This window comes from Lynx rufus, unplaced genomic scaffold (genome assembly GCF_022079265.1).
Source record: "Lynx rufus isolate CCGP_SWC_20201006 ecotype Redwood Valley unplaced genomic scaffold, mLynRuf1.p SCAF_4, whole genome shotgun sequence".
Classification (NCBI taxonomy): Eukaryota; Metazoa; Chordata; class Mammalia; order Carnivora; family Felidae; genus Lynx; species Lynx rufus.
Genome location: NW_025814856.1, coordinates 102,901,644 through 102,973,732, shown reverse-complemented (window position 1 = coordinate 102,973,732; position 72,089 = coordinate 102,901,644). Strand labels below are relative to the sequence as shown.

General features: G+C 36.5%; 1 protein-coding gene across 1 annotated transcript; it reads right to left on the bottom strand.

Annotated features, from left to right (window-relative positions):
- Nucleotides 1-16,970: 16,970 nt before the first annotated feature.
- On the bottom strand, nt 16,971-61,724 carry NXPH1 (neurexophilin 1). Its single transcript, XM_047095230.1, has 3 exons — nt 61,600-61,724; nt 60,926-61,067; nt 16,971-17,732 (listed from the first exon to the last, which is right to left on the bottom strand). Exons 1-3 carry the CDS (start codon nt 61,722-61,724, stop codon nt 16,971-16,973), a joined length of 1,029 nt encoding a protein of 342 aa, XP_046951186.1.
- Between the last annotated feature and the right edge of the window lie 10,365 nt (nt 61,725-72,089).

Below are 72,089 nucleotides of genomic sequence, written 5' to 3'. Positions count from 1 at the left end.
CCAACTGTCATTCTTGGGCTCTCCCTTTGGAATATATGCAAACCTAATGATTTCTTTCTGCTAAAACTGCTACCACTATGATCTAAATCCAAGCCTTCATCACCTCCTACCTACACTCTTCCCCCATATAGTCCATTCTCCATAGTGAAGTCAGAGTGGTCCATTTAGAACACATCTGCTTTAAACCCTCTGAAGGTTCCTTTCACATTGGTAGGTAAAGTCCAACTCCTGCTTCCTTTCTTAGCTCATCTTCTAAGATTCTCTCCAGTGCTCACTCTGCTCCAGCCACTCTAGCTGGTTTGCCTTTCCTTAAATGCATGCCAAGTGAGCCCTTGACTCAGGTATTTATGATTGCTTTTCCCTATCCATGGAAGGCTCTTGCCCTAAATATCCATCTGACTAGCTCCCTCACTTCCTTCAAATGTCACTGTAGAAGAACCACTTTTCTAAGCCCCACAATATAAAGATTAAAAATTAAATTAAAAAACAATAAACTTCTGTACCCTCTCTCTGCTTTGTCTTCATAGTACTTATTACCATCAGACATACAATGAATGTACTTAGTGAGTGCTGTCTCCTCCCACTAGATTATAAGCTACATAGGGCATGAACCTTGTCGATATTGTCCACTGCTGTATCCTTAGGACCTTATACCAGTGCATGACACATAGTAGGTATTCCATAAATGTGTGTCAAAACAATAACTGAACACTTGTGTGAAAAGTCTTACAGACACCTACTTCCACCCCCTCTTGGCCTCCTTTATGTCCCACTCCAAAGGTCCCAGAGCCATCTCCTTGGAAATTTACGGGTTCTTGGGACCCACTTGCAAATTATGACTGTAATCTAGAAACACTATTTTGCAGACACACAAGTAGGAGTTCCCAGGGAAAATGGGGAAAACATAACTGGAATGTGATGAAAAGAGTGTTAGACTTGTAGCCTGATGAATTAGGTTCAGTCCTATTCTCACTTCAGGGCATTTCCCTTTGCAGAGCCCTAGAAGATATCCTAAACATTCTATTCCTTTTAGTGTGTCAGTGTTTGGGATCAATTTCTACAGTTAGCCACAAACTGTAAACATGTAACTGAAAAAGGGAGGGAAAAAAAGAACGATTAAAGGTGTGAGTTCATCCTCTACCCATCTCCATGTTTCTATAATTATCCCTTTAATCCAAAACCATTATTTATAAAGATTATTTAAGCCAGTATAAAGTTAAGGATTATATTGGATGGAAAATATCATTAAGGTCACACATCCTCTTTGCTTTTTGTTTTAATAAATTACTCTGTCCTTAAATATATGTATCTCCATATTAAAACTTCTCTGTTTCAGAATCGGTATGCTAACATTGCATCTCCCACATGATATATAACAACAAATTCTATCAAAAGAATGAAATAATATCTAGCAGATGTTAATTTCAAGTCACATAATCAACTGTGGAATAAATGTAATTTTACCTTTCTATAACTTAATTTTTACCTTAATCCCAAATTGTACCATATGGAGAACACTAAAATCTCAGCCAATTGAGGCCAATTTCAGTCTATCTAGGGGTTCTCCCAACCTGTTCCCAAGGTTGCATAAAACTCGTGGGCCATGTATAATGCCATGGTGTTGGCAGGAGATGGTACCAGTTTCCATTTATTATCAGCCCACACTGGCTTCCCTTGAGACACCCATCCCATCTGGGTTCCAGTAGTCAAGTCTGGGTAGATTTCTCCTGCCTACTCCTCTCAACCTCAAGGCACTGTGGTTACACTGGGCTCTGCCAAGTTTATGGCACTCTTGGATACAAGAGAAAACTTTCTGCTGTTCTCATGACACTTTTTATACCCCATTCCCAGTGGCCTAGATATTCCATGCAGCCATCTCAACTCTGAAGCAGGTGCTGCTGCTTCCCCAGATTCCATCCTGAAGCAAGTACCACCTCCTGCTCTCAGGTTCCCAGGTGTTGAGAGCATAAGGCTCTTTCCCAGAGACACACTGGCATTCATAATCTTGCCTCCACCAGTGACTTCCTTCATAGCGTGAATAAGGAGCACCCATTCTGAGTGAGGAGCAAACTGGCTCTGTATGATCTTAACTTTTCCCAACAGATTCTATTAGACATGACATACAATTTTAGCCCTAATGTTCCAAGGCCTTCCTTTTGATATACATAACTCAAGCTAAAGGAAAACAAAAAAGCAAACTAAGAAACTTTTTTGGACAAACCCATTAGCTCGGCTAAACTTTTAAAAATAAATTTACAGGAGCAGCAGGGGCCCGAATGTGGAAAGCTATAGTTGTCTAAGTCATGCCAAGCCCCAGCCCAGAGAAATAAAGTAAAAGAGTATATGGAGGCTTGAAAGCATCTACTTAAAAAGGTCCTGCATGAGTAATATCTAATAGATATCTGGTGAGAGGAGATGGGAGGGCAGGGGAGGGGAAAATATCTATGAACTGAAGAAAAAAAAGAACTACATTTTAAACTCAACTAATCCCTCAGTTTTTACAACTTATGTAGAGTAAAATACTATACATATTTCAAACTTGAACAGAAGTGTTATTTTAATGATAATTCAATTTTCCCTAACATTGGGGGGGGGGGATGAAAAGGTAAGTATCAGGCTCAGTTAACAAAAAAGGAAGAACTCATAAGTGATTTATAACATGACAAAATTTGAGCAGGATTCTAGTTAAATGAATGGAGTATAACGTGCCTTCCTACTTATGCTTTCTTTGAAAGAATATTAATTTTGAACATGAGCAAAACGTGTAAAATAAAAAATCAGAACGAGTATCCCTGTTATAGTCAGAAGGCCAGGGTATTAAGAGTACTCCAATTCCTGTTTTGTGTATAAAGCTGTCTCTAAAAAACGTGAGGAAGTAAAGCAAGAAAATGGTTATAATTTGTTGGTGTGTTTGTTCTACGAGTAAGATATGGCAAATGAATAATGAAACCTGTCTGAAAAGACGATTGAGCAATCCTTCCAAATGCACCCATCCACTTCTGCTGTATGTAGAAAATACCATCATGTGTTGTTTCCCCTTTGTGAAGAAAACCTAATTCAAAGCCTATAATAACAGGAAGGCAGAAAGCAAATTATGAAAAGGCATAACGAGTTGACTGAAAATCATATTAAAATTACTTGACTCATTTTTGAGAAAAAATTGCAGCCATTTTGCTGAAGATTTCCTAAACATACAGTAGGATTTCCCTGAAACAAGATTCCTATGCAGGGGATGGGTAATTCAAAAGTACATTATAGCTCTGCTCATCCCTGACCATCAAATTTCATACTCATCAAGCTCAAAGACACTTCTGGCCCCAAATCAAAAATGATTTCACAAAAAACGGTTTACGAAACAACACTGGCTACCACAGCAGATTGGCATAGACAGGCCACTGCAGAGCTGGTTTTGCTCGAGCCAGGGCCAGGACTGAATTTGCCACAGGATTCTGAGGGCTCCTTCAGCTTTTGCTGAAGAAAAACAAATGGATTAAATGAATTATTCATCTCTTTTCCATGTAATGATTTTCTGCTCATGCTCATATTAAATGTGCTAATTTTGCATACACTTTTTTTCAATGCAATTTGAAAAAAACAAAAAAAAATTAAAGTAATAGGATGAACGGTTGAAAAAGTCAGGCTCTGGAGACATAGAGATGGGATGACTCCTACATGTATCACTTAAGAGCTGTGTCACTCAGGACAAGTTCGTTCACGTCTCCGGGCATCAGACTCCTCATTGGAACAAGGGCCCTCATGAAAGGCCTGTACAGCTTAAATGAGCGGGGCCACAGAGGAACTCAGCATCTTTAAGTGTTCGATAAATATTAGCCATTACAAGGGACTTGCACCCCTTTTTCTTTGGGGTGAAGGGAGTAGTAAGAGAAAATAACATTTGCTTACCTCTCTGAAAAAGTTCACCAGCGAGGTCCAAGTCCAGTTCACATGGCCACATAGGAGGGTCCTCAACTCACCTCCTCCCACAGACACTAAATCTAAAGCTACATATGGAAAAAAAAAACCTAAAAACTATCAGAGCCACTCCTTCATACTGGGAAGGAGAGGGAGAACACACTGAAGCGGCCAGGAGAGGGAGAAACACAATCTCGCCGACCAGAAGGAATGCAGAACCTAGAGCTTCTCTCCGAGGAGCTAAGTTTTCATATCTCACATGGCACACCCCACCTCTTAACACCTGCCCTGAGAGACAGCCTCCAAGACACCCAGCTTGGAAACCACACAAGCTCTCCTCTGTGAGACCCATAGGGCTGTGCGAACTGAGGAATGGCTCTTAAAGGGCCCGTGCTCAGACTCACCTGCTCCAAAGCCCAGCACACAGGAGCTGTTTGAAAAGTGCCCAGACTTTATGGGAAAGAGGCTCATTTCCTGATTTTAAAGCACTGGGCTCAGAAGCTGAGATACTCTCTGGGAGGGAGCTTAGTGAGAGCCATGTTTACTCTCTTCCTCTACCTTGTTGAAGCTGGCAGGCTCTATCTCTTTTTTTTTTTTCTACCTTTTATTTTTTTATTATTATTATTTGTTTAACTTATTAAACTAAAAAACAAATGGAGACCAGCTTTAAAAAAATCCCTGAGGACTTCCAATTATGGAATGAGTAAATCACAGGGATAAAAGGCACTGCATAGGAAATATAATCAGTGATATCATAATAGCGTTGTGTGGTGACCAATAGTAGCTACAACTTGTGGCGAGCATAGCATAATGTGTAACGTCCAATCACTGTGTTGTACACCTGAAACTAATGTAACAATGTGTATCAATTCTACCTCAATTTAAAAAAAATTCCGGGACTCCTGGGTGCTCAGTTCGTTGAGCATCGGACTCTTGATTTCGGCTCAGGTCATGATCTCGTTCGTGGTTTGTGAGTTCGAGCCCCATGTCGGGCTCACATTGACAGTGTGGAGCCTGTCTGGGATTCTCTCTCTCTCTCTCTCTCTCTCTCTCTCTCTCTCTGCCCCTCCCTCCACCAAAATAAATAAACTTTGAAAAAAATTTCTTTTAATTCCCTGAGCAGACAAAAGCAGTTTAGTCATAGAAAGTTAACTTTAGCTTATTTTGCAAGACTAACTTAACCTGAGTCATTTCTTGCTTATGCCTCTGGGAATCATAAGCAAAACTTAAACTGCTTCCCAAAATTGATATGAGGTAACTACTAACCAATTCCCTATCATTTAAGAAAATTTTAATACCGTAACTAGTCACTGTGAAGAACACAGTCACAGCTTTCTCACTACACAAGCTGCTTTATAACAATATACCCCTGAGCTTCACTCCACATTTTGGTCTGAGTGTTCTCAGTGTGTGCATGATAAACTTTTATTAATTAGTATTTCTTTTTTTTTTTTTTTAATTTTTTTTTTCAACGTTTATTTATTTTTGGGACAGAGAGAGACAGAGCATGAACGGGGGAGGGGCAGAGAGAGAGGGAGACACAGAATCGGAAACAGGCTCCAGGCTCTGAGCCATCAGCCCAGAGCCCGACGCGGGGCTCGAACTCACGGACTGCGAGATCGTGACCTGGCTGAAGTCGGATGCTTAACCGACTGCGCCACCCAGGCGCCCCTAATTAGTATTTCAATAACTATTTGGTTTTACTTCTGCCATTTCTGAACTTCTGACAGTTCAAGTCATCAGATATGGGGTACAAAGAAGACCCCTCTAATAACTCTGAGGCCCATGAGCAAAAAGGTGCCAGTATCCACAGAGCCCACTGAGTTCCCTGCTTTCTGGCTGATCCTGGAGTTTGAGGGTAAGTCCCTTGGACCCAAGCTCTGTTCTCTTTGTATTTTGAGCTCTCCAACTTTATCGTGCATGACTGTATTTTGTATGCTGAAGCTTCTTGTTAAGTCACCCTATTCTGTTCAAAAGGGGGAAAATACATAATTCCCTGTGTTTTTGGAAAAGCTATGAAGAAACAGGTCACCTCAAATTTAAGACATCTTAGGGAATCTAAGGGCAAAGATGGACTCCACCTTGTCAAATCACTTTCTTCACCTCTGTCAGAAAATTCCTTTTTCTTCAGTGTATACCCATCATGGAACCAGAAACTTGTAACTTTTTAGAAAATTGGTGAACTTTGGATAATTTGTAATCGTAGTAGCTACTTTGGAGAAACCTTACCTTGAGTAAGTCTACCTTAAAGGATGTCCCTCACAAGAGAGGGTGCCAAACTTCTTAGAGACAGTGGATGCATTCTTTGATGGTATCCAGAAACTTCTAAAAAAAAAAACTAAGAGACTCCAAAAATAGCTCTAAAAGGATTCTTACACCATGAAAATAAAAATTTTCAGTAATAAAGTTTGGCCATCTGAGAGGTAACCTTAACTTCCTCATTCATCTTCTAGAAACACAATTTGGATTCAACTGTTCTTTTATAAACTAGTAAGTTTTTATAGCTAAAATTTTAGAGTAAAAAATGTGAGGTCTCTGTGTCTGCCTATAGGTTTATGTATGTCTATGTATATATATTATAGATGTGTGATGTTTTTCTACTTCAGATGGTATTGCCAAAGTCAATTTGTAAAGAGACCTATTTTGTTGGCTTAGAGAAAAATAAGTGTTTTATATACAGTATTTCTAAAACTCTCAGAAATATACAAACTAACCCAAATATTTTGCAAGTTCATATGATCTGAGACAAACTTTGATAAATAAAAGCTAGTTTTAAGTTTGTTGATTTAATAAAACAATAGTGTCTTCACAGTTATCAACATGAAGGTAATGCAGACATACAACTTTTTCTACCTGGGTTTACCTGAGTTAAATAAGCTTATGCTATCTCCATATTACAAAATTTGTCAACAACAAAAATAGCTTAAGATGAGCTATTTGATGTCTAATCCAAACATAATTGCTAAAAGCAAGTAATTTAAATAAATGCAAATAAAAGTTTATGCTAAGTTAAACTAAATAATATTGATTTGATTCGCTATTCATTGAATATCAAAATTATCTCCAAATAAAATAAATACTAAACATAGGTTTGTCTTCTCTTGTCTTTTTTAACATCTTTACAGAAAGACAAAAGATATTTGGGTCTATTAGCAAACATGTTTTGTGTCACATTGAAAAATTTACTATGAGGAAGAATATACTTTAGAAATTATTAAATATGTTTATAAATTTGCCAGTCCAGAATTGCTTCCTAGGAATTAAGGATTCTAAGGGTTAAGAATTCTAAGTAAAATATGTGATAAAATCTCCTGGAAACAATAAAGGTGAGACAAAACAACTGTATATGAAAAATAGGTAAGGAAAATAGAATGTGTTTTTTGGATAAGGAAAGGTATAAAAGACACAAGGGGGGCGGGAGGTTTGGCAGGAAAGCTGGTGAAGGAAAAAAGAAAGTAATTTTGTCTTAAAATAGAATGATTATTCCAGAATGAAGAAAAGGGGGGTGGACAAAGGGTGAATAGACATAAAAAAGTTGTAGAAGTCTATGGAAAAGAAATCTTGAGACACAGATTGAAATGGATTTAGTTATTTTTTTTAAAAAAGGAGTTTTAATATCAAAAGTATACTAGTATAAAATCTCTCTGTTAAAAGAACAAGGTTTTCTTAGATTATTGGTCTGCTCTTAATAACAAATTTAAAAATAAAGATTTTCCTTTAAGGTCTGTGCCTGGGAAACAAAGATTCTGTGTCTTCTCAAAATATTTCCTGTATTCAATGTTATCTTTATCAGGTCTTTGACTACTTAAAAACAATAACAACTGAGTCTTCTCTATTACAAGAGCTAAGTTGTTTTTTGTTTTTTGTTTTTGTTTTTTTTACTACAGTCTAACTTTCTGTATTCTCCCTAGAATCTTTTGTTACTTTGGTTGCATGGGTAAATAAGTATTGTTTCACAGTGACCTGTGATACTATTTGATCAAATGTTTTAAAAATTTTGGCATTTTAAGTAAACTTCCCCAAATCAAATTCTAAATGAAGTCTTTTTGCTCTTGAATGAACTTGGACTTTTCCAGAGGGTACCTAGAAGTTCTCAAAACAGTTGCTCTCGGGGTGCCTGGGTGGCTCAGTCTATTGAGCGTCCGACTTCGGCTCAGGTCATGATCTCACAGAGCATGGGTCTGAGCCCCACGTTGGGCTCTGTGCTGACAGCTCAGAGCCTGCAGCCTGGTTTGGAGTCTGTGTCTCCCTCTCTCTCTGCCCCTCCACTGCTCATGCTCTGTCTCTCTGTCTCTCAAAAATAAACATTAAAAAATATTAAAAAAAAAAACAACAGTTACTCTCTATCCTTATAAAAAGAGCAATGTTATTTGCTTAGCCTTATTTGATATGCTAAAGTTCATGGAAAATGTCAAATAAAAAGTAATATTTAAACTTCTAGATCATATTTATATGGGAATATATATAATTAAAGTAAGTAATTCAGAAATTAAATAAAATACCTAAAACTTATGTGTTCTGGTATAATGTTGTCAGTTATAATTCTACTTATTGCTTTACAACATATGTCAGAGAAATAATCAAATTTTGTTGTCAACTCTGCCATAATAAACTCATACCAGATCTTTAACCAGGCCATTTTTAGGTCTTTTGTCTTTTATAGGCAGTTTTTGTTTTACTCTGATCCTTTTGCAAAGTCTTCCTGAAAAGTGTTTCTCTTCAAGGAGATTCATAGAAAAGACTCTGACAAGCACAGGTTTCTGATAACTTTAAGATTATAACACGAAACTAGGTTAGAATTTCTAAAACTCTAATGGAAAACTCATTGATCTATAAAGCTGCTAACCCACGATGAAGCAAAACAAGAATTAATTACAGGCGACTGAATCAACTGATGGAGGTGACTATAATTTTTATGGCTTTATTTAAAGCATTGCTGTTCTTTAATGTTTTGTTTTCCAGATTTAAAGACTGACTCGTGGAGAAATAGAAAATCTAACATACTGATTACTACTAGTAGGGGATTGAATCAGTAATCGAAAACCTCCCAAAAACAAAAGTAAAGGACCAGAAGGCTTCACTGGTGAATTCTACCAAACACTTAAAGAAGAATTAATACTGATCCTTCAAAAATTCTCCCAAAAAATAGAAAGAAATACTTCCAAACTCACTTTTGTGAGGCCAGCATTCCCGTGATACAAAAATCAGGCAAGGATACCACAAGAAATACCATCATCATCTATGATGAACATAGATGCAAAATCCTCAACCAAGCATTAGCAAACTGAATTCAACAATACATTAAAAGGAGCACACACTATGATCAAGTGGGATTTATTCCAGGCATGCAAGAATGGTTCAACATTTGTAAATAAGTCTACATGATATACCACACTAACAAAATGAAGTATAAAAATAATATCACCATCTCAATAAATGCAGAAAAAACATTTAATAAAATTCAACATCCATTTATGATAAGAACTGTCAACAAAGTGGGTATAAAGGGAACATACCTTAACACAATAAAGGCCATATATGATAAGCCCACAGCTAACATCACACTCAATAGTGAAAAGCTGAAAGCTTTTCCTCTAAGATCAGGAACAAGACAAGGATGCATATTCTCCCCAATTTTATTCAACATTGGAGGTCCTAGGTGAAAAAAAAGAAATAAAAGGTATCCAAGTTGGAAAGGAAGAAGTAAAACTCACTATTTGCAGATGACCTGATATTCTATATAGAAAACCCTAAAGACTCCACCAAAAAACTGTTAGAACTAGTAAACAAATTCAGTAAAGTAGCAGGATACAAAATCAACATACAGAAATACATTGCATTTCTATACACTAATAACAAAATACCAAAAAGAGAAATTCAAAGCACACCCATTTACAATTACATTAAAAAATACTTAAGAATAAACTTAACCAAGGAGGTGGAGGTGAATATTCTGTACACTGAAAGCTATAAGACACTGATGAAAAAAATTGAAAAAATTGCCAAAAAAATGGAAAGATATTCTGTTCTCATAAATTGGAGGAATTAATATTATTAAAATGTCCATACTACCTAAGCAATCTACAGATTCAACATGATCCCAACAAAATACCAACAACATTTTTCACAGAACTAAAACAAATAATGCTAAAATTTGTACGGAACCACAAAAGACCTCAATAACCAAAGCGATCTTGAGAAAGAAGAATAAAGTTGGAGGTATCACACTCCCTGATTTCAAACTGTATTACAAAGCTATAGTATTCAAAACAACATTGGCATAAAGACAGACACACAGATCAATGGAAAAGAATAGAGAGCCCAAAAATAAACCCACACAAATATGGTCAACTAATTTAAACAAAGGAGTCAAGAATATATAATGGAGAAAGGACAATATCTTCAACAAATAATGTTGAGAAAACCAAAGAGCCACATGTAAAAAAATAAAATATAAGTAAATAGATAAATAAATATAAAAATAAAACAAAACAAAGAAACTGTACCACTGTCTTTCACCATACACAAACTTAACTGAAAATGGATTAAAGACTTGAATGTACGATCTAAAACTATAAAACTCTTAGAAGAAAATATAGGTGGTAATTTCTTTGACATTAGTCTTGTGATGATTTTTTGGGGATCTTACATGAAAAGCAAAGGCATCAAAAGCAAAAATAAATACATGGGACTACATCAAACTAGAAAGCTTCAGTGCTGCAAAGGAAATCATCAACAGAATGAAAAAGCTGTTTAGTAAGTAGAAGAAAATATTTGTAAATCATATATCTGAGAAGGGGTTAATATCCAAAAAATACAAAGAACTACAACTCAATAGCAAAACTAACGAACTAAAAAATCCAATTAAAAGTGGTCAGAAGATATGAATAGAAAGTTTTCCAAAGAAGACATACAAATGACCAACAGACACACAAAAAAGATATTCAATATCACTAATTATCAGGGAAATAATATATTTCCTTATCAATAAGATTACAAAATGAGATATTACTTCATACCTATTAGAGTAGCTATTACCAAAAAGGCAAAAAATAACAAGTGTTGGCAGGGATGTAGAGAAAAGGGAACCCTCATACACTTTTGTTGAGAATCTAAATTGGTGCAGTCACTACAAAAAACATTATGGAAGTTCCTCAAAAAATTAAAAATAGAACTACCATATGATTCAGTAATTCCACTTCTAGGAATCTATCCAAAAAAATTAAGACACTAACTCAAAATGATACATGCACCCCATGTTCATTGTAGCATTATTTATTTATAACAGTCAAGATATGGAAAAATTCTAAGTATCCATCAAGGGATGGATGAAGTGTGTGTGTGTGTGTGTGTGTGTGTGTGTGTGTGTTGTGTGTGCAATGGAATGTTATTCAGCCACAAAAAAGAATGGGATCTTGCCATTTGTGACATGAATGGACCTTGAGGGCCTTATCCTAAGTAAAATAAATCATACAGAGAAGGAAAAATTCAGTATGATCTTCCTTATACATAGAATCAAAAAACAAAAACAAAAACAAGCAAACAAAAAAAAACAAGCTCATAGATACAAAGAAGAGACTGAAAGTTGCCAGAAAGGGGAAAGGGGTATAGACAAAATGGATAAAAGGGGTCTAAAACGTATAAAATTCCAGTTATAAAATAAACAAGTCATGGGGATATGATGTACAGCATGGTGGCTATAGTTGGTAATACTGTATTTCATATTTAAAAGTTGCTGAGAGTAGGTCTTCAAAGTTTTTTATCACCAGAAAAGAAGTTTTATAACTATGTATGGTGATGGATGTTAACTAGACTTATTGTAGTGATCATTTTGGAATATATACAAATATAAAATCATTATGTTATACACCTGAAACTAATGTAATATATGCCAATTATACTTTTTTTTTGAAAAACTACATGAAATATTTTCAACCTGATTAGGTGATATCACTTAACCATTGCTTTTTACCAAAAACTTTTATAAATTGCAAAAAATAAATTAATTTTAAAATAGGGTTTCAGGGCACCTGGGTGGCTCAGTTGGTTAAAAGTGTCCAACTTTGATTTCAGCTCAGGTCATGATCTCACAGTTCGTGAGATTAAGTCCCTCATCAGGCTCTGGGCTGACAGGGTGAATCCTGCTTGGGAGTCTCTCTCCCCCTCTCTTGCCCCTACCCAGCTCATGCTCTCTCTGTCTCAAAATAAACATTTTTAAAAATAAAATAAAATAAAACTTAGTTTCAGAACACTGACAAAGTTAATTTGGGCAGTAACAGAAACAATGGCAGATATTTCATTAAAAAAAAATACCTGTGTGGCATTAACATATTCTAACAAGTCTCTTGGATTACTTCTTTAAATAGTCACAATCTCAATGGCCAAGTGTACTTCGTGTTTGAGTAAAGGAATTTGACCATCAGAAATCAATCATATTTTAGTTGTCTCTTTGGAACTCTGACATAGGATTAGGAAATAGAAAGTCAGCTCCTGCCAGGTGAGGATGATGTGAACAGAGTTTTGGCTGTTTGTCCAAGTCACTAATTAGAATTCGGGGGAATCAACAACTGGCAACTCTAAAGGCACCTCCAACTGCAACAGCCACTACAGTCACCGAAAGACAGTCTCTAAGCCTTCTGCATCCATCACTTCTGGGACCTTTAGACTTGTCCTCCAATCCATCAGTGAGAAGAGACATGTTCTTACAAATGCAGAACCAAAAATATTAAACTGTTTTTGACCAAACTTGGAGCACTTGGCCAGCTTCTTGGCACTGGTAGTCTCCTAATTTTAGGATAAGGAAATTAGGAAATCTTTCTAATTTCTAGACTGAGTTCATACAAACAAATTGAAACTAAAATTCGCTCATGAGAATTCTGTTCTTCCCCATCCTAGTCAAAAGTAGTTGTAGATTTGTTACTTAAAATATTTCTGATAGTACAGGATGTAAAACGCAATGATACACCACAATTTTAAATTAAGGATTGTTTCCTTTATGAGCCCAGTCTCTGAAATCAGTCTCTGATATGCATGGGACTCCTGAGAAAATCCTGACTTGGCAACCAGTTTTTCAGAATTCAATTCTGTCTTTAAGATACTCACTTTTTGTCTCCTATAAACTAGGTAAAAAGTAATTATCTTTATGCATATTAATGTTTTTAAATTTTGTACTTTTAGTGCACCCACTAATTTGCATTTTATTTAAACAAAAATGTAAAGATGTATAATAAATATAAATAGGTAAATCTATTGATAATTGAATAAATATCAATAAATATCTGAAACTGGTACACAAACCAAGTCTTTAAAAGGCTTATTAGGGGCGCCTGGGTGGCTCAGTCGGCTGAGCGTCCGGCTTCGGCTCAGGTCATGATCTCACGGTTTGTGAGTTCGAGCCCCGCGTCCGGCTCTGTGCTGACAGCTCGGAGCCTGGAGCCTGTTTCAGATTCTGTGTCTCTCTCTCTGCTCCTCCCCTGCTCATGCTCTGTCTCTGTCTCTCAAAAATAAATAAATAAACATTTTAATTTTTTTTTAAAAAAAGGCTTATTAAATCCAGCCATTTGAATTTGCCTTAAGCTAAGAGTTGGCATTCAAAGTTGATGATGGAGATGCAAATTGCTTTTCCAAAGAGCTGTTTATATTGGTTAAGCTGCTTCTTACATGTAAAATAGTGGGGAAAAGGGAAAAGACAAACACTTTCTCAGGCTTCTCATGATTTTTTTAATCTATTCTGTGCAAAAAATATGGCTTACAGTTTATTGCTGAAATGTAGGAACCTGAAGATTCCCAGTCCACAGTTTTAAATTTAACAAGTATCTCAATTGCTTGCAGAATAATTACTTCCAGAACTTTAATACTATTCTATTAACAGTTAAACCCCTTCTATTCATGCAGAGAAATTCTAACAAGAGCCATGGACTCAAAAATGCCCAATTGATACCATACCATGACAATGCATCGTTTTTATCATAAGTAGATAAACCAGTAACTTGTATCATTATTCTTCCATGAGGCAAGAATCTGCAATAGTTATTTCTTTGTAGTAATTTCAATTTTACTAAAATGTTTCTGAAAAGAACAATAGGTAATGACAAACACATGTTTGCATTAGGTGCTATTTCCACATTGCAGGTTTTTTCTATAACTTAGCAAAGTTGTGAAATAATATTTAAGATTCTAGTGAAGGTGATTATCTTAGGACAACCTAAAATTTATTTTCTCCAAATAACAAATAAATTTCTAGTATAAGTAAAACTTAACTGACCAGTCTGTTAAAGCAACAAGTTGGTCTAATAGAGTTTTAATCTAACCCTTAGAACCTTCATCTTCATCATGATCCTCGTCTAGAACAGGAAGAGTATATTGGATACAAAGTCCTGTATCATCGTGACTTTTCTATATTACAGAGGGAGGTGATGATGTAGCAGTTTGGGATAAGTGTGTACAGGGCCAGAAGAGTCCTGAAAGTTTAGATTTTTCAAAATTGAAAGTCTTGTTGGAAGTTTGTTACATTTTCTTTTTCTTTTAAAGGAAAACTACACAGAAAAATAATTGAATTCATTGGATGTTAGTTAGCTATGTTCTTAAAAAGCAACATTTCAAGAAGAGATTGGAAAGCAGGGCAGACGGGTGGAGATTGAAGTATATTTTTATCTCATCTTGAATTTGGAATCAAAAAAGGACAGATTAGACCCCGTAATGGAAATCACAGTCCACTAATCAGATGATCCTAAAAATTTTTTTAATGATTTTCTCTTTCTCATTTAGTCCTCTTTTTGCTAAGAGCAACTAACTCCTAAGTGATCATTGTGATAAATAAATCCCAGAATAACAAGATTTATCTGTGGCAAATTTGTCCCACAGTTAGAATTCATGATGCATTTATTGCCTGTTGTGCCAGATAGAGTCTGTTCTAACATTAGCTTCTAAATTCCACGGCAAATTAATTAATGCATTGATAGAAATGGTTGTCGAGATACATTGGAGGATTTTGAGAGATGGACATTAAATGGAATGATGTGTCTTTGACTTGCAGTTGAAGGCTTTCTTTAGTCAAATCTGTTGCTGAGTCCTCATTTTAGAACTCTGTGGTCTTGTGTTCCCTATAGTACTTCTATTATTTTCTATATGAGAACATACTTATCCTTATGCAGCATGAAGGGAAGATGAAAATGGGTTAGCGTTTTAATTTGGCTTCTTTGGTTAACCTTTGAGACTCTTAATATCCCAATCCCTCATTTGTGACTTTAAAAATGGGTTACCTTACGTATTTCTTCTTCTGTTTATTTTGCTGGGATTATATACAGTAATTTTTTTAAAAGAAAGTTTAATGTCCATAAACAATGCTATATAAATAAATTGATCCAATTTGGTATAAGTAAATTGAACACCTAAGCCTTCTCACTGCTATTGTAATTTTCTCAGTTGAGTTGAATGATAACAGTAGAATCAGGGAGAGCCAGCCACACTTCTTCAGACATCTTGACTTTCTTTTAAAGAAAAAAAAATTACCTTATTCTCAATCTCCCTGCTAAATAAAGACTCTACACAGGAAAAAAAAAAAAACAGCTATAATCATTTAGGAGACCTCAATCATCTCTTATTCTCATTGATATTTGGTATTCTTGAATTAACTAGCACGACAGTAAACCAAAAATGTGTGCAATGCTGTATGCCACAACTGTTTGCCAGGCTTGAGACTGAAACTCCTAACTTGTTTTGACTGGGCAACTAATAGCAATTTAGATAGTTCTGTACAAATTTAGAGACATGAGATGCAAAACCATTACTGTATTCCAGCACATTCTTCCTGTCAGAACCATTTAAATCACCATCTTACACAAGCACATATTGAAACTCAACTTTAAGCATTTTATTTTTATGTACATTTCATTTTGTCCAGAAATAAAATATCTAAATACAGACAGACTGTAATGTTGTATATGTATAGCTTTCAACAATACTTGAGCTGAATAAATGCTTTGTACATTAAGTTTGTCTTTTTAATGGAGGTCACAGCTACATTGATAAAATGGATTCCTCATATCCTTTTTTTTTCTTTTTTAACCAATAACAAGCAGAGAGACAAGTACAAGTTAATATTAATAAGCAGCTCAAATAACACTTGGTTAAACTATGTACAATACAAACCATTCATACAAATGAAGACTAGGATATTGAATTTGTTACAATATGTGTAGTAAAGATAAGACAGACACTTATAACTTACATGGTGTCTGTCAGGCATTTCCCTTCTTATATAATGATCAGAACTTGTTTTAAGCAGCCTTAGTTTGTCTCAACTTTGCAAAAGTCCAAAGACTGGTGATGAAAGCTGTAATCCAATGTCTGCCCACATGTAAATTCCAAATGTTTGCTCATCTTTACTGAAAACAGGCTCCCTCCATAGAAAAAAAAAAAAAAGAGCCATCTTATATTACCTTGAATGTGCCTACTGTATGCTGGAAAAAAGTTACTACACTTTGTTGTGTTCATAAAATAAAGAATACTGAGCTCTAAAGACACATTTTTTTTTCCATTTGAACAAGCATATACTCCTACAGTAGTATTTACCAGTACAGCTACTCCAAGCAGTAGTAATGCATGAGTGGGGATTATTGATTAGCATGTACTCAAGACTTTAAAAGAGATTTCCATAACAGCAAGTGTTAGAAACCATTCACTGTCTAGTTAATCCTTTTGCTTGATGATAGTTTATCCTGAACCATTATGAGTCAGATAACGAAAGCCCTCCTGACAGCAATCATGACAGATGCAAGCTGAAATGTATATGAACGTGTGTTTGTGTATATCTATGTGTGAGAGTATGTCTTCAAGTGTGCCTTTAAAACCTGTAGTGATTTACAACTATGCTGAGAGATGAAGCTGACTGGGCAGAAATTACATCGGATTGTTTTCCACTAGCGTCTTTGCAGCCAGTTGACGAGAGCAGCAGTGTAGACACATTCCAGGCAACAGATGTGACCTTCCTCTTTGAGGTAACAGCCCTGTCATATGACCTTTAATTCCTCAGGCTTCAGTCTCACCCATGTCCATCCTCATCCGGAGGGGAAGTAAGGTGTGTCACTGTGGTAGTTGTAGTCGGGGCACACTTTCTGTACTAGTTTATAATCTGTACTATAAAAGGAAATGTAAATACAGATCACCTTGAAGGGCTTGGAGCAGAGCCAGGATACATGACTTTGGGTCTGCTCCTGGTAACAGGTTTTTGAAGGATCATAGTTGCAGAGTGTGTTCTTGGTAGCCTTGTCAACCTTCTCATATTCAATGCGACAGTTAAAGGACTTGGAATCTTTGGCATCAATCACGGTTTGTTGTGCCAAGTCGAATTCCACTATTTTTGTAGGGGGCACCAAGCTGACAGATACATTCCCTTGACCAGTGGAGTTATGCCTGAAATAAACACTAAATGTCCCATTGCCGTGATCTACAATTTTCCCAGTTATCAACAGGTTTAGCTTCACTGTTTTGATGTTGGAATGAAAATCACCCCATCCAAACATTTTCTTAAACTTGCCCGTCTTAACAATGGGCCTTCGCTTGGCCCTGGGCCGAGGCTCTTGTTGGTCTGTGGAGTTCCTCAGCCAGTCCCAAAGGTCTTGCTCAGAATAAGGTTCTGGGGTGTCATATCGCAGGTCTACATCTGTATCATTTTCTTTGCCACGAAAAGTCTGTGACAGGAGTCGGCTGATAGACAAGTCTTTGCTGCTTTCTGTCCATATGTGCTTTAGTGTGGATTTGCTGCTTCCTGATTTTAGAAGTTCTGACTTCCCACCATTCGTTAAATTGGCACATGTGACCTGCAAATGGAACAGAAAAAAATGGTGTTTACATCTCTGTATCTGAGAACAGCTCTTTCTCAGAGGCTCAGAATTAAATGAAGATACTTCACTTAAATTATCTTCAGCATTTGGCCAATATTTATCAACACATGATAAACACCACTTCTATTTTTATATAATGATGGGAGAGAGGAGGTATAGGTGGATAAAAACCACTAAACATGGCTGAAAGACTATATAAAAACATTGACTTTGACAAGGAAAAGACAATCTAAGATGAGTAGAGCAAACTGCATTCAAACAGAAATTAAACCAGTTATTTCTCAGCACTAAGATCCAAAAACTTTTAAAATAAAAACTTTATAAATAATTGTTACTTTTCTACTTCAAAATTGCCATTAGCTTTAAAACTATATGATTCTCAGAACTATGTCAACCAACATCCTAAAGATTTTTGGTCACCCATGCCACAGTTATATTAGAAAAGTCAGTTTTGGCAAGAGACTCCAGTATATTTTAACTGGTCAAAAGAAATCATGTTTATTATCAGCTATTAGTAGCATGGAACATACTGGATAAGATAATGTTTTTACCCTAAGGGCTTAAAATGTGGTCCAGGAAAAGGGACATAAGTGAAAATATCAAATACACAATGTCTTATAGATAATTGTCAATCTAGAGAAGCTAACAACACATGGTCAGTGACAGAGAGGTCACTTCAAGTTGGATTGTGAGAGTCACATTCAGAGCCATTCTCCTGGGATCCTGGTCTTCTCTCTGGGAAGATTTAGATTCCACAGCTAGACCAGGGAACCCTAAATCTAACTGACTGATCAAACATTCAGATCTGTCTTGCCAAATTATACAGGCATTGTCCTATATTTCACAGCTCCTATATTTATGTTTCAGTGTAGAAGAAATAAAAGAAAGAAATGAAAATCCACGATGCATTCATTAGTCTAAAGTTAAAGCAGTGACTTCTGATCTTAACATGAAGAGCTCAAGGACAGTAGAGAAGACAGCTAAGGACCCACAGGAATCAAAACAGCCAATACAAATAAACCCTTTAAGATGTGGACTGATTGCCTGTAAGGTAAGTCTGCTAAAGAGCCAAGATTCACAATAAACCTCTATCACCAGCCCCCTCTAGAATCAGTTCTAAGTCCTATCTCAGACATGAGTCTGACTACCACTCAGTAGCCTCATTTGGGCCTGCTAGTCTCCTTCCAAACTGTTCTCAAAATAAGAGGTAATTGCTGGAGAGCTTTTTAATTCAGGCCTACTAGGAATTAGAGCTGCATTCTAGGGATCTCTCCACAGACTTAGGTGTGGAGGCTTCTTGCTAAGATACAACCCTGGCCTGAGAATGGCCTTTTACTCAGTCACTTGTGCTAAAAGGACTCTATCCCACTCCCTAGGGACTAGCGCATAAACTTTAAACCAGTCTTTCTGGAATCCATGCTCAGTGCTGCCACTTTCAAGCTGTGTGCCCTTGGTCAAGTCATTTAACATCCCTTTACTTAGTTTCCTGCAACTGCAAAGTGAGGGTAACAATGGTGCCTACCTCATAGCATGGCTAACACATGTAAATGGTTCAGTTAAATTTAGCTATGTTTATAAATCCCAAGCTGCTATGTGAAGACAAGTAGAGAAAAAAGGCCACCAAATAGTACATATGGAAGTCTGGCTTGAGAGTAGCTTTGCTCTTGGTCACATGGCCAAGTATTCAGAATCTGCACAGGATAGGTTTCCCAGGGACATATACATACAAGAGGGCCTGGTAATCTAAACTAGAACAAAATCACTTAGAACTTGTAATCTTGTCTTTTCACAGATTCCTCAGGAACAATGAGCTTTACATTACCAGCTGGTAAATAGTCTTATCTCTGCCCAGCTCAAACTGACAGATGTGAATTCTATGAGGCCATTCCCCTCTAGGATAAACTACCAGTTGAAGCTGGTCTCTTCCCAGTAATTCTGAGCTTAAAAAAAAAAACCCTGCAAGCTAGTTAGTCCCACACAAATTCATTGCATCTGAGACTAAATGAGATTTTATAATGGATTTATGTCCCATGACTATACCCTGAAAAACCAAGATGGCAATATTGGGTAGGCTAACACAAAATGTCACTATTTCAAGCTGCTAGTCTAAGTCCAGTTGCAACCCCTGTGATCCCCAAGGCAATAGTGATGCCGTTATAAAAAGATCCAGAAGGCCATTGTGCACAGAGGTTAACAGAGGAGAGACAAACACTGACCAAGGGTGAATAAGACCCTAGGGATGGGATGAGGCTCAGAAAAATGGATGGATTGTGGTGGGGATGAGATCACATGTAAGAGAAATACAGATCAGCCTCAGGTACATAGTCTCCAAATTCTTAAAACATATTACCCAACTGAAATGAACAAACCTCCTCATGTGGAATCAAGGATGGCTATCATCAGATGGGCCACTATTGATCTTGGGGCAAATACTGGGAATTGAAAGAAGTTTGTCTTTGCTGCCAACTTTCTTTTAGTGCTAGGTTCTTCCCCTTCAGTTCTCCTCAACCCTTGAATTGGTCTCTCTCTTTTCCCCCTGCGCCCAAACTGCACCTTTTCCCCCTGCACCTGTTTTCAGAATCCCTTCATGCCAAAACATTCCAGAAATGGATCATACTCAAGCAGTATGTGAGTAAAAATAGCTAAGTGGCTGCCTTATCAAAATTCAATTTGTTGTTTAACAAGGACTGAATATTAAGTCTTAAAGGGATGAAACTGAGAAATAAATATCCTGTGGGGAGGGGGATGATACATAGAAATGTATGACTTTTCTTAAGGGAAAAGCATAAATTTCCCACCTATCCTTTTCACCTGATAATAAAGTCAGTTCTCTATGGAACAATTTTTACTCTAATATGAAAAGTATAATCCTTAGTAGTTCCCAAGTTAATATTATAACTTTATAATTTACAAAACAAATAAAAAAAACTACAATTCTCCTACCAATTCACTGAAGGAAGTACATTTCAAAATACACTTTTTCTATAAAACAAACATTAATTTATAAGAGTAGTACATATCTGTTAGCTTGGAGTTTATTTTTTGTATATTTGTTTTATGTTGTCTCAATGAAATCTAATTGGTTAGTCAAACATCCAAATCTCAACTTGCTTGATTATATAAATGTTGTCGTTAACACAGCTTCTATATTTATGCTTAAGGTACAAGAAATAAAAGAAACAAACGCATATCCTATTTTCTCATTTTTACCTGGAATTACATAACTATTTTCCCATTCTTTGGATGACAAAAAAAAAATACAGGAATGCATTTGGTACTGGCTTGGCACTTGTATCTCAGAATCAACACAGTTGATCAGGAGAGGCACTGTAATGAGCACTGGCTCAAGAAGCAGTAATGAAATTGTCCCAAAAAAGAAAGTTAAATGTAATTAGACTGCAATCCAGCAATGGCATATAAGGAGTGAAAGAAAAGAAAAAAGAAAAGGAAAGGAAAGGAAAGGAAAGGAAAGGAAAGGAAAGGAAAGGAAAGGAAAGGAGAGGAGAGAAAAGAAAAGAAAAGAAGAGAAAAGAAAAGAAAAGAAAAGAAAAGAAAAGAGAAGAAAAGAAAAGAAACATGGAAGTGGGAGATAGGATTTTAAAGGACCAATCTATCCAAAAAAGACGCTAAGACTGGCAGGCAGAAAAACTTCTGAATTTCAGATAGAACAGAAATTTAGTTCTAAATTATACTCTCCACAGCTGTAGTGATTATGAGTATGAGTTCTGGAGTCAGATGGCCTCCCAATCCAGGCTGAGGTCTGTAACAGGTATATGATGTAGGGAAGTTGCTCAACTTGTGTATACTTATGTTTTTCTTTTGTAGAAAACAGGAGAATAATGCCCACCTCTCTCATAGAGCTGCTGTGTGAATTAAACAGGACACTCTATTTAAGGCACTAAGAGCAGTACCTGGGCCACGGTGATTGTTCAACATTATTAATACTATTAACATCCTCAAATATTTTAACCTTTAAATCTCACTACATAATATTTTATGTAGATGAATAATAATAGGATGTGAGAGCAGAAAATATTTTCAAAAGAAAATCTCCTTTTTACATAACCAAAAACTTTAGCAAACAATTAAAAAAAGAAAGCATATAATTTTGAGAGTTCTTGTATTACAATGAAAAAACATTGCAGATCGAATAGGCAGTAAAACTCAAGTTAACAAAAAATTAACATAAGTTCAGCCATTATGCTGCTCAGCTACCAAATGCAATGAATTTATTTATAATGTGAAAGCCTTCCATTGGTGCTGATTGTCAAGACACCTCTCCAGAACATCTCAGTTTGAGCACAGAATCAAAGCAGGTTTCAGCTGTACTGTCAACAACACAGTCTGGAATATTCTGTTCTCCTTCCCTTCCCTTCCCTTCCCTTCCCTTCCCTTCCCTTCCCTTCCCTTCCTTTCCCTTCCCTTCCCTTCCTTTGGGTCTTTAGGAAATTCCCCAGACCTGTCGAGCATAAGCATCCTGATTTATTTTGTTTTATTAGTTCAATAACTATATAGTAAAACTCTGCTAATATTGAGTTAAATAATAGAAATACAAAGATAAATGAAACATGGTCCTTGCCCTCAAGAAGTTCACAGTCTAATGGGAAAATAAATTAAGCATGTTAACAGTGTGATGTATACAACATTCTAGTAGTTAAAATCAAAGTTAAAAGACAGAGAAGATGTAACAGTAGAAATAATCCTCAGATCTTGGAGATAAAAGATGTTTAGGAGTTCAACAGAGAGAAAATAAGCTTAAGGAGATCTTCTAAACATAAGGAACATACTGTGTAAAAGCAAAGAGCTTAGATGGGACATGTTAAATGTAAGAATGGAAAATAGTTCCTTATTGCTGAGCCTTAGGGAGCTCTGATAGGAAGGAAAAGAAGTTGTAAGAAGTGGGTAGAACTTGAAGAAGGTGGGCTAGGGTCATATTGTGATATTCCTACTAAGGCACTGAAACTTAATCTTATAGGTAATGTGGAAGCACTAATTTTTTTCTGTTTTGCTTTTAAGTAGGTCATTCCAGTTCTAGAAGAATCCCTGATTAGACATTGAAGGGAGAGACCTTGAAGGAAGAATGACTGGTAGAATGATTCATTACATAACTAATTGTGATATTTCATTTGAGAAAGTAAAATGAGGCTTAACCAAGGCAATGGAAAAGAAAAAGATAAAAAATGGATATGAAATATTTCAGAGGTAGGATTAACTCAACCGGATGATTTTTTGGCTAAGCAGGAATATGAAAAGTTGAATTAACGAGTTTCCTGGCATCTGCAGGGAATACAAAGGTAACAAGTTAGCTGGAAAATATAATTAAATCTCAGAGGAAAACTGGAGGTTAAGGTGCCTGCAAGCCATTCCAGTGGTGCTATCTAAAGAAAGTTGATAACATGGGTCTGAATGTCTGGAGAAACGTGTGAGATGGTGATGTTGATTTTGTAGTATGAATAGATGCCATTCTGCAGATAGAACATGGGGATACGGAAGAAGGCTGGTAACAATATGTAATGCCAATGCTTTGAGGACAAACAGGAGAGGATCCAGGCTAGGTAGAGACAAAGGAGGCTATTAGAAAGAAAATAATGTTATAGAAACAAAGAAAAATTGGGGAGAGTAAAGACAGGCACGGGAAGATTCAAATTCCAAGTAAAAGTCTTGTGTAAAAGTGTAAACACCTGGAGAGAATCCTCTTGACTTTTGAATCCACTACTAATGACCTTATTGAAGCTCGTTTTCATGGTGGTGAAGACATGATGCTAGATGAGAAAGAGCAACTAGCTTGATGCATCCGCTCCCAGCTGCAGTCAGGAATCACTGGCTGTCTCGTTCTATCATATCACTTTACATCTTAAGAACTTTCATTTTTGAAACACATACATATACACACAAAATTGAAAGTTTTTGAATCTTACCGAATAAAAAAGATATTAGTAAAAAGAAACGTTACATCCAGAACACCCTCTACTATTGATATTATGAACATAATAACAAGTTTCTTTTTAAAAGTCACCTGAAGATTCTTTGATGTCAGTATATCTGAGTGGTAACAAAAGCGGTGAAGACTATGGCATAAAGATGAGTACAAATGAAAAAGCTGACAACCTCTAATGAACTCAGTTCTAAAAACACAAAGCATCATGAACTTTTTCTACAAGCAATTTATTCTATACCAGTGAAAACAGCAAATATACTTTCTGACAGTATAATTTGCCATGTCAAAAGTCACCAACGCCCATTCCAAAGGAGCAGGTTTGCCAGCCCAATGATACCATTTCCACAAATTATATGTGTTTGTCTTTCTCACTGTCTTAGAATCCCTAATGATAATAAAGATTCCTAACATAATTAGATGTATGAAATTGAAAGTATACATTAAAAAACATCCAAAAATAGGTGCAAAGAGAAGGGTCATTTCCTGCAACCATAAACACAGACAGAGCTTGGATCTAACATGAAGGGAAAATGTCTGGGGCAGGATCTGGGCATGGGGCTGAGAAGAAAATACACCTCAGATGGCAGAATGTAAGATATAAGAGCTACCACACTTTGATCTAGCTCTTTCTCTGTATATTTTAGGGCCATACTTTCACATCGCTTTTTCTAATACCTTTTCATTAAAGGCTTACAATCACAATGTCCTACATCACCTTTTAAAATACTTTTCAATGATACCACTTTGGGAAAATAAACCACCCGTCTACTATATTGTCACCTCCATTATGCTCCTGGCCTTATAAGACGGTATATAAACATTTCACTCCTCTACGTGTACTATCTCCAGCTAGAGGTTTCCCCAGATGTTGTGATAAGATGCCTTTTAATTTCTACTAACATGCACATTTTTCTGTCGATCTATTACTATTCAATATAAATAATTTCAAGATTATTTTGAAAATTATGTATTTATTTCATCAACTGTATGAATACTTAAGCCAAAAATTTTAAACAACTTGATGCTTAAGCAATATCTTTCAACATTGAATAACTAATCAACAAAGTGGTCTTGCTCTATGATTACTTCATTTTAACAATTTTATGATTTGCTATGTTGACAATATGTTGCATACTATTAGCTGCTATTGGCTAAGGGCACACTATATTCCAGTCATTGTAATTAGTTTTCAGATATGGCATTGTATTGTATTTAAACTATTCAAACACACTTGCTCTCTCTCTCTCTCTCTCTCTCTCTCTCTCTCACACACACACACACACACACACACACACACACACACACTTTGAAGTCAATATTGTTATCCTCAGCTTACAGATGGGGATATAAAAACTCAAAAAGAGCTTGACCAGATTACTGCTGTTAAGTGAAAAAGCTACTCCCTATTATTCCACAGGCTATGTCTTTTACTCTTAAAATTATTTTAAATATGAAATTCTACATTAATGTGTTTATAAGAATATTCAAACATTATAGAATTTATGAAATGAAAAGTAAAAGCCTGGCTCATCATCAACCTCTTCTCTCTTACAACCCCATCTCTCTCTTCAGAGGTAAAAATCTGTCAAAATTTTGGTGTATATTGTTTATAAATATCTCAACTATTTTTCATATATAAATACTATGTATATAGTGTCATATTTTGTGAATTATATTGTATACTTTCCCATCAACAAAATACTTTAGAGAGACATATCTCTTATACATCCAGGTATATCATCTTTATTAAAGGGGAATATAGAATTTTATATATGAATGTACTATACTTCCACTTTTTGTTTACCTTTTTTGATAGATCCTTAATCATTACATTATTTCACAGTCAGGTTACCTATAGTTGTTTTTTAACCTTGATTCTACTACTTTTTCTGCCATTGTTGTTTCAAATATCTCACTCCTTCCTCCCTTGAGCTGGATTTTAATTTTTATTGATATATAGAGTTGTGTGATTCTTTTAGAAAGCGTTTAGAGGGGATAAACTAAGTTGTCTATGCCTTAAAATGTCTTTATTGGACATAGGCTTACACTGGGTCAAATGTTCATCATTTAATTCACTTTGTTCTACTTAACGTTTTTCTTTCCAAAAAGTAATTTAAATTTTCTCTATTTCAGGCATTGTGCAATCTCCAGCCTGTTTCTTAGCTAGTTCAGAGAAAAACATGCAGATATTTCTAGATATATGAGGCTTTTCATCAAATTTTCCCAAGAGGTCTATAAACTCTTTGAGGGATGTTCTTCTACAGTATGACATTTTGTAACTTGGGGGAGGGAATACCTCCCATACAGTAACCACTGTATAAATTACCTGTATGGTTTATATTCTTACTTACATCTATTTCAACAGTTAAGGTCATTAACCATTTAGTCACAGTCAAGACTGGGGAGGGGTTGGTACATATGGCCTTAAGAGATTTCTCTCTTGAAAGTTTTGAGGCTGCACTTGACATTGACAATACCTGAAGTGATTTTATTATATATGATAAGACAGAGGAAATGGGTTAGTGTTTTAATACATCAAAAATACATAATTTCCTTATGCTGCAAAGCAGTGCTCCAGGAGCAACAGTGTTGCATTAACAATGAAAAAGCAGAGAAGGAACTTTGTGCTTCTCCTTTAACCCAGTAGGTGCTATGAGGTTGTACTGCATACAAACTAAGAAAATGGGCTTTGCAGTCAGAGATCGCAGGACTAACTCCAAAATCTGCTATTTTATCATTAGTGACTCTTTAGGACGACATTTTCTCCAACAGAAAATAGAGATGATACCCCACTCATTGGGTTTTCATGAACATAAAGTAGAAGATTTTATATGTAATACACATAAAAATAGGGGAAACAGTATGAGTTCGACATGTGAGAGCTATTATGCTTGGCTTGGTTATGAAACCCTCAAGAAAAGAAAAACAAGCCTTTCAGAATGCACACTGCTATTCTATTCCTGGTTCTCACTAGAGACATTACATCTGCTCAAATGATCCAAACAAACTGAGATGAAAATTGGCATAATTGTAACAACTCTGTGGTCATCTTTAGCAGTAGGCGGTGATAAGGGACCATGCTGATTACATTATGATTTAGTATTGGCAAATGTGGGCAATAATTTATCTTTAACATAATAATTTTAAAAGAAGGCCTCCTGACCAGACTGAACATTCCATGTCATCCTCAAAAACTAGAAACGTGGTGTCCCTGTCAGTTTGAAGAATGCTCAAATGGCTAAGAATTTTAGGTATGTTACCCCATGAGTTCTCATGTTTCCACAGAGGATGGCTCACTTCTAACATAGGGTACTAACTGTTCTCAACATCACTATATTAGAAATTGGTGTGAGTCATGGATAACTGAGCTCCTCACAAGTTTGTATAACCATAATCATTAGCTTTCTCTTTGGTTCCTTTTCCTACAGGTACTCTTAAGAAATTATATTAAAAATCTTCTTCGTTCTTTAACTGCAGGGGAAAAACACACCTTATGAAGAGGCATGAACAATAGTTTCTGTTACTGAGAAATACAGTTTTTCATCCTGTGAAAATATTGTCCCCTCCCTCATGCTTGCTATAAACTAATGTAAGTTTTGACACATAAACACATTAATATTAATGAGAAATTAAATGTAATTATTCCACTTAGCCTCACTTAACCCATTCTTTCAGAGTGTAACTATGGATTACCCAGGTTTGCATTGCAAAAGTTGCTTCTTTTGCTAGTATTTTATATTACTTCCATTTAGACTACATAAGGAGTAGCTCATGTAAAGACCTCTGGGTATGTGGTTAATATGATGAACAAAATGTCTAAAATAACATGTTGAAAGAGTATTTCTGGGCTGAAATAAAGCCATTTCAGCATCATTTTCAGCATCATTTTTTCGTCACCCTTAAAGAGATTTGAATTTGTCAGTAAATCCAGATGTCTTTGAGGAAAAGAGAAATGTTGCATATGTAGGAATGGCTGGTTAGATCCAGTGTCTTTCTGAAATGAAGGTTAATATGAGTGATTTTCCTTAAAAAAAAAAAAGGCTTTTTATATGGATGGTAATGAAGGTCAAAGTGCATGCCTATCTAGCATGAACCAAACGAGGAAGGACTGATTCACCTTACAGCCCTATTTTCAGTAACTTATATCTACATATTGAGTAATAATAATAGTACACCTTATCCAAAAGAAGCTCAAATTCTTGAGGAATAAGGACTTCGATATTTTTTGAGACAATATACCTACTTACCCTCTGATTATCAAGAGATTGATCTGGAAACATTTCAATAGAGACAAAAAAATTATATAAAAGAAGTGATAGAAACTAGTTATAGGGCAATATCATCCCTTTGCCATTTAGGTCCTAGATAGGTTCAAAAATTCTTCTAGGACATCATTCATATCAGGCTACAGTGTGTGGGCACTGCTAAGAGCTTCCCAGTTACAGAGTGGACAGCAAGCCAGACAGCCAACACAGAAATATAATAGGGGCTAAAATCCTAGAAATACAGTCCCTCCATACTACCATAAAAATCCTGTGGACTAGGAATCCCCAGTTTCCTCAAGTGGAACAAATACAGTGTTCTGAGAAGATACAACATCTAGCAAGGAAAATGGACCCCTCACCATTTCATCAAAAGTTGATGATGATGGAGTTTGAGTTATGTAATAACTTTTGACATTGAGTAAATAAATATTTTTGGATCATGCCTTAGCCAAAGATGTGGTAAAGACACATACTCCTAGAGCACCAGGCCCCAGTGGCTCTTAAACGTAGCTCAGGGAAGACACAACTCATGCACAGGGAACTTCAACGGCCAGTGTGTCCACAAAAATAAAAAAAAAAACAAATAAACAAACAAACAAACAAAACAAAACAAAATAATAAAATCCCTTGAAAGCTCTTAAAGTAGCCTGTTGTTTTGTTTTGTTTTGCTCTGTTTTGTTTTTCTAAAACCCCTCCCAAAATATTAGCAGGCATTCTTTGACTTTCAGTTTCTTTCTTGTAAGATTCCTAGCACTGGGTAAACAGACTCTATCCTCCACAGATCTCTTATCCAGTGCCCGTCAGCTTTGGAACCAAATGCACCTATTGTCCACCGTCTGGTTTAGATTTCACGTTGGTCTTTACCAACCCCTCTCCGCTATTCTCATGGCATGCGGAATCTCATACCAAAGAGCTAGATGGAAAAGGATATTTAGGCAGAGAAATTTCATAAACAAGAAAAAAGATGGCCTCTGGATCATCTTTAATGATGATCCAATTAATCAGATATAGTGGCATGCCTGGAGTCCAAAAAGAAAAAAAAACTTTGCTCTTATTGTCACCAAGGGAACTAAGTAAGCGGTGTCACTAAATCAAAGAAGGATGTTCACCCAAAGTTTATGGTATAGGGAGATATAGATCATGAAAGGAATGGAGTAAACAGAGCTCCAAAATGACAGGATGCTGTAAGTGAAGTCACAATGGGAGTTTAAATGAAAATATGTCTACAGTCAGAGCTCCAAAATCCCCTTGGCCTTTAATGTAACTTTTTTCTTCAGTTTAGATTAGATACCTGTTTATTATTGTTCTTTTTTTCACTTGTATTAAGTTTTGAATTTTAATTCTCATATAATTAACATACAGTGTTATGTTAGTTTCAGGTGTACAATATGGTGATTCAACAATTGCATACGTAACTCAGTGCTCATTACAGTAAGTGTACTCTTTGATCCCCATCACCTATTTGGGTGAAATAGGTGATAGAGATCACCCATCCCCCAAACCTTCTGCCCTCTGATAACCATCAATTTGTTCTCTATAGTTAAGAGTCTGTTTCTTGGTTTGTCTCTCTTTTTCCCTTTGTTATTTGTTTTGTTTCCTAAATTCCACACATGAGTGAAATCATATGGTATTTGTCTTTCTCTGACTTATTTAGCTTGGCATTATACTCTCTGGCTCCATACATATTGTTGCAAATGGCAATATTTAATTCTTTATTATGGTTGAATAATATTCCATTATATATATATATATATATATATATATATATATATATACACACACACATACATATATGTATATATATACACATACCACATCGTCTTTATCCATTTATCTATTGATGGACACTTGGGTTGCTTCCATAATTTGGCTATTGTAAATAATCCCACAATACACATAGGGGTGCATATATCCCTTTGAATTAATGTGTTTGTTTTCTTTGGGTAAATACCCAGTAGTGGGACTACTGGATCATAGGGTAGTTCTATTTTTTATTTTTGAGGAATTGTCATACTATTATCCACAGTGACTGCACCAGTCTGCATTCCCACCAACAATGCACAAGGGTTTCTTTTTCTCCATATCCTTGCCAACACTTGTTTCTTGTGTTTTTGAATTTAGTCATTCTGACAGGTATGAGGTGATCTCCTTCTAGGTTTGATTTGCATTTCCTTGATAATGAGTGATGTTGAACACCTTTTCATGTGTCTGTTGATCATCTGTATGTCTTCTTTGGAGAAGTGTCTGTTCATGTCTTCTGCCCATTTTTAATTGGATTATTTGGAGTTTTTTGGTGTTGAGTTACATAAGTTCTTTATATATTTTGGATACTAACCCTTTATTGGATATGTCATTTGCAACTATCTTCTTCTCCCATTCAGTAGGTTGTCTTTTACTTTTGTTGATCGCTTCCTTCCCTTTGTAGAAGCTTTTCATTTTGATGTAATCGCAATAGTTTACTTCTGCTTTTATTTCCCTTCCCTCAGGAGATAAATCCAGAAAAATGTTGGTATAGCTGATGTCAGAGAAATTACTGCCTAAGCTCTCTCTTCTAGGATTTTTATGGCTTTAAGTCTCACATTTAGATCTTTAATCCATTTTGAATTTTTTTTGTGTGTATGGTGTAAAAAAGTGGTCCAGTTTCATTCTTTGGCATGTAGCTGTTTTTTCCAACACCATTTATTGAACAGACTAATGAACTTTAAAATGACTTATTACAGCATTAGTAATTTGTACTGCCATGAAAACTTTGGATATAACGTATCATAGGATAACTGAAAGAAGGATAGGTTGTTAGGGTAGAATTTCCTTCCCTAGTATGTCCCTACGTTCACTTACTTCCAAACTCTGAGAGGCAGTTTATCCTTTTCAGAAGAGCTGGGTAACACTCTAGTTGCCACTAGAGGGCACAACTAGGACATCTGACAGCTGTCTTTATTCGTGGTGCTGAAGTCAGAATTGTTATCATGAAGGGTTCCGGAGCTCTTTAAAAAAGAAGATAGAGCAGGAAACTTTGTAGTCACTGCTGAGTGACACAGCCCCAGGGAGCCACCTCTTCTGTGAGTTGCAGAGACCAGGAAGGAGCTGCTGTTGCTCAATGAACTCCTACAGCAATTATCACCAACTAAAGAAGCTCTTGTACATCTTCAGTTCCTAACAGATAGTGTGTTAAGGATTAAGACTCTTATATTTATTTGTTTGGAACTAGTCTAGGTCAGTGCACCCTATTTCTACATCTCCAGCCTAATCTTGGCTATGCTTTCCTTTGGCCTTAGAGTTCTGATCATATCTGAATGCATTTTTTACATGTTCTCTTTCTTCCAACTTCAGGACCTTTGCATAGGCTGCTTCCCCATCCTTGGAATCCTTAGAATCCATTCCCATTTGCCTAGTTAAATCTTACTTATTTTATAGCCTAGTTTAAACTTCATTTCCCTAGTAATCTTTGATCCCTTCAGGGTGCCCTGTACTGTTCATTCATGAAAGTAACACCATTATCTATATTTACTCCTTCCTTCCTACCTTCCCTCCTTGCTCTCCCTCTCTCTCTCACTCATTCTCTTTCTCCCCTTCCCTCCCTCCCTCTTCCTTCCTTCTTCCTTCTTCCTTCTTCCTTTCTTCCTTCCTTCCTTCCTTCCTTCCTTCCTTCCTTCCTTCCTTCCTTCCTTCCTTCCTTCTTTCCTTTCCATGAACTGTTATCTCCATGATAAACCCATCCAATGTCTTGGTAACTACTTTTTACTACACTTAATAAAATGTCAGTTTCCAAGTAGGTGCTCTACAAATGTTGGCTGAATGAATAAATGCATTTTTGAATAGAGTGCCTATCCACACATAATGATATCCTTTTGCTGATGAGCTTGCTGCATAAGCAGATGAACAGCTCATTTTCTGACACAGATAAACGTGTTTATATTGTAAGCCTTTGTGGAGGCTTTGTGTAATTCTGTAAAAATGCAGTGATACAAGAGAAAAGGTGATGTTTTTCTAGGAAAATACAAGTCAGTGGCTGCTACAGGCCATTACAACCAGTCAGAAATATTGCAGAAAAAATATCCGAATAACTATAAGAATTTTCATTTAAATAAAAGTGAAAAGTGAATAAGAACAGTATTACCTAGATGAACATAACTTTATTTTGGAGGTTGATGAACATCAGAAAGACTTAACAAAACAAGTATGGTCTCTCAGATGACAAGAAACTTAGTACCATTATCTGAATTTTCTTTCTTGAATTTCTGGAAATTTGATCCTAAATATAATAATGAAAGAAAATGCTGATGGGATTCTAAAAGCAGAAGTTCCTTCAACAAGAGCCTGCCAAATTTTCTGGGGGCATTTTCTTTGCACTATTCAAGTGTACATTTGTATTGACAAATAATAATTGCTTTGAAACAGACAGACATGTGTTAGGCTATTTCTTTGCATAAATGCCATTTGCTTGGAAAATGTAGTAGGTTTTATAAATGTGAAGCAATGCAACCAGTTTTATGGGTGTGTTTGCAAAGTCTCAAAATTAAACTGTAAAAGTGTCCATTAACAGTACAAATTAAATTGTTATTAAAAAATGTGAGTCTCAAAGGCATTTTTGGCTTTACTCTAGAATTGATAGATTATAAATAAATGCGATATGACTGTGACATTTCTGCCTTGTGTTCATATTGCAAAAATCCACAACTGTTGAGAGTTACAATCCCAAAATATCTGAAGCTAAAGAGACCTCCCTAGAAAATGTTTTAAAACTCAGGAAGCTGAGTAACTGCCCTAAATCTTACAAGATTGTTAGGGGCAGAGTTAAAATTGTAGTGAAGGTTTCCTATTGTCTGGTCCACTTTTCCTGTATTCCAAAGTTCACTTTTATTGAAAGTGGGTACTTGATATCTCCTTCAGAGTTTGTCGAAGCTCTAGAAATCAGGGAGTCAACTTCAAAAGAAGGAACTGGCTTATTTTTGTTAAAGGGTTTCTTAATTTTGTGACAGGAAGGGCTACTATGGAAATATGGCACCATGTGCCAACCCTAAAACAAAAGGCACTTCATGGCAATTGTAGCTTGGGGTCCCTGGGGTTGCCTGTGTACACAAACCTACCAACATTTAAGTCTGAATAGTGACTGCTCTGTAGGAAGAAAGAATCGAAACGAGGAAACCACAGTAACCGGTTAAAGCAAATGACAACACAGAATTATTCTTCCATCTCTAAATGAGAAAGTGCTTTAGATTTGTTTCCAAAAACTTTGTCAGTTTCTATTTTCAGAAAACTTATTTTTTTTAATTTTTATTTAATTTTATTTTTAGTTTATATAGAGAGTGCATGAGCCAGGAAGAGGAGCAGAAGGAGAAAGAGAGAGTCTTAAGTAGGCTCCATGCTCAGTGCAGAGCCTGACACAGGGCTCGACCCCATTACCCTGGAATCATGGCCTAAGCCAAAATCAAGAGTCGGACACTCAACCTACTGAGCCACCCAAGTGCCCCAAGATTTTTTTTTTTTAAAGCAAAGTTGAAGCACCAGTTTCTCTCTTTTATAAATACATCAACAAGCATTTGTTAAGTAACTATGATCTCAAACATTTCAAAAATTACCTCAGGGAAGTCATTTTACTCACTTCAAATCTTTCTGTATGCCTGCTCATTCTAGATAACCTACATCAGTACTTTTTCAATAAATAACAGTCTGAGTATTTTGGAGCCCTCCCCTTTCTGCAATGAGCTTTGAGAGTCAGTGACTCTCAACAGGGAATGCTAACGAAAAGCCAGTAATGTGAGCTGTAATCTTGCTGAGAATCACGTTGCAATTGGTGTGTGTTGGGGGTGGGGGGTGGGAGTTGGAATGTGTACAGCATTAAATAGCATATTTGAAATGTACCATTGATTTGATTTGATTCAAAATATTTATTTCATAGTTTGACATGTTAAAAGGAAGATGTGAAATTTATGTGTTTTTTCTGAAAGTAGAGATTAGTTTTAAACAGTCAAGAAGTGCATTTTTAAGTGAGATCATCTTTTACCAAGTGGTCTTGGTTCTTTAGATACACTGTGAGGATGATCCATCTGAATCTGAATCTGCGTAGAAATGGTATTTATGTTTATATTTCTGTAATTTTAAAATGTTGATATAATTTCTAACTTACAAAAAGTTATAAGAAACTTACATATCCTCTTTACTCAGATTCACTAATTAATTTCATTTCATTGTTTATATTTCTCTTTTTCTCTTATATATGTAAAAATGTATGTATATATGTATATAGATTTTTTTCCAAGCCATTTTCAGAGTAAGTTGGAGACATCATGCCCACTTATCTGTAAAAGGGTTCTGGAAAAATTTGTAACCACAAGAAAAAAATTTTTGTAACTATGTATAGTGTAAAATGTTAGCTAGACTCATTGTGGTGATCATTTCACTATATATAATATATATATATATATATGATCATTATGTTGTACACCTATAACTAATATAATGTTCTATGTCAATTATACCTCAATTTTAAAAAGAAGTCTGAAATAGTTCCTAAGACGAATGACAGTCTCTTCTATAACCATAATACAACTATCAAAATCAGTAAATTTAACCTTGATACATTACTATAACTTAATCTATAGTCAATATTAAATGCCATCTGCTGTTCCAATAATATCCATTATGTTTACTAATTTTTTGGTTCAGGATCCAATGCAATATCATGCATTACACTTAGTTGTCATAACGCTTCAGCAGCCTTTCTGTTTCTTTTTCTTTTACATTCTTGTAAAATGTAAAGATTTGAGTTAATTAATTTGTAAAATATTTCTCAATTTGTCTGCTGTGCACTGAAAATCAGTTTATAATAAAATTCTAGGGATCACGGTTGACAAAGATGATAGTGGGAAAAGAGTGTTCCTTGATTTGAGAGTATAGGAAGCCATGCTTTTGAGTAGGTGCAGAGAGAATAATATTACAGTATGCTAAAGCATAGCCTTGTTAAATTATTTCGACTAATATAATTTTACAGGTAATTAATTCGCATTGTATATCATTGTTTTTCTATTTTTGATAATAAACTCATAAAATTTTGTCATTTTATGCCCTCTTCCATTTCACAATTTGTTTAATGAAACTAATTTTTGTGTTTTTTTTAATCTATTTTCTGGGTTCACTAAACTTATCAGTCTAAGGATGATATTATTTTGTTTTAATCAAAAAGATTTTGGGGGAGTCTGGGTGGCTCAGTCGGTTGAGCGTCCGACTTCAGCTCAGGTCATGATCTCACGGTTCGTGAGTTCGAGCCCCGTGTCAGGCTCTGGGCTGATGGCTCAGAGCCTGGAGCCTGCTTCTGATTCTGTGTCTCCCTCTCTCTCTGCCCCTCCCCCATTCATGCTCTGTCTCTCTCTGTCTCAAAAATAAATGAACATTAAAAAAAAATTTTTTAAGATTTTTTAAGTAATATTTGCACAGTGTTTATCATTTTCACCATATATTAACATGTTATATGAGTGAATTGATCTCCAAAATCCTTCCTGGGATGGAGACACCAATAGCTCCATGATAAATTGGAGGAAACAAAGGCCCATTGGCAAAAAGTCTTCCTTAGAATCACATATCCAGGAAGGAAAATTCAGGTTCTGGCCCCAAATCCCAGGGTGGTTCTACCATTACCAAATAAAGGTGGTAATACTATCTATTGTTATTTAACAGGAACATGATTATTCAGTTCCTTGAAGAGGCATGAGCCAATTGACCTTGACCAAGTAGGGGTATCCTCATATTTCAATCTTGAATATAGAACTTCAAGTTCAAGTGTAATCTAAATCATCATTCCACACACACAAAGAAATTAACTGGCAAATCACACTGTTCATTCCACACCAGGTGCTCAGGTGTGCAAATAATGAATTATATATTAAGCAGGTGTTTCATGGCCAAATGATAATTTCAAAGCCATACTCTTAAACCTCAATTTTTTTTTCTCATTGTAAATTAGAGATACTAATACCCTTGCCCCAGCTTTATTTTGAGAATTAGAGACCATGTATATGAATGTTTCTCCTCAATAAATGGTAGATATTAATAACATTTCCTTTAATTTGTTTTATTTTTACTCATCAAGATGGCTATATTGATCCATGTAGTTAACTTTATATGAAAGAATTTAATTTACATAATTTAAATTCATGTAGAAAAAATTGCACATTTTAGGTATCTTGGCATAGTGGTAAGAGTATGGACTCAAGCCAGGCCATGGGCTCACATCCCAATTCTTAAGGCAGATGCCCTTGTCCATGGGAATTGCCTAAATGATGACTTTCCAAGTCATTTGGCAACCAAAGAACTGTTATCCTTTTGAAGTGGTAATACTCCAAGCATAATATGATTTGCACAAATAATCCTAGTATTAGAATGTGAAAGTATGACTTTATAAAGAAACTTGATTCAAACCATAGATTTTTATTTGTTTTCTTCCTTCCTTCCTGTCCTTTTTTTGTTTTCCTTTTTCTTTCCCTTTTTTTTTCCCCTTTCCTTTCCTTTCCTTTCTTTCATGATACAGGAGAGAGAAATACCACCCAATGTCCCCATCAGAGTTGTACTACCCAAGCCACGACATTGTTGATCTATTCTCTACAAAGCATCTCATTAGAGTTGCACAGAAACTCTTACTTTCTATTATGTCAACGACACCTTCGCTGGCCTGGAGACATCAGAGTACTGAACCATGAAGCAATATCTCTGTAAGTAGGCCAAATAGGCCATGACCTGACAGGCTATAAAGTGGTCATTATCGCCTATGAAATCTGAAATTTGTGCTTTGCATACTTTAGAACAACTACCCAGTTGTGCTATAAAGGTATATCTGCCAATGAATAATTAGATTTTTAGGAGACTATAAAGAGGACTAAAATGCTTTCTACTGTGCCAAAAACAAAGTCAATTCAGATTTTATTTTCTCTCCTCCCCTGTTTTTATCCTCACTCTCTGGCAGTCAAACCAAAAATATTTCAATAACAGATAAACAGGCTTCTGTTGCACAATTTACTGTAAAAAATGAAGTCTGAGTTGATGCTACATGGGCGCCAAAGCACCCTGTGTTGTGCACTACGGGCCACTTTCTCATACAGTTGGGTAGAACGCTGTGGGTGGTCAGCACCTAATAGTTGCTTTGTTTGGCTGATGTGATTACAAAGCGAGTTTTATAAAATGTAAAATGACTGAATGAGCCACTTAAATGTCAAGGCTCAGAAGAGATTTGCTTTTATGGTTTAAAATTTAAGTGTTTTTTTTTTTTCCCTACTCCCTGGAGATGTCTAAGTAACTCATTTCATACAGCTTTAATGGTAGAGATGCAAGTGACTTTAGAAAGATTTGGAATAGGATTGAAATATAACTATATAAAATATCCTATTAACTTTTGCCCTCTGTTTTACATTTTGAAGAAGATTTTTAACTAAACTCTTGAAGCTCAGTACCTATGATGTCATTAAACATTTTTCACTTCAGTGGATTGTGACTCTGGAAAATTTGCAACCACTCTTTTCAGCAGAGGATTAAACTTTCAGGGAATAAATTAAACTGGGTTAAAATGTCTAACAGAGTTTTCTGATGAGTGCCTTATTCAAGTGGCACAGAGACATGTTAACTTTGAAATGAAACTCTAGTTAGGTAAATAACTTTTGTCAAGAAGCTGTTGCTCAGGTGCTGAACTGCTCTAAGCCGACTTTATTAATATTGGTTTGCCATCTTCAGTATGGGTGCGGAAAGGAATTTTAAATGCAATTAAAGCTGAGCTAGAAGGCCACACAACTATGTTTTAATCAAAAGCTGAGTTCAAGCCTGCTTTACATATAATATGTGCAAAGAAAGATCCCTTTTTCACATTAAGTATGACTGTATAAATACTCTATTTTGAGAGAGGGCAAGTGCATTTCAAGGAGAACTGCAAAGGAAGAACAGTGCCACACATAAGGAATGATATAAGCACCTAAAGAAATATTGTGCTAGGAATACATTAGTATGTTAAGTATTAATAGTTATGACTTTTTAAACTCTGATCAAGCCAAAATGAATGTGTAAATATGTATGTGTGTGTGTGTGTACACAGACATATTAATGTGGGTTTTTATATATGCACACTCACACTCGTACATGTATACATACACAATCCAATTTTTTTAATTTTATGGTTTAATATTTATCAGAAAAATCTAGAATCCATTCATCTCAAAGCCATTTAAACCTAGATATGAACATTGTAAAAAGATGATTGTCATTATTCAATCCTATTCACAAATGGTAGCATAAAAAAGGGCAAGAACATGCAAAATTAGTATGTGGAAGCATCCTTAATTCAAGACCAAGGATGTATCATCCCCTAGGTCATGTTTTTATGCTCCTCTAGGAGCCTATGAAGGGAGCAAAAGGAGACATAGAAAGATGCAGGAATAGCACAACTTGAATATGAGAAGAAACTGTTGCATTTTCAATCACATTCAACCAATTACTTGGCATGTTAAATGGTTAACAACTGTACATGAGGATGGGTGCTGGGGCAGCAGGGCATGTCCTAGAGGCTTTCTGCCATGCTAGCCAACCCTTTAGATGCTGGACCTTAGGGAAGTAAGGAAATTATCCTGGGGGTAGACCAGAGTTCAGAGAGGCCAGAGTGCCCAGCAGAGTAGTAGGGTGGAGGTTGGGGGAGACACACCAGTGGTTCAGGGCATGATTATTTACCAACCCATACAAAAGTATTTAAGTATTTTAACTTTGGTGCATACCAGTTGAATATACACCCTGTTTTTTTGTTCAGTTACCCTTCATGTTTCACCAGCTTAGAAATACAAATATGTCTCAATAACCATTTAATTCCAAAGGCCAAGGAATTCAGAATGGCTAAAAATCAATGAAAGGATAGAACCATACTTTCTTTACTGTGTACCCTTCTGTAATGTGTAGGTAGAATTCTTTTGAATTATTGCTATCTGATACAATAAATTGGATCAATCTGCTATACTTACTTATAAATTGCATTGTAAGTTTTCTAAGTAAATATTTTTGTTAAACTGCCCTTTTCATGAGATTATGAAACAATGTCGGTGCTCTTTTTTTTTTTTTTTTCTTGATCCATTAATCCTAATCCCAGAGTCCAGGGTTTGAAAAATTATATTAGCTAAATTCCCTTCTCTAGTACTTTTTATACAATGAATTATAGATTAAAGTTCTATCCAGAGCCATCTCGAAGGGCAAATACATGAGAGGGCTTCCTGATGTTTCGGGGTGTATGATATAAAAAGCAGGAAGCTGACATTCACCTGATGTTCACATTGCTTTACTACTATGAGGAAAGTTTTAAAAATAATTTGAGAGGCACCTGAGCGGCTCAGCTGGGTAAGCATCTGACTTGATTTCAAATCAGGTCATGATCTCATGGTTCATTAGATCAAGTCCCACAACAGGCTCTGCACTGACAACATCGAGACTGCTTGAGATTTTCTCTCTCTCCCTCTCTGTCTGGCCTTCCCCCACTCTCTCTCTCTCTCTCAAAATAAATAAATAAACTTTTAAAAATTAAAAATAAGTTGAGTCTTTTTAACACCTGGAGATGCCAGCCCCTTCTCCCTGTCTTCCCATTTGTTTTCTTTCACCACATGAACCCCCATCAGTGCTGAGCACCACAAGGCACCACCATCTCAATACGCATTTGCAAATCCCATTATAAGCCCACACTAAATTTTCTAATCAGGATTTCAAGTCCCAGTAATGCTGCTAGTTTGGGGATGTACCTCCCTTCATCTCTCACCTCACACCTCACCTCACACCTCTCACCTCACCTCACACCTCTCCCTGCCCCACACCTGTAATCTTATTGTATTCTGATTACAAGTCTGCCATTTTCCTGATCTGAAATGTTCTCCTGAAGACTTTCATCTATTCTGTGTCACTTTCTTTTCTCACAATCCCAGTTGCCTTCAAATCAAGACTCTATATAACTTGCCAAATCACTTTATTTGGTATTAAAAATCAATAACTTTGGCATTTTTGCCTTTTCACAACTGATTATAGAATCCTCAATGGAGACCTGGCACAAAAGGTAAGAGAATCATGAGTTCAAATCCTGAGTCTGCCATTGTGTGACTGTGACCAAGATAAGATGGCCAACCTCTCTGAGCTACAGACTCCTCCTCTGAAATATTAGGGATGCCAACAATATAATCCACGGGGATGATGCAAGAAGTAAGTGAGATGATGTTTGTGAAATGTCTGGAAACAAGGATTATTTGATTCAGAGCTATTACTATTATAAGGGTCTTTTCAGGTTTGGGTTTAATCTTTTTTAAAAATATGTTTATTTTGAGAAAGAGAAAAAGCAAGAGAGAGCACAATTGGGGGAGGGACCCATGATTGGGAGAGAGAGAGAGAGAGAGAGAGAGAGAGAGAGGATCCCAAGCAGGCTCTGTATTTTCAGGGCAGAGCCCAAAGTAGGGCTCGAACTGACAAACCATGAGATCTTGGCCTGAGCCAAAATCCAGAGTCAGATGACTTAACCAATTGAGCCACTCAGGGGCCCCAGTTTTAGTTTAATCTTTTAATTTGTGCTTTTTCTCTTTCTTTCATTATATTACAGTCTTTCCAAGGACAGATTAGTCATCTAATCCTTTGTATCTTCCCAGAATATGGAGGAAAGAATTCTTTATTCAATAGGCACTGTACCAATACTGACTGACTTTTCAAAAAAGTTTGAACTGCTCATTTGTCTGAGCAGTTGATTTACTTTGCTATCTTAGAATATCATAAAAATGTGGCAATATGAAATCTGGTGAGATTATGATAGTTGCTGACACAAAGATTTATTGTCTAGATGAAATATTTAATGCATGCTTAACTCAAGAAAACAGCCTTGTAAAAATATTGAATATTTTGTGGGAAAAGAGAGAGAATTGATACTGAAATTAGGCATCCTGAATTCAACACTGATCTAGGGACACATACTTAATTGTGTTCACCATCCATCTAAATATATAGATACTTGAATCCAGTACCTAATAGGCAATACCAATACTGTGGTCACATTAGTACATATTGCTAAATTGGACAACACCTCTCATCTCTGTTTTGACAAAAGACAATCTTGAGCTTTCAGAAAAACAAAAGCCAGTGTGATAAATCAGAATCTCTGGCTGTGAAACCAGAAAGTGAATGGCAAATAATATAAACATAATTATCTCACAACTGGATGGTATTCAAACCAGTATCCCTGACACCAGCCCTTGCCTGCTCAAATCTACCTTCCATACTGTAACAATATTATTCTTCCCAAAATATGCTTTCAACATGCCAACTGTCTACTAAAAAAAGTCAGTGGTTTCCTAATGTCTGGCATTCAAGTTCCTCAAGGATCAGACTCCTATCTACCTAACCCTGTTCCATATTATCATTAAAATATACCCTCAGTCCTTCTCAGTTCATTTTCAACTCCTTTTTGAACCAAGTCTTTGTTCATTTTGCAATAATGTGCATACTCCACCATGCACATGATTCCCCAAACATATACACCTATGTACACTCTCATATCCATACACAATACCATCTTCCCATAGCCCTACAAAGCATGCATTCTCTTCAAGCCCAGAAGCAGTCTTGTCTCCTACCATGAATCATGCCAGATCATGCTGATCTCCCTTTTTCTGAACATACACAGGCCTTCCTGACACCAGTTACCTAACATTTAACCTGACACTGCTTATAACATGACATAACTTCTTTTTTTTAGTGTGTATGTTCTATATTCCCAACAAGACCATGAGCTTCTAAAGGGAAAAGTCACTTCTTTCATTTCAACTTCCATGCATGCCTCAGTGCTAGGCTCATTAGAAGGATACAGTAAATTCTTCAATGAAAAATCACACTATTTTGCACAAATAAATATATTTAACCCGCTGCTGGACTAGCAGCACAATAACAGTTGACTTACTTCAAAGTGAAAACAGAGAAAAGGCAAAGAAAGCCAAATATACAAACATCAGGATGGCTATTAGAGTCAATAAATAGGTACATCAATAAGGTTTTTCCTTTCATCTCTAGGAGTATTATCTAGGTCACACATATGCAGTCATTATTTAGAAATGATTCATTCTTCAGTTTTTACTTTACTAGGAATACTGGGATACAACTTGAAAGTTATTTTGCTTTATCTAAATTTAAAACTGCTGAATGTGGAGGTGTAGCAGAAGGATACAGGAAATAAAATTTATTTTCCATGGAATACAGTATCCTTGCATTATCGCAAAACCACGTTTGACATGCTTCATTCAATAACCATGTAGGCAAACTTGAAAAGATTTATGTGTTAGGTAGTTGATCACACTTGGCCTTCAATGCCATTTGATTAACAGGTTTTCCCTTGAGCCTGTTTTACTGAAAAAGAACTCAAGGTTTATTTCTCCAATCCTAGATAAATATACCTTTTTAAAATGTAAAATATGAATTGTAGAAAAGGGAGAATGAACCTCACACATTAATAAACAACCCTCCCCACCTTATAAGAAGACTTGATTAAAATCTACCTCAAGACTCCAAGATAGGTGAGGAGGCCCATTTGCCCCAGCTGCCTGGAGACATTTTAACAGCAGGCACTTGAAGCTTTTAATGAAAATCAGGTTGAACAGTGTGGTATCAGGAAGCTGCCCAACCTGTCTGTCTGCCAGAATAAACTGCTCAACTTGTAGGGCCCCTCCTCTTCTAATCAAGAGCTGAAACACCCCCATGAAGTCTCAGAATTGTTTTTAAAACCAGTGCTGATCCTTAAGAAGAAGGCTTTAAAAACATCAATACAGCCACTGCTTAATAATTCAATTCTCTTCATAGGGCAAAGGAGATTCTTTTTTGACCCCTGCAGTGATTAATTTATGCCCTGAAGCATAAGATTTGATTACCCCTCTCTTAGCATGTATAACGTGTGAGCCTTATTACTGGTCATAAAATTATTCAGCCACCATAGTTGGTTCAGTGGCCTCCTGAGGCAGTAAGTTCAACTATTTGGCTGCCTGCTGGTAAAGATATATAGCCTGACATTAGCTCAGAATTTACCTGCTATTTGTTTTATCAGTACGTGTTTGATGTAAATGATTTCTAAATTCTTAGGAAATTATTGTATCCAGTAAAAAAAAAAAAAGAGTAGTAGAAAAATAATTTGTCTATAAAAGACTTAAAAGACTGATATTCACCAGTGTGCTCATGAAATGAGATGTTTTAATTGAAGTGAATGTTCTGATTTAGTCAGAAATCTTTTGGGTTTTCCACTCTTGTTTAAAATCTTTATAAAACATATTAGTTCGTGTTTCTGGCTCAGTAAGTACAGTATAGTGTGCTGAGCATAATTAATAGTTCTCTGATAACTCTAACCCCCAGAGTGCCTTCAAGATCCTCATAGTGAACATTAATTATGATGCTCAGAAGAGTAGGTGGCGAAGAGGGAGTGGTCTAGGTTTGCAATACTCAAGTCATATAACAAATCCTAGAAATATTTAGGCTGCTTATGTTGGTTTTATTTTTTTATACTTCACCTCATTCCACAAAATATTTGAGGCATCCAATATACCACATACCAATTTTTTAATTGAAAGTATCGAGGCAAAAGGGAAATGTGGATGATGTACAAAAGTACTTCAAAAATGCCTGCGTATAGTATTCAGCAGATGTAACATGAACTATAAGATGTGGCTAGGGCAGAGGGAAACGGGATCAATCACAACATTCACAGTGCTCAAAAATTTAAAAAACAACTGTAACCAAAAAACACTTGTTTTGGAGAAGCACAGTTTTTTCCCTTGATTATGTGTATGCATAATAATAATTTTATTATAATATTTTTTTTAATTTTTTTGACGTTTTATTTATTTTTGAGACAGGGAGAGACAGAGCATGAACAGGGGAGGGTCAGAGAGAGGGAGACACAAAATCTGAAACAGGCTCCAGGCTCTGAGCTGTCAGCACAGAGCCCGACGCGGGGCTCCAACTCACGGATCGCGAGATCATGACCTGAGCCGAAGTCGGCCGCTTAACCGACTGAGCCACCCAGGCGCCCCTACAATAATTTTTATGATAAAATAATTCTATGTGAAATCTCATATAAAGGACACTACTGGGTGATGTTGTCCAGTGTTTCTCATGCTTTAATGTGTGGATGGATCATCTAGGGATCTAATTAGAAGGAGGTTCTAACAGTACATCTATAGTTAGAGCTTGTGACTCTGATTTCTAATAAGCTCTTGCTGCTGGTCCATGGACAATATGTTGAATGGCAGGATCTAGAAAATACCAGGGATGATCTTGGTGGCAATCCATCAATAATGAACTTAATTTTCTAAAGCATCCCTCATGGTATGCTGATTGTATAATATCAATGCAATAAGTGAAATTGTGTAAAAGTAATTTTATGAGGTAGAATATAAAAACATGCATTGAGGCACACATATCTCTTAATATGTACTTTGGCCTAAAGGCAAACTTTCAAACACTTGGACAAGCAAAAGGTGAATAACATACCTTCATCATGTCAGTGGAATGAATAAACTAATAGGCATTTAGTTCCTCATGTCTGATGATTTTTCTGAATGAAGAAAAGAACTAAGAATTCTTCATAGCCATGATTTGTCACTATAGTGATTCAAATGTAGGATAAATTCTTTGTAATAGAACGTTATAAATATTTTCAGTTTTAAATTAATCCTGTGTAAAATTTGCATATTCATATATATGAATGCATATTAAATTATTTAAAGATTTATGTTTTCTATCCAAGCAAAGTTTCAAGCATTTATCATCTTCAAAAGAAAAGAATAAGCTTTTATCTGCAATATTTAGGCAATTATTTTAAAGTATGTAAAAATAAAGTATACAAAAAATTTTTAATTTATTTATTCTATTTTATAATTTATTTCTTTTTTGATATAACTCATGAAACAGTAGAATTACAAAGTTAAAAGAAGGCTCTGTTTAGAAAAGATGGAATTGGAGCTCAGGGGAGTTAAACAAATGACTTTGTCAAGGTCACACAGCTAACAAATCCCAGAGTTAGGCCTTTGACTATAAGACCAATGCTTGTCTCTCATATGTCACACTGCTTTACTATCATTAATTAAGTTGACCTTTAGACCCCAATATCATTGTGATTCAATATAGTGGAAAAAAGAAAAAGAATGGGAAGAGAAGGATATTCCACTCACTCAATGAATATGTATTGAGAACCATTAACATGATAACCATTGACTTGGAAGCAGAAGGGCAGAATGCAATAAGGGAGAGCATTGTCAACTCCTCATTGGATACACAGTTCAGTAAAAGTAAACATGCCTTTATAATATACATTTATAATATGCATAATATGTTCTTACCACACAGACTGAGAAGTACTATGATACAAATGCATATAAAGTATTGTCAGGAATTAAAGGAGATGGAACTTGAGATGGATTGTGAATGTTAGATATATTTTGGTATGTAGAATAGAGTAACTGTGTCTTCCAGAGGCACAAAGGTGTGGAAAAGCATAACATATTGAGTAATGCCAAACAGGTTCCTTCTAACAATAAGAAATATGGGATGGGGAAAGAGTGGAGAGCTAGAGAGAAATGGAAATCAAGGATTCATGCAGGTTTCTAGCTTAAATAGTAAAAGTCAACCTAACAGAGTCAATAAGTCATTAAAACATCTTAATTTTGGTGGGGGAGGGGTGCCTAGGTTAAGCATTCAACTCTTGATTTCGACTCAGGTCATAATCACATAGTTCATGCATTTGAGACCCACGTCAGGTTCTGTATTGACAGTGTGCAGCCCGCTCGGGATTCTCTTTCTCCCTCTCTCTCTCTGCCTCTCTCTCTCTCTCTTTCAAAAATACATAAATAAGCATTTTTTTTAAATCTTAATTTTTAGATAACTAAAACAGATCTGTCTAATGTAATGAACCTGCCCTTAGATGAGGCTCTCACTCACCAAATGGGTATGGTGTCATATTGAGGACATAGTGTTGGCCTTTATGGTTATCAAGTTAGTCACTCAGGACTGGCAGTAATCATACCAGTCTTGCTAAGGGGACATCTATGTTGTTGTTGAGCCCAGGAAGAGTCTCTATTTCTGTGGCCCTAGCCACTGTCAATAGGACCACTGAGCAAGAATGAGAGTGGCTGGCTCTGGAAAGCAGTGTGGAGGTTCCTCAGAAAATTAAAAATAGACCTACCCTATGACCCAGCAATAGCACTGCTAGGAATCTACCCAAGGGATACAGGAGTACTGATGCATAGGGGCACTTGTACCCCAATGTTCATAGCAGCACTCTCAACAATAGCCAAATTATGGAAAGAGCCTAAATGTCCATCAACTGATGAATGGATAAAGAAATTGTGGTTTATATACACAATGGAATACTACGTGGCAATGAGAAAAAATGAAATATGGCCTTTTGTAGCAACGTGGATGGAACTGGAGAGTGTGATGCTAAGTGAAATAAGCCATACAGAGAAAGACAGATACCATATGGTTTCACTCTTATGTGGATCCTGAGAAACTTAACAGGAACCCATGGGGGAGGGGAAGGAAAAAAAAAAAAAAAAAAAAAGGACGTTAGAGTGGGAGAGAGCCAAAGCATAAGAGACTGTTAAAACCTGAGAACAAACTGAGGGTTGATGGGGGGTGGGAGGGAGGGGCGGGTGGGTGATGGGTATTGAGGAGGGCACCTTTTGGGATGAGCACTGGGTGTTGTATGGAAACCAATTTGTCAATAAACTTCATATAAAAAAAAAAAAAAGAATGAGAGTGGCTGAAAAAAGAAGCCAACTGACAACCAGAGTAGGGGTCATCATTTCCACATTGATGGTTCTCTGGTAGATGCCCTTTGTTGAACATTCACATAAAACACAAACATCTTCACACTCTGACAACACCAAGAAGATCATGAATTTACCTCAACCAAGTTGAACACTCTTCAGTCCTCAAATAGGCATAAGGAATCTCCCCATAAGGTCTTGGTTATACATTGAAGGGGGAGGGTCAGTGCAGTAAGAATATGTGTAGTAACGTATGAGATAACTGCTTATGCCTTTTGTATTTGCTTAAGCCTGACCTCAAACTCAGGTTTCCATTAATGATAAATCATAGCTGTTCACGCATAACTGAATACTCATCTCATGATGGCAGCTAAATTTGCATGGTCATTTGGTGGTCCAAGATCAAGCATTCCAACTGTACCAAGGCTTGATATTCTTCCAGGAACTGTTTCTCAGAAACATATCTGCAGAAGTAGACACTGCTTTGTTTAAAACTCTGGAGATCATAGCTGCAATTCTCCTATAGGGGTTTGTCAGAAGTTCCACAAACATCCCTATTTCCAGATACATCAAATATTACTGGATCTGACGGCTCATTAACCTCAAGCAGAAGAGCATTTTGCACTGCTGTGCTACTAACTGCAGAGCCTTTTCTTGCTTCATTTTGAGTTACTCAGTAAATATGGTAGAGCAGCATGTTTGCGGTATATGCTGTCTCCCAAATCCAAATTAGCCAACCAAACTTTGTATCACCATAATCTTTGAGAATTAAATTAAGGCAGAGGGAAGGAGTGTTGACAGAGCCTTAAGGCAAGACTACAAAGATGCACTATTGACTGTATTAAGTAAAAGCATGCTGCTGCTGGTGATCTTTGCAAATTGTTATACAGACAAAAGCAATTTTAGATCAATAGCTGTGTAACAGGTCCAAGGGGCTGTGTTGATTTGCTTCAGCAAAGAAATCACATCTGGAACCACAGCTGCAAATGGAATCACTGCCTGATTGCATTTAAGATAATCTACAGTAATTCTCTAAGATGTATCCATCTTCTTCAAAGTCCAACCAAGTGAATTAAATGAAGACACAATGGAAATCACCACCACTGCATATTTCAAGTTTTTGATGGTGGCACTAATTTGTGGTCTTCCTAGGGATGCAGTACTACTTTAGGTTCACCATCCTGGCAGAGATGGAAAGTTCCAGAAGCTTACACATGCCCTTTCTGTCAGAATAACCTTCACTTTGTAAGTCAAGGGTCAATGTGTGGAACTTGACAATTTGCATATAAGTGTGTTCCAATTATATATACAGATATTAAGGCAATACCAAAAGGGTGGTTTTATGAACCCACTGGAATAATATTTGTCTAAAGGTACCTTTGTTACTGCAGGACTGAGACATCAGGCAGGTTTGCATTTGCATAAACCTGCAGGTACATCCTAAAATCTTGCACCCTAGACACAGCCCTGTGTCACTTGACCCATATCTCCATTTTGACTGGTCAATTGTATTATCATTTTGGGTCCCCATTAATTAGCATAAATTTAGAGAGCCTGCTTAGTAATTTCTAAAATTTCTGGGTATTTTTCTTTCCCAAGTACAAGTTGTCCTAGTTAGTGGTTGCAGTTCCCTTTGGGGAAAGCTTAGAGAAAGATTAACCATATACTTGTGGCAATATTTCAGGGTTCAACTCAAGATCTTGGCCTCTACGTCTGTCAACAGGCTTAGTCTGGAATCTTGGCAACATATCAGGATCCTCCTTGCGGTGACTCAACTCAAGTTTCTGGCCACCAGACCTAGAATTTTGTCTTCTTACAGTTTAAACAATATTTAATAAGGTGTCCATAATCTCTTACTCCTACAAATACCATAATAATTATCTATAACCAAAATATCCATGCAGGAAAAAAAATACTCAATACCCATTTGCCTCTTCCGTGTTCTACTAATTCTGTCAAAGGCACTTCACTTGGACCTTTCTCTTCCAGAATTCCAACATCTCCAGTGAATTCAGGGACCCTATCTCATTGTCAGCATCTCCCATGATCATCTCTGGCTTGTAGAAGACAATGGCCCCAGGGGTGTTTATGTATTCTCAATACCTAAATTAAAGGAATGCCCTTTGGGCTGTCTCTGAGAATATAGTGTACACGCATGGGAGGTGGTTGGGATAGGGGAAGAAGATTGATTATGATGATTCCACAGGATAATCTACTGCAAAGTACCTACTTCCATATGCCTCTGGATTCCTTCCTTGCTATATATGCCACAGTAGTTCTGGAATTTCAACCTCATTGAATGCAAACCACCATTAAGTCAAAGTTTCAATCAGTTAACCAAATTTGTAGGAACACTTCCAACTGCACAAATTAAAACACTACATCATGAATTTCTACCAAGTTTACCATATCAATAAATTCAGCCTTAACCAGTTATAGGTCTTCCCTCTCAGTCTAAAACTCTTAGGAACTATTCAGTATAAATTACCAAAATCTTGCAATTATTCTGGAATGTAAGCTATCTCATTCTGAGTGAGACTTTATACTTGTTCCCCTGGAATATCCTGAGATCTGATTCTAGTTATGGGAATAGAGACAATAGGAGATATTTGGCATGGGTCTTGAGAAGAATGGACATCCCCTTACATGGCAAATGCCCCGGGTTAACTAATTACAGGAACATCAAGCATGGGAAGCCTAGTACGATTTTGTGTCTGTTTTTAATGAGGTTAACTCTAAAGCAAAACAGGACAAAGGAATCTTTTGGGCTGTTTCGAACATTCTCTGGTTCTATAATGATGATTTGAAACAAGGGTTTAAAGCCATGAGTTTGTTCTTTTCTTCCTTTAAGCTTCCCAGTGTAGCCATAAAAAGCCACCTCGCCCCCTAGTCTTTGTACCTGTTATCATTGCCATACTAAATTCAGTATCTGTTTGATCCCCCCAATACGTTGTTTCACAAGATACTTCATTTCAATCAACCACAGGCAATAGTTTAATTGTGTGCCACTGCATACCATAAACAAGGAAGTCAGCACTACTTTCAAGACAAATATCTCAATGTCAGCATCTCCTAAATCAATGTCCAAGTATCATCTTTGAGAGTGTGTTTCCAGGACCACTTCTGATACTCAGTATGTGTCATGCAGCATGTTGTCAGGAAAACCAAAATCAGACCAAGTATTTTAATACAGCACAGATAGCACAGGAAACTGGTTTCACAGGTAATGAAAGGATTGAAAAAGAACACTAAAGTAACTTGGACATAATTATGAAGAGCAGCTGTCACCACAAAGGCTAGAAAAACAGAGGAGAGGGGTTGTGGCTATCAGGACCTGGAAGCCAATAGAAGGGATAGGGACACAGAACTCTGGATAGAGGCACTGCCCTGCTGGTGCTGGTAGTTCTGGAGAGGTATGATGGGTGAGGCTGGTCTAGGAAGGCTAAAAGAAGCTTGCATTCCACTATCACTAGGTATATGCTGACAGGAACAGCAGGGAGAATATCACCCTCCTAATATCCAGCCTCCTGCATGTACCCCTATTGGCAAAACCTAACAAGAAGCCAACAGTAAGGAACAGGACTCTGCAGTCTTAGCCCCATACCACAAATCAAAGTGTGGGAAGGTAGCTTCAGAGCCAAGAAACAATAGTTTGATAATCAACATATATCTTATATGAAGAAAACAAAACCACAGAAAAATTACATGGGGTCAGGAACTAGGTTTTGGTCTCAGCCACATCTCTAATGCACTCTAAGAAGTTCAGAAGGTAATTTCACCTTCCTGAGCCTCAGCTTCACTTGAAAAAAATCACTATAACGATACCACCCATGCCTTCCTCACAGGAGGCATAATGTAGTTGCAAGCACTTTGAATAAGTATAGAGTACTATATAATCATAAGCTTGTCTCACTATTATTATCCGTACTAAATGGAGCTAGGAAAATAATAGATGAATGAAACTCATAGATAATCTTAAAATCTTCTTTTAGATGGCTTTATATTCTTTTCTATCTAACCAGTCTTTATAGGACACATGCAAAATAGCTCAATAAGCTCCATGTCTAGCATCCTGTGGAGTTGCTAACAAGCAATAATGTGAATCCAAGGACAGTACCAGGGGAGAATGAGACAATATCGGGAGTTTAGCTAAGTCCCCAAATGAATGCCCAGTTTGAATAGCTAAAACATGGTCACAAACTATTTATACATAACCTACTCCTCTTGAAAACTGAATTTCAAAATTTAAGTATTGCCTTCACAAATAGTAAAAATTTGGTAAATAAGTAGTAGGCCAACATAGAACACATAACAAAATTCAGAATAGAAAGCGTTTTGTTTAGTTTTGTTTGTTTTTGTTGTTGTTTTTTGGTTTGTTTTCATTTTTGTTTTTTGTCTCTGGTTTTTGTTTTTGTTTTTGTTTGGTTTACTTTGAGGTCATGAATAATTATTTGGAAAGGAAAGAGTTAATAGATAAATTGGTATATTTGATTCAATAGTGTTGCAAGTTAGAAAAATCACAAAACTAAGTAATGAATACTATAGCACTTAGAGATGCCTATCAAAGACTTTCGGGTAATTGCCCACAAATCAGAATTTCATTCCAGACTGGACAGAATTAACAGACTTGATTGTTATTATCTTACATTTTTAGCTCTACTGAATTAAACTGAAGAATCTCTTTAAAAGTATATGAGCATTTATTTATTCATCCACAACTATTTACTATCTTCTTTGTGACAAATCCTAGGTTCTAAGGATATAAAAACGAGGGCGAGCTCTGAAACCTACGTAAGTGTTGAGATACCGTGTGAGAACAATTAAGTTTACCTCAAGGTTCTAGGAAAGGATTCTCAAATGTGACAGTTAAGCTGAATCTCAAAAACTTAAATCAAGTTTGCTACTTAGAAGGTATTAAAAGGGCAGTAAAGCAAAAAGCAGCCACAGTACAATGACAGAAAGTTATGAAAGGCAGCAACATACTAGGGGGACAATAAGAAATACTGCCTTGCAGGAACTGAGGGTGCAAGACAGGGAGGAGAGGGTACAGCAGCCAAAGGAGACGAAACTGGTGAAGCCAGGACCATTGCATGAAAGGACCTGTTACAATGCTGAGGAGTTTGGACTTGATTCTGTTGCAAGCAGGATCCCTATGACATCTTTAATAGGGAATTGAACTGATCTAATTTATTAATTTGCATATGACAGCTTCAATACTCCAACAGAATGTGAATTTTACTGGAGAAACACTGGGGTTAAGGAGCATATTGCAGTTAGGGCTCCTGGGTTGTTCAGTCGGTTGAGCGTATGATTCTTAATTTCAGCTCAGTTCATGATCCCAGGGAATCCCATGGAGCCCATTTAAGATTCTATCTCTCTCAAATAATTTATTATTTTTTTAAAAAGGAGAATATTGCAGTTTCACAGGCAATAGACGGCAAGGACCCACGTGCAAAGCTGTGGAGGCGAGAATAAAGACGAGGAGTCTGGTCTGGAGATGCTCCTTATATACATCAATAGGATATGCATGTGAAAGAGGAAAGGCTGGAAAATAATTCTGAGGTTTTGATATTGGGAGATTAAAAATTGAGAGAGTGGCAAAATCTTCCATTCAAATGGAGCAGGAGTCAGCAAACTTTTTCTATAAATGGCCAGATAGCGTAGGCTAGTTTAAGCCTCTGAGAGCCAGACGGTCTTCATCACAAGTACTCAGTTCTGCTTTTGTGGCATAAAAGCAGCCATAGGCAATACATGAACAAATAAGTGTGGCTGTATTCCAATAAGACATTTTTATGGACACTGAAATTTTAATTCCGTCTAACTTTCACATGTCATGAAATATTTTTTTTTCATTTTCTCTTAAAGATGTAAGAACTATTCTCACCTTTTCATAAGGCCATGTAAAAACAGGAAGTAGGCTAGATTTAGCCCAAGGACCATAATTTGTCAACCTTTACAACAGAAAAAACATGGAAAGGAATAGCATTCGGATTAAGCTTAAGGTGCTGTGGGACATCCAGGTGAGGACGGCCAGAGGCAGGTGTTCAGGTATGGACCTCAGTAAAGGGAACTCTAGAGTCCCAAATGTTCTGGAAACACTGTTTTTCATGGTCATAAAGAACCAACATTATGTGAGAATGCAAGTACAAGAGAGAAATGAAAGACTATATCCTACCCTAATGCTGCTTGCAAAGTACTTTTTAATTGCAGGTAAAGCAACATTTGAGGATTTCATATTATCAAACCCAGACACTTATCTCTATAATAGGCAGTTAGAAGCTAAGGCCAAAGAGCTAAAGCATTTATGACAGAACTTATAAAAGTAATGAAAGATGATAGAGTACAGGAACTGTCCAAGAAGAAAATAATGTTTCATCCTTTATGGGTGAAAGACAGAAATGAAGCTGGATTTAATTTTAGAAGAGGAATTTCATTTGTTACTTGTCAAAAACACTGATGCAAAAGATAAATAGAAGTCATGAAACTTCCTTCTTAGGCAATATGTAACACCACTCTGCCACATTATGCTTGTTAAGTAACATTCACACCACTCATAAATGATCCTAAAGAGAAATGGTTTACAATTCAATTTGATAAAGAAACGATGACAGTGCCTCTGGTGCCTCACTGGGACAGCTTTTGTACACGTGCTACCCTGCCTTTCACAGTCAGAGTCATGAAAAGTACATTTATCTCGAGATTGCACCTCTTATTTGGTTGAGGCGCGGTATCTCTGGTCCACATTGGATTTTTAACAGATGAAATATTTCCTAAACCAAGTAATTTGATTCTGTAGAGATAGTAACCACAGGCAGTGTAATTAATTTCTTTTATATCTTCAACACAGTAAGAAAGTAGATCTTCCCTTTCTATCCATAAGACAAAGCCAGACACAAATCACCATGAAGAGCAAGGTGCAACGTGAAGATTAAGAAATTTCCTATGATGTTGTGGATCCAAGCTATTCATCACCTCACCATAAAAGTGAAATGTTAAAAATCAATCTCTTAATACCATGTCAATTTCCCATGCAAAGTGGCCCAAACAAAAGAAGACATATTTAGCATTTTAACTTACATTTCCCCATTGTCTAAACCCTATCAAAAAAAAAAATCCTTTGATATAGCAACAAAAAATTGTCACATATTCCCTAGCAACTATTTTTCTAAAATGTTGCAAATTCTTACATTAAAATTAAAATGCATTGGTGATAGTCCCTAGAACTATGGCTCACAAAACTGTCATGTCTGTTCAAAATTACTTTTCTACATGAGAATTACTGCCAAGTTAATTCCTTCTCAGTTATTCTTCTACAGAATAATAATATGTTGATACCCCATAAGATAAAACATTGACACTAAAAAGAACATTTTACTAGGTGAATTTCTACAAAGGGAAAATCAGAGATAAAAACTGAACAGCTTTTCTAGTAAATAAGTATTAGTTCTAAAATCTTAAAGTAAAAATCTGTAGGGGTTTTCTATTTGTAAGTCATGAAGCATTTGCCTAACCAATATGAGATAAACTTGCAATAAGAGGAAGATAATTAAAAACAAATAGAAATTACTTTAAACTTTAAATTAGAAACCATGATAAAAACCAGCCTTTTGCACAAAATATCCTAACAACTACAAGTGAAAAATAAGAAGCCAAAATCAGGATTTATTTTTCATATAATGGATCAAATCATTATTATATCTGTCCTTACCATCCAAATTTAATTATTTTCATCACTAAATTGCCTGAATTAACAACTTTGTTACCAGTAGAGGGACAACTTTACAATACTTTTTTCAGGCCAAGTATTTAAGCAGGACACTCTACTATAGGAAATAAACTTCTGAAAATAAATCTTTACCCTGATGCGTATGATGTAATGAATATGGGCTTTGGAGACCGTCTGAGCTAGGTTCAAAACCAGTATCTATGGCCAGTTAGCTATCTGTTCTTGGGCAAATTACATTAATCTAAGAGATTGTCAGATCTAAATCCACCGAGTTTAACATCAGTCATCACCAGAAACCTAAGCTTTCCACATTATCCATCATTACCTAGATCAGCACTCTGAAATAAAATCCGTCTATACTGTAACCTATACATTTTTCAAAAAATTAGTATAGTGTTCCATAAAACATACTTCAGTATGTGAACGTACAGATGCTAGTACTCTGCAAGACATGTTAGTATCTGGGGCTTGCCTGTGCCTATACAAAGAACCATCAATAAGGTGACACAAATCCAGATAGATATAGATGTGAGGTACCGGCCATTTAAATACGATGGGGGCACCGCCATCAATGACTTGATTTTCCAAAGTAGGGAACAGCAGTTGGCAGAGTTCTGAACAAGACAAGGACAGTATTTCTTTAAATATACACCATACTTACATTCCTAGAAAATTTAGTGTAGACTGAAACTATGCACAAATTACTTATGTTAATATAAATATGTAAATTTATGTTTATACAATTGTACGTAGATCTTTCACCTCTATGACTCTCTAGCTGGGGGTTCAAAGACCATGTGGAACATAAGTGAGAAAACATGTGACTGTGCAGAACTCACCCACACACTGAAAGATGTCTCCTATCCCTTGCTCCAATCACTTTCTACTAAGTTCCTTTTCCCTCCTCTTCTATTCTTCCTCCCTATCCCAACATCTCCCCATCAGTTAGTCACAGAACAGCCAGAGTAATCCTTTTAAAAATGTTAATCACACTGTGTTACTTGGGCTAAACCCACCAATGATTTTCTGCCACACTTAGAATACAGTCCAAACTCTTTTGCATGATCTTTAGGCCCGAAATGATCCTGCCTGAGGCCAACCTCTGTGACCTCACTTCTACTGGTGTCTTTTTTGCTTCATGCTCCAGACACACTAGTTCTCTTGCTGGTCTTAAAACTCATCAAACCTACTCCAGATGTGGGGCTTTGTATTCGCAGTTCTCTCTGCAGAACACCCTCACCTGGCCCTTTCTCTGGCTCCTGTATCCTACTTGACCTCTTAACCTGGATGATTAATTTCCCAAAATGGACATTTGGTTCACTATTTAAATCATCACCCTCTGGATCTTAAGAAGTGGCACACCCAGTTATTCAGCCTAAAATCTCTGACAATTATCTTCTTCTTACCCCAACATATCTATTCACCTAATAAATGAGTAAGTCCTTTTGACTTCACCTCTAAAACATATCCCAAATTTATCACAGCCACTGCTATTATTCCAGTCTGAGCAACTATCATCTCTCGCCTACACCATTTCATAGGCTGCCTAACAGCTCATGCTGCTACCATTCTTACCCTCTATAATTCTTTCTCCACACACCATCCAGAGTGATCTTTATGAAAGATAAATCAGATCATGTCCCTCCCCCTTTCAAGCTTTCTACCGACATTTTTCACACTTTGAATTGAACCCAAACTCTGAGCATCACAGTCTACAAGGGCTTCAACAATCTGAATACCTTACCTCACCATTCACCTTTCTTCCACTCACTCTCTGTGCCACTGGCCTTCTTTCTGATAAAAGAACAAGTCATACTCATTCCCACCCTAGGACTTTTGCTCTGTCTTGGAACTGTATGCTTGGAAATTAGTGCAACATATATTTATATGGCTGGCTTCTTATCATTCAGCTGTCATCTTAAAGTGGCACATCCCCAGCAAGACCTTTCTGACTTACCAGGTCTAAAGAAATGCCCATTTACTCCATCTCACAATATATTTCTTTATTTTAATCCAGGAATTGATCAGTATGGAACATTTTTTGGTTTACTTGGGGTTGTGTATTTATTATTTTTATTTAATAATAATAATATGTGGCATATCTTCCCCTGAATGTAAGACCCATGAAAGCAAGAACCTTGATGAAATTAGCCATAAGTCTGTACCCAATGCTTGAATAGTCATTAATCAGAGTGGACACTGAAGAAAAAAAAAAAAACCTGTCAAATGAATAAATTAATGAGTAGCTTAGTACTCCAACCAGATCTTCCTGGAGAAAATTCCTTAACTTTACAATTTTCAAATTATGTGCACCACCAAAAAAACATGAGTTACTTTGCCAAATAGCTCAAACCACTGGAAAATGTGGCATATCTTCCTGAAACATCAGTTTTATGTGAATGTGATTTAAAACATTTATATCTATTTTGATAAGAATATACTACTTACATGAATTTTTAACATAAAACAAAAATTCTGTGAAACTTCATGATTTTAGCAATTGCTACACACTATGAGTCCAAATCCCCTGATTTATGTATGATGTTATTCTCCCCAGTTTTAAGGCATACACTGATGTAAAAATAAAACAAAATTAAGAAGCAAAGGAATGACTCCATGACCAATAATTGGAGCAAACAGTTGGGAATGGAGATTTTCATTTAGGCTCCATTCTAATGCTCTATTTTAAAAATACCATCGGAGAGATAAGCAATGTCTCCTATACGGTGGATAGTTTCCATTGTTCTGAATCTTAGATTTGTGAGGTTTGGGGTTTTTTTCCTTTATAGAAAAGCTTTGAATGCTGCTACTTCCTGTCAGTGGTAGTAAATGTTAACTATGGCACCAAATACTTGGTGTATTAGAACCAAGCTAGAAGACCAGGACCAAGAGGTATCCAAAATGCCTTAGTGAGAAAAGCCAACAAGACCTCACATCTACCTAATCCTAAGGAAACTAAGAGGTAAGGGTCATCAAATAGCAAAGCAATTAAGTCTGATGATGACAATCTGATAAGAATAAAAAGGTGTTCAACAAGTATTTAGGTCAACAGTAAATTTTGACTTCCTCTAAAGCAATAATGACATTTAGGAAGAAAACACCATCACAATAATAATTTTACTCAACAAACTGCATAGTAAGAACAAAGCCTGGCATTGAAAACTATTTCTGTCAACGTCTAACTGTGTAGCTTTGACTAGAGTACTAATCTCAGTTTTATCATATGTGACTTGAAGATAATAATATCTAGTTCTTGAGCAGATTGGGAGGATAACACAAGACAGCACATACCACAGACCTAGCAGCCACCAAGCCCTTACATTGCAGCTATTATTGTTACAGTATAAAGCACCTACCATTATAAAAATTAAAAGCATCCTATTCTAATTCTAGATTTAATATAGAAGGAAGTTTGGTTTAATATTAGCAATGAATATTTCATGTTATTTCTAGAAGAAATTGTTTTAATAAAAGTTGATACTCTAGTTCTGCCAGACATCCAAAATTATATCCAATACTTTAAAAAACCTAAGCTATCTAATACTTGGTTTTAAAGTAATAATGTATTCAGAGATTTTCTTTGCCAAGTAGACTGAATAATCAACACAATCCCAAATCCTGTACTAAAGTATTCATTTATAACTTAATTTAGCACTTACCTTGTATTGTATTCTCATTTTCTTCAACTTTTTTTTCATGTGTATTTCTCTAAGAAGTTTGCAAGCTACTGAAGGCAGAGGCTACTTTGTGTAACTGCTTTTTATGAGTTTCTAGTTACACTGTGGTGGGGTATGGTGGTATATGGAGAATAGTGAGATGAATTTCAAAATGTGTAACATTTATTAATTATAACATTATGAGTTTCTCTCCTACTTTCTTGCTATAATGTACAATAATGAAAATATGAATCAAATATCACCCTATGAAGAAAATAGGTAAGTGTTGTTATAACTTGTTTAAGCAGGAATAAAATACTGAAGGTTCAAAGTTTCATGGCTTCTCCAAACTAACATGGTACTATGGTGAGGTCCACACTAAATTTTTAAATTTATTTTAAGTTTATTTATTTATTTTGAAAGAGACAGAGACAGTGTGAGTGGGAGAGGGGCAGAGAGAGAAGGAGAGAGAGAGAGAATCCCAAGCAGGCTCCACCCTGTCGGCACAGAGCCCAACACAGGGCTCAAAGTCACCATGAGACCATGACCTGAGCCAAAACCAAGAGTCACACACTTAACCGAGTTAGCCACCCAGGTACCCCAGACTAAATTTTTAAGAGTTTTTCTCCACACAATGTGTAGGTTGAGAAATGAAATCACCATCCCAGAAAAATGTCATCCCAGTGGTTCCCCCAGTACCATCCTACTGTATTTTCTGTTGGGACATATAAAGCTCATTTTCCCAAAGAAAGCTGTGGTTCTCTGACAAGCTCACATGACATGGCTGGCAAAGGACAATTCAAACTTCCCCCGTGTGCATGTAATAGCATTTGAATCAAAGAGACAAGCCGGTACCTATGGTTGGGGAAAATGGAGCCATGAGTGTTTTCCAACATTATGAGCATTTTTATAACATGCAACTTGAGTAAATAAACCTACAGGAGTGCATCTGGTTTGGCCCAGGATGTTCTAGCAGTACAAGTCATCACAAGCGTGCCGTGCCCATCAATCAGGGTTTGCTAGTAGATTCATTGCATATTTGGTAAACAAGGCACAGCTTTCTTCAGAAAATCATTTTTACAAACTTAATCTTGACTTGAGTCTTCCTTCACAGAGCATTAAGTTTTCCAAAGACAGATATAGATATATAGATATAGATATAGATACAGATATAGATATAGATATAGATAGATATAGAGATAGATAGACATAGAGATAGAGATAGATACAGATACAGATACAGATAGATACAGATACAGATATAGATATATAGATGACATAGATATAGATAGATGATATAGATATAGATACAGATATAGATAGATATGGTTTTCCAGTTACATATTGAATGATTTCATGAGTAACAGGAAACATAAGAGGGGTGACCATGTATTTTGTTGTCCAAACTGGTACACTTCTGAGAGCAAAAAGGGAAACTAATAATAATTATTCCAAACAGAGAGGAAGAAGTCATGTGTTTATCTTAGGAGAAAAATAGTTTAAAGCGGCCATATAACCATTTATGCAAATTTAGAGACAAAAAATTGAACATTGTGGGAAGAAAACGACTTTCTGGAAGAGGAGTGATAATGAGATGCAAGAGTTGAAGTAAAGAAAATAACATTTATCCATGGCTTGCTTTTGACCAAGATTTTAAGTAATAAAAACTCCAGCAACAATAAGTAAAGTAGTGATACTATAGTAGACAACAATCTGTGACATTGTTATTAGTCCCATTTTTCAGATAAGGAAACCAAAGTTAAAAAGGTTAAATCTTGGGGTGCCTGGGTGACTCAGTCAGTTAAGTGTCTGACTTTGGCCCAGGTCATGATCTCACAGTTTGTGAGTTTGAGCCCTGCATCAGACTCTCTGCTGTCAGCCCAGATCCTGCTTTGGGTCTTCTGTCTCCCTCTCTCTCTGCCCCTCCCCTGTTCTCTCTTTGTCTCTGTCTCTCACTCCCTCTCAAAAATAAAATAAACATTTTAAAAAAGCTTAAATATCTAGGGGTACCTGGGTGACTCAGTTGATTAAGTGTCCAACTCTTGATCTCGGCTTAGGTCATGATTTCAGGGTTCATAGGACTGAGCCCCATGTCAGGCTCTGCACTGACAGATGGACCCTGCTTGGGATTCTCTCTCTCTCCCTCTCTCTCTCTGCCCTTCCCCCACTCATGTTCTCACTCTCAAAATAAATAAATAAATATTGAAAGAAAGAGAGAGAAAAGAAATAGAGAAAGAATGAGAGAGAAAGAAAGAAAGAAAGAAAGAAAGAAAGAAAGAAAGAAAGAAAGAAAGAAAGGAGAAAAGAAAAGAAAAGAAAAGAAAGAAAAGGAAAGAAAAGAGGGTAATCTCTAAAGTCACTGTTTTGTCTACCAAAGCGTTGACTGGCTTTTGTTCAAAGACTCAGGTTTTATTTGGTTGGTTTTTGGTTTTTGTTGTTGTTGTTTGTTTGCTTGTTTTTGAGGGGACTGGGAAATGGAACTCTTCAGCCTTCTTCTCTGACTCTGCTGAAGCTCCATTTCCACTCTAAACTTTTCCCTCTTTGCCTCTAACTTGACTTTTTTCCCCCCTCTTAAATATTTTCTAAATATTTAATCAAGATGCCTGACCTGGGCTTATTGGAAACCTTAACTTACTAGTAAGGAGCTTTAGTCATTTATCCCTTACATCACTTACAGGCTGTGTTTTGTCCAAGGGTGGTTTATTCAAATCTCCTTCGTTCTTATCTAATTCCTTCAGCGTGGGTCAGTTCACCCTCCAAAGCAACTAATACTCCCAGCATCCCTTTCCACCATACTTGTCCTTCTTTCACCTTGGCTTGAGAGTTACCATCACTCTTCTGAACAGCATGAAAATCTGTAAACTGCATGTACACACAAGTGGTGCAGGGAGTTAGGCTAACACAAAGCACTCCTTCAAGAGGAGCAGATTGAGAGGCACTATGGAGGAATTTCCCACAGTATTATATGAGGAAGTTTAAGTGGCACTGTTTTAGAGGAGTGGCCAAAAAAACTCCGGAAAGAAGAGGTTGTATAGTGAAGGCACATATAAATTTTATCTTATGTAGGAAGACTTGTTCTAATAATAAGAAGGAAACAATCCTCTGATGCTAGTTATTGACTATTACGTTCATATAGACCATATTCTAAAGGCAAATATCCACAAAGCAAGACTTTTCTCCATTCTGCCTGCTGCCCCCCATCCCTGTCACCAGAACCCTAGTGCAAGCCACCACCATCTCTCATTGGCGGCACAATAGTTTTTCAATGATCTCCAGGCTTCCATTCTTTCTTCCTTCTTCCTTATGTTTAATTGTCTACCCAGCAGCTAGAGTATTTTTAAAATATGTTCATCATAACATGTCACTGTCTTATGTAATGCCCTCCATTATATCCCATAGCATTTAGCATAAAATTGGAACTGTTTTTACTGGCTTAAAAGCACCAACAGGACCTTGCAAGCCCTTCCTACCACCTTATCATACTCTCCTCCTTGCCCACTCCAGCTTCCCCACACTTCTTCCCATGCCTGGAATGTGTCAGGCTGGTTCTGGCCTGGGGGTCTGTGTGCTCACTATTCCTGTTGACTGGAGTCATGTCTCCCCAGATCTTTGCTTCGCTGATGCCCCTTGTCGCTCAAACCTACATTTGAAAGCAACCTTCTCTAAAAGACCTTCCTTTACCTAAAGAGCAGCCACTCTGTTACTCAAACATAGTAATCTTGACATAGAATTTGATACTTTCTGTTCATTTATTTATTCACTTGTTTTGTACTCGTTTACTGCCTGTCTCACCTACTATAAATGTAAATCCCACCAGACTAGAGAATGTGCCCATCTTACTCGTCTTTGTACCCCCTATGTCGAGAAAAACACTAGTGTGTAATAGGACTCAAAAAGCATTTGGTGAACAAATAAATAAATTAGTCAATAAATTTATTTATGAATTTTTGCTTTACCTTTATATGATAATTGTAGTGGATAAAAATTTTTAATTGCCACTTTTCAACTTAAAAGTTGGCAGCAAAGATCTTTTCCTATGATTATATATGACTTTAAAATGTATGTTTACTAATGTCAAGTTGTGAAAATTCCTTGGTTGTTTTCTGTGGTGACCTCAAAAAGTTTCAGAAAGAACTCACAGAAACTACAAACCCTTGCACAAACATATTATAAAAACTAGTGAGGCCTATGTAATCTGTACTTTGAGGAAGCTTGGTCCTTCACTGAGGCTGTGACCAACCTTGCCTCAGAAAGCTTTCTGATATCATGATATCAATTACAGGACACAAAATACTGCCTCTAGAATGTTGCTATGTGTGCCCCCAGTTCAAAATTTCATATAAGACAAGGTCACATACCCTAGCTCTGAAGACTCAAGACTTCACTGATGGCACAGACCAGGTTGAATGACCAGAACGAATGTCTGCTTACCAAAAAAATTTGTTCAGTTAAAAAAAAAAACTCACTGAAAAGTTAGTAGGCATTTTCCTTAAGGAATAGGCTTGGCAAAACACTAGGGCTGAGTGAGCCAGATGTCACCCCAATCCATTAGAGTCACACTCAAGTGACTCTCCCAATTGTTAACTAAAAAGAAGTCTCTGGAGAAAAGGAGTAAGTTACTCCTTGAAGAGATCTTATTCAAATATGGCTGCATGGCATTAAGCAATGCAAGAGCTTATGAGCACAGAGATTCATCCAAACTGGACAAAAGTAATGTTTTCAAGAAAGTCAACAAGCCAAGAGCCAGAGCACCAGAGGTAGGTTCAAGTCCAGGCTGCCCATGACTTCAGGGAACTTCAAAGGGAAGCATCAGGTCACTGACGTTGACGGAGCTATCACAAACATAGCAGAAAACCATAAATATAAGCAGAAATAATCAAGGTTATTTGTTTCCCTAGTACGTTGTCAAAAATTCCAGCATGTAGGACGTAAACCACACACAATTTGCACAGAGCTTCTTTTGTTCCAAATCCACTTCATCACATTTGATCATATTGACACTTCTTGGCTTAACTAAAATTATTTTTGTCTGAACTGATATGTACCTATCAGCATATGCTGAAATGTTTGTTGATCTCCTTAATTCCCTGCATTCATTAGTATTCTCCCTTTTCTTGCTCTGTGTTATACATAATGACATTGAACACCACTCCTGTTCAATCGCCAATATTTACCCAGACTAAAAATATTAATCACAGGTGTCTTCCAAATCAAAGCAACCAACATGTGCAGTAATGGGTTTTAAGATATAAGTGAGACAGCAAGACTATGCCAGAGAAGAATAAACACCTCAACAAATTCCCCTGTGCATAGTACGTATATCCCATTTATTGAGTAATAGACTCTCTGTTGCCTCTACTGTCTTTAGTGTTCAAACAAGGTTTCTAAGCAGGGAGAAACTACCAAACAAGATAATCAGGTTTTAGGTTTAAAAAATACCCTAAATCCTTCTCATTCTTCTGGCAGATTTTAGCAAGGGACTCAGTAATAATTACCAACTTTGGAAAGCCTGCCACAGGGAGATGAGTCTAGATTGCTTTATTAAAATAATCCAATCTTCTTTCTCAAAATATCCACATTACTCTATTACAAGAGGAAAGAATCTGAAAAAAGCATTAAAGGAAGGGAAGGAAATTCACATTTACCTATGCTTATTATGCTCTGTTAGTAAGATGACAATGAGCCCTGATTTGCCTGGCACAAATCTGTTCTATGCCTGTTCTCCCAGTACTATTATTAATAGTATTGTCCTTTTTTTTTGCTCTAAAAAAAATGTTGCAATTTAGGCAATAAATTATATGGTTACCCTGTGTGTTATGTAGCAAGCACTCTGTTCATGATGGATCCATAGATGAACATAGAGAGGGAAGCAAGAGGGTGAAAGTAGAGAGAAACATCTTTCTCTCTACCCTGCTCTGTTCCCCAGGACAGACCTTTACGAACTAACCTGTATTAGTGTGTTCCTTCTGAGTGGATTTGGCCTATCAGAGGCACTACCAGGAAATGGGAGGGTAGAAATAAAGAGAAATCAGGATATTTATTCCCTGATCTCATTCTCTGCCTGGCTATGGTCTAGCTGCATCCCTCTACCATAGGTCACAGCTCCAGATGCCTCCCTCCAACAGCACAACACTGTTTCTGGGTTCTGCCAACTCTTCACTCTCCTCATTCCTTCAAACCTAGGCATAGCAGTGGCTGCCTACTGTTGCTAGCCCCAGGAAGCTTCATAATACCTTGTAGATATCCTTCAACCTTGTAAAATAGTCTCTTCCCTCATTTTCCCATTAAGTGTGCCCTGTGTTTCCCTCTAGGAAGCTGACGGGGAGAATTTTTTTTTTTCTCTCTCTCTCTTCATCCACACAGAAACCCTGTGTCATATAAAACATATAAATTTTACTTGTGAAAAAAAAATAAGGTTCAGAGAAGCTACTTTATTTTTCCACCTAGTACATGATAGAAGAGATTCGAATCTGGGTGCCTCTGATTCTAAAACCTCTCAGTTATCCTCCTATGTCAAATTAGTCAAGCTATATACTCCCGCCCTAGATTAGATAATGAAGGATGCAATAAGCTCTTAAATTTCAATGATAAATAAACATAATACTTATTCAACAATTACTTTTTAAAAAAAGTGACCAGTATGAATTAGGTAATATGCTAATTGGGGAAAGCACTAGAAGAAGTCGAAAGAAAGACCATGAAAATAAAAAGGCACTTTGAAATATTAACTGCTGTCAGTTTTTAAATGTGACAATACAGCAGCCAAGAGCTTGTGACTGAAGCATTAATCCCATCCTGCAACATTTATTGATTGCATTCTGATAAACTGAAATCTTGATTGTTAGCTGTGTCCTAACAACAAAAATCTACCTGCGATTTCAAGTTAGTTTCTCAATAAGACTATCAGATGATGAGCTGGGTGAGAACAGGACACACATGTCCCCTTCTCTAGCATGGGCTCCTTCCACTATAAGGGTGACTTGTGTCTTGATGAGTGCCAAAGGCTTCAAGTTGAAAGAAGGTAAATCCATTCATCCAATCTGAACGCCACACACTAAGTTCAAATACCACATACCTTCTAGCACATCTTTCGTCTGCTGTGCCTAGGGCAATGACTTATGACCCTTAGCTATACTTCCCAGTTCTGTTGGGAACTTCGGATTTAAGAAATCTACAGACAGGTTTAGACTAAAGAGAGGAGGACACACAAAATAAGAACGGAAACATCAATCTAAGATATTGTAATAATTGCAAAAAAAATGAGAATCATATTTACCAAGATACATAATAGGAGAGAACACATTTATGGTAAAAGCTGAGTTATGCATAAGATAAGAAAAGGAATCTATGGTATAAAATGAGTCATTAGTGTTACCCTGCAGTTATTAATCATATTAATGCTCTTAAAAAGTTTATATTTCTAGGGGCACCTGTGTGGCTCAGTCAGTTGAGCGTCCGACTTCAGCTCAGGTCATGATCTCACAGTTTGTGGGTTCAAGCCCCGCATCAGGCTCTGTGCTGACCACTTGCTCAGAGCCTGGAGCCTGCTTCAGATTCTGTGTCTCCTTCTCTCTCTGCCCCTCCCCCACTCACACTTTGTCTCACTCTGTTTCTCAAAAATAAAGTAAAATGTAAAAAATAAAAATAATAAAAGTTTATATTTCTATTTTCAAGCTTCTGCATAACTAGTGTTATCCATTTTGAGAACATCAGATCCCAGCGCATCTATCAGCTCAGTATGCTCTACATTTTTGAAGATATCCTTTTACACACAGAGCTCTGCCAAAGTAAGCAGGGGTCCCTATCCAAGGAGAAACAAGTCACAATGTGCATTTCATAATGAGTACAAAGAGCCACATCAGTTTCCAAACATAGGATCTTCAATTTTCTTGACATAAAAAAGTTAGACTGAGATTCTCTTAACCCAGTTATTTGGCATCAAGTTAACTATGCATATATTTGTACCGTTTGAGGGGGGAAAAAAAGTGACACAGCCTAATGATTCTGACTTCACAGTCATAAAAATGGAAAAATGAAATTTCATTTATTTGTGTTAAATCTGACCAATAGGTTTATTTCCAGACAGAAATAATTGTCAGAATGTGTCAGCAGAGAGGTACCTGTATGCATAATAATGATACTAGCTAATAATGAATATTCACCATGTACCACTCAACCAGATGATGTAAATATATCATTGTATTTCTCCTCGATAATTTCATCAAGGTGATTGTGTTTATTTCACAAAAGAGAAATGGATGGTCAGGCAGTTATTTCATTTGCCCAAGTTCACTTTGCTCCTAAGTAGCAATGCCAATATTTAAACTCATTTTGCTCTGATTCTGTGTCATGCATTTGAGGGAAAGGAATGCCCAGAGACATAAATTTGACACAAAAGAAGAACCATGTTTCTATGCTTAAAAACATGAAGCTAAAATAATGTTTCAATACATCATTTTCCCCAACCAAATGTCTTCATGGTGACTTGGCAAGTTAAAATCAAATGGGAAAAAAATGAATAACACTAGACATAAAATTCACCTCCCTCGATATGAAAAGATTTGATGAAATTTGGATTCTCCATCTTCCCGTTTTAGTACTTCTCTTCTTTGGAGTTCCTTTTCTCTTTGTTCTTCCTTGGCTGCACAAATGCCTCTATTGGCAGCTCAGTTGACTCACTCTGGCAGTGCTCAATCCTCTAAAATCCAGACCTAACCTTAGGATCCCAACACACCACCACCTAGCCCCACCTCCTCATAGTTTACCTGTATGGTATCCTCAGCACCTGAGCAGTGATGGATCATGTCCTATGAATTGACCTAAAGGAGCACTAGTGTGAGGGATAATTTTAACATATAGCATAACTTTAACTCACAGAGAAGGGCTTTTTTATTTTTTTATTTTTTTTGACACTGAGAGACCTTTACTTTGCACTTCCCAAACCACATCATATCGATGGTGATTTACTTGGTCTTCATGGAAAAACTCTTGCCAAACAGTGCAACTGCTTGCCTGCTGTTTTTTTCTTTAAAACAATGTCTTAAAGGCAGCAAAATTAGTGTAATTTATTTACCATAATGTGTAAATCAGAAAAAAGGGCAGTATTATTGGCCATAAGTGTGATAATGACATGAGTGACATAAGTTCAAGTTTATCATAAACTTAAGCTGATTTGAGGGGAACCTTGCTTTGAGTTTCATGTGGCATTCCTGATGCAGCAATGTTAACATTATTCTCTTCTCTTCCTTGATTTAACAAGATTAACAAGTAAAGCCACTTGTCCCTTTGTCTTTAGCACATTCTTGGGGCTAACTTTCTTTGGTTTTTCCCTTCCTTATCAGAGCAACAATCCAATTCTCATATGAGCAATTGCATAAAGAAATTAATAGTTTTTCTATGTGTCGATGACCATCTATTCTGCCAGATTTCTCCAATGGTCCTACAATACAGCCAGGCACTTTTCTAATATTATTTTCCCAAAGGTCATATCCAAGTCTAACAACTACACATGATATTTTCTACATTATTTGCATGTAATTTGCTTATGTCTAAACAGACTATGATTTAAAAGAGTACAAATCCAATTTAAATTTTCCTGACCTACCACAGTGAATGATAACAGTGCTTTCTCAATTTTGACAGCAGCACAGAATTTTCATTAGATGTAAGTAGAAAACACCAAACACTTGAGGAATGAAACATATTCTAAATGCAAACTAGGAGCAGGAAGCTTGTAGGCATAAAATATCAGGTGTATTCACTAAACTTAACATAATACCTAACAAGGAGCTTTAGAAGTTACCTAAATAAATACTTAATTTAAAAAATGGCTCTTTTTGATTGAGATGGGAGAGGGTAAATGTACGTTATTCATTTTAAGAAGCCAGGAATACCTCACTACCTCTAACATACCCAATTAAAAAATACAAAAAAACTCCTTTGGCTTAGGATAATATGAGCTATTAAAAGCAAGTAAGAATGATAAAGGAAACCCACCGAGAGTTATCAGTTTATTAAACCTTTTTGTGAATTAGTTTAATGGAACATTACCAAAGTATGAGATTTGAAGAGAATAAGCAAAAACTTCTCCTGAGAGAAAACCTAGGGCCACTAGCCAGACAGGGAGGAATCAGAGAGAAGGCTAAGGAACCAGAAGATTAAGCTCCCTCACTTTGGTTCTACCCAAAGCCAGCCCCAAATATACTGAATGCTGTTAGACAAAGAAACATAGTGAATTTGAGTCCTTTAGACTCACATTCTAGATTACCTATACTCCAAATCAAATCTACTTATTATTTTTGTTGGAAGGTATTTCAACAACACATCAAAGGCATCCCATGGAAGATTCAAATGTCACTGAGGGGGCAAAATCAGTAGATTTCAAAGAGGTAGGCAAAATTGTTCCAAAGGACTATAATAAACACAGGAGACATTGGATACTGGAAGAAGTGATTTGGAATTTTCTTCTCGTAGTGACAAAAGTAGGTTTTAGAATATAACTAATGATTAGGTCTGGTTTGTTCTTTAAACTGAAACTTCAAACACATGCAACCACTTTGCACAGTTATAGACCTTTAAGTATGCTAGGTGGTTAGTAAGACAAAAACAAAGCTCTGAACACCTAGGATCTCTAGTGTTTCTTACTAGGAAGCCTAGATTCTCTCTTGTTTTGTGAACAATGGTCTCTTTTTCCAACACACAAAGAATCTTGAGACATACTGAAGAAATAAGATTAAGAATTAATAAAATCAGAGTATAGCCTGAGAGAAAACAGTCAAGAAAGTAGAAAGACTGAACCTAACCTTTGGTATCCCAGTCTTACATATCAAAGGCCAAGTTTCAAAGCCAGGATACCAAGCAAATGTCTCCCAGAAAATAAGCCCGGGTGTAGGGAAACACACATACACTATCGTGGTGATCATAGCTAAAGGCAAAGGTGTCCTGAAGGCAGAAATAAGAAATTGACCAGCTCAGAAATGGCCTGATCTGCAGAAAACTGTTTCCTAAAAAAAACCAGGCCCATAAGCCTCACTAGAGGCACTTCACCATTGGTAATCCAGCCCATGTTTTCAGCTCATTTCCCAGGAATTTCCTTCCTGTGTCTGGTACAAGCTGAACTATTCACTCTTCTCTAAATATGATCCAGTTGTTTCATCTCTCTGTGCCTGAAAGGCTGCCCCCACCAAATTTCTACTTTCAAACCCTATGTGAACTTTAGGGTATCACTCGCATAGCATCCTATAAATATGAATCACACCAGAAATATGCTTTCCTAGTCTGAATTCTTAGGACAATCATCATTTGCAACCACAATGTTTCTTCTTTTCTGAAACACTGTATGCTTCTTATCATCTCTATTAATTTTTAAATCCCTTTGGAGTAGATTTTTCATACTAAGTATCACAGTGTCTTGCACACAATATATGTCAATAAATATTTGTTATATGAATGAGTAAATGAACGAAGGACAAGTTAGGATGGTCTATAGAAAGAAAATAGATCAAGGAGCCAGGAATATGGGCTGTCATTTTTTATTCTAATTAAAAGAGCTTTAAGGATTTAGGGGACATAAATGGCTAATCCAGAAATGATCTCATTAGTTGTTGCCTCTTACTAGAAGAATGTAAAGCTGTATTGCTGCATTTTTTTTTCTGCCAACCACTATAGTACTGCAGTCATCTGACTCATTTCTGTCTGAGAATCCTAAATTACAAAGACAAATATCATAGACTATTAGATCTTGAAAAACCTTGGAGACATAGCCCTGCTCCTTTCTTCAGGGACACTGGGTCAGTAGCTGAATGAAGGGTAGAGCCTAGATTCCTTGAATTGACATCAAGAGCTGTTTTTGCTCTAACAAGCTGCCTCGTGGTAAATCTATCTTTCCTGATGTCTGAAAATATTCAACATCACATTCTAATGACTTGAACTATAAAAAGGTTAATAGTGTGTGCATTCCTTCAAATGACATATTTTGTGGTACATTTCTGAAGAGGCATCACTCATCCTTTATAAAATGCTACAATGATTTCTTCTGACTAGTGGTCAATACTTCTATTTATTCATGCCCAAGGTCTAGTCAGTGGGTACTCATTTCCATTAAGCACTGGGCCATGAGATTATGTTTCAATTTCGTGTCTGTATGTTAATCCCAGTGATGTTTATTTCAGATGATATTTTTTTTCCCCAATGGTATAAGAGTAGGAGAGGTATTTTAAAATCTCTATTTAGACTCAAGAAATTTGGTAAAGTGAAGGTAATCTCTTACAAGCATTCCAGAGGGTTTATTAAACATTAAAATATCACCATGAATTACTTTGTTAGTATTGTAAAAAATTTCCAAAGGAATGTAACCCCATATCCAGTTGTATATCAGAATACTTTAGGATTCTGTTTAAAAACACAGATTCTTTTTTTTTATTTTTTTAAATCTTTATTTTAATTTTTGAGAGAGAGACACAGAGAGACAGATTGTCGGGGCTTGGGGGGGGGGGGGCAGGCAGAGGGAGAGGGAGATACGGAAACTGAAGCAGCCTCCAGGCTCTGAGCTATCAACACAGAGCCTGACGCGGGGCTCAAACTCACAAGCTGTGAGATCATGACCTGAGCTGAAGTCGGACGCTTACCCGACTGAGCTACCCAGGCAACCCTTAAAAACACAGATTCTTGATCTGGATCTCAACTAAGACCTATAAAGTCAGAATACATTTCCTAACCACAAACCTAGGAACCTGATCCCAAGGAGCTTCTGATACATACTTAGGTTAGGGAATTGCTATTCCAAAGACCTGCACCTCTTACAGAAGTCTGAATTCTATTCCCACCTGTGCATACCTACTCTGATTTTGCTCTTGTTGTACCAGCCACACTGGCTTGGAACTGTGCATTCCCACATGCCCACCCAAAGTGTCCAAGAGCATTTTAATATCCTTGTGTTTAGTTTAGGCCTTAGACTCTGACCTCTGCCTCTCCCCAAGATCCTGAGCAACCACACTCCATCCTCATTGCCCACTTTGCCCCTTGCTGCCTGTCAATGATGAAGGCTCACCCAAGTCTACTGCTGAATGTGATCATCACCTCTACCCCAGGGCTCTCCCAGACTACCCTTCTGGTGGCCTATTCACCCATCACTCCTACTCTCCTCCTCCTGCTATTTCCCTCTGGCTCCTGATAACTATCTCCAGGATTCTTCCTGGTTTGGGATATCAACTTTCCAGTTTCTAGAAAAGACACATAGCTTCTACAAGTCTCACTGCAATGAATGAAGTACAGAGATCTAGATGTGCTTCTCCAGCCTTCCAGTAGCAGGAGACTGAGCAAAAATGGATGCAGTAGACTAAACAGGGAATGTCTCCAAATCACCTAGGACCCAGTCTGACATAGTACTGATGTTTCACAAGGATTGCAGCCTCCCTCTAGTAACAATCACAAACTTATCAACCAAGTAAAATAGTTAAGATTACATATTTCCATTCATTTTATATTATGAAATCAAAATTCTTAGACATGACCGTTATTACTGAAAAATTCGTCACCTCATGTAATTGTCCTTCACAAGCCACATTCCTCTCAGAAGTACTGTGAACTTACTTTCTAGTCTTGGAGACTCACGGTCTACTGATGCATTGGAGATAAGGATAATGGCATTACCCCACCTAACGAGCTTTTCCCACTCAGAGTAGCTTTATTAAATGTCACATTAAAGCATATGTCATTCATATATATATCATATATATATACATATATATGTGTATATCATACATATATATGTATGATATATATATTATATATTATAATAAATATAAAGTCCTTTTGATCTCTGGGAAGTGAAAGTAGTTCACATCCTAGTAAAGTTCTCTCAAAATACCTCAAAATCACTTAACTTTCACAGAAAAAAATATAAATCAATTCCAGTTGAAATTTGGTATTTCTGGACCATATTATGATAAAAAAATATACA

Coding starts and splice junctions, on each gene's coding strand:
- NXPH1 (XM_047095230.1), bottom strand. CDS start 61,724: ATGACTCCAGTCAACAGGAATAGTGAGCACACAGACCCCCAGGCCAGA. Junction 61,068..61,599: donor GAGGAGAGTATGATAAGGTG/GTAGGAAGGGCT, acceptor ATTCCTCCATAG/TGCCTCTCAATCTGCTCCTC. Junction 17,733..60,925: donor CCAAGGTGAAAGAAGGACAA/GTATGGTGGAAA, acceptor TTCCATTTGCAG/GTCACATGTGCCAATTTAAC.